General features: G+C 41.8%; 1 protein-coding gene across 1 annotated transcript; it reads right to left on the bottom strand.

The window, feature by feature from the left end:
• Window positions 1-17,144: 17,144 nt before the first annotated feature.
• Window positions 17,145-49,439, bottom strand: YWHAZ (tyrosine 3-monooxygenase/tryptophan 5-monooxygenase activation protein zeta). Its single transcript, XM_067537321.1, has 6 exons — window positions 49,306-49,439; window positions 46,315-46,618; window positions 24,841-24,964; window positions 22,548-22,711; window positions 22,343-22,438; window positions 17,145-18,192 (listed from the first exon to the last, which is right to left on the bottom strand). Exons 2-6 carry the CDS (start codon window positions 46,606-46,608, stop codon window positions 18,133-18,135), a joined length of 738 nt encoding a protein of 245 aa, XP_067393422.1. The 5' UTR covers window positions 46,609-46,618; window positions 49,306-49,439; the 3' UTR covers window positions 17,145-18,132.
• Window positions 49,440-72,089: the final 22,650 nt, after the last annotated feature.

The following is a 72,089-nucleotide window of genomic DNA, read 5'->3' on the forward strand; positions in this document are numbered from 1 at the left end:
TAGAATTTGTTTAAAATATTTAGATCATATATTTTTGCTGGGAGGAGAGATTTATGTCTTTGTTCCCTAAAGTGAATTAGTTTGATCAGTGTGTCAAAGGAGCTGACCTCAGACAAGGGAGTGCGGAGTTTATAGCATTGTTGCAGTAAACAACATGTAGATTGATCAAACAACATACTTACTCTGACAGAAAACTGAGACAGCTTGAAAATCAGGTACTGGACTTGAAAATCAGGTATGGGCCCAGCCACCTGGAAGCAGAGGGGTGGAGCCAGGGCCAGGGCAGGAAGTATAAAAGACAGGCCCAGCAGCTCATTTGGGGGTAAGCTGCTTCTGGAGGCAGATGTGTCTTCCTGGAGGCTGTGGCCTAGGCCTGACCCAGACCCTGCGGCTGTTTGACGTAGCCACCCCACCGACCGGAGCCTCCAAAACTTGCCTGACCTGCCAGGCCTGAGTGACCTGCCTGCCCCTGGTGACTGGAGAGGGCTGTCGGATCCTAGTGATTGGGTAGGGCTGCTAGACCCTAGTAGCTCGGAGAAAGTACCCAAGCCTGCTGGATGGGAGAAACCCCGAGGCTGGCCCTGACCTGAAGGAGCTGCCTGGTGTGGAGCACCCACCGGCATGGACTGACCCTGGTGGACCAGAGGAAGCCCTGGGTCCCTGTGACCTGGAGGAACTACTTTCCGCAGATGACCCTCAGGAGTTTCTGGACCTGCTGCTTGCCGGATGCCTGCTCACTACCTCCCCCAGTGACCAGGAGAGAGCTACGTGGCTGCAGGTACCTGGGGATTGGGTGGGAGGAAGTGGCCCAGGGACAGCCAACTAGCAGGTGGCTGAGTCAGGGGTGAAAACCCCATCAGCGTGTTGTGGCTGGAGCCCCGCTGACTCAGTGGCAAACGCCTTTGCCACTGGTAGCATCCTGGGCTGGGACGCAGTGGAGTCGGGTGGGCCTGCGTCCTCTCCCCCCTTCCCTAACCACCCCAGGAGTGCTTGCTGGCCTGAGGACCCCAAGGTCTGCCTGCCCCGCCCTGCCTGGGGGCCGGGGGCCATGGACTGCGTTGCCTGCCCCGCCCTGCCTGGGGGCCGGGGGCCATGGACTGCGTTGCCTGCCCCGCCCTGCCTGGGGGCCGGGGGCCATGGACTGCGTTGCCTGCCCCGCCCTGCCTGGGGGCCGGGGGCCATGGACTGCGTTGCCTGCCCCGCCCTGCCTGGGGGCCGGGGGCCATGGACTGCGTTGCCTGCCCCGCCCTGCCTGGGGGCCATGGACTGCGTTGCCTGCCCCGCCCTATCTGAGGGCCGGGGGCGATAGACTACTGGTCCACCCCACCTATTGGAAAGCCGGAGAGGCGCAGACCCCTTACCAGCCCTGCCCTACATGTGGGCCAGGGGGCTGTAGACTGCTGGGACTGCAGACTCATAACCAGGGAGGTTATTCCCCTCAACAGAGGTGCTGTGACCTTCCTCAGAGCCTGGGCCTGAGGAAGGGTTGTGTTGCCGCCAGCTGTACCGTGCCACCAGCCTACAGTACCATAAAAAAGATCTATATTATACATGGAAACCCACAATAAAAAGTTTCTATTTATGACCATAACATTTTTATAAGGACCTTTTCCTTGCATCACTTTTAATGAGCAAGACCTTCCTAACAATCTCACTCTTATTCCCCATGCTTTTAAATGAAGAGATTGAAGAGATGGGTGCTAGACTTTCCCCTGTTGTGTCAATTAATCTGGTACTAATGATATAGAGGGTCAAGTAACCTTCTGGACAAGTGAATCAGGTCCAGGTACCCCTGTTAGCTGGTCCAGGGTGGTGCTATTACATTTATCCTGGTGCTGGCTTGTTTTATTTTTTTATCACCCTCTGACTGAGGGGAAATGCACATGGGGTCTTGACTCCAGTTTATCAGAAACACCTCTGACATTGAGTCCCTGTCTTTGTCTGCCCTAGAGCAAAATCTCTGACTCCTCTTGTTGCTGTTGGATACAAAAAGATCAATTAACAGCTTCCCCCACCACCTGAAAAGGTGTTACCACTGTGTTTTTTAAAGACCATTCATGCATTAGAAAGTTGAACCTGCTCAGACAATCTGCAAGGATATTTTGTTCTCCTGATACATGAATCACTACTGGGTGAATGCCTTTTTCTATACACTAGTCTCAAAGATGCCTCGCCTCTTTGCACAATTATAGAGAATGAGCCCTGTCTGGTTTGTTTACATAATATTATGTTGTAATATCGGTTACCACCTGAACTACTCTGTCAACCCTGAGATAGAAGTGATTTGAGATCCAGTCTGATTGCTTTCAGTTCTAATACACTGATATGAAGTTTCTTTTCTCCTGGTGAACAGTGCCTCCTGACCACAAAAATGTTGTGCAAGTGGACTACCACCACCCCCATCCCAGCATGGATGCATCAGAGGTAAGTATTACTGACAGTATAAGGGAGATCGAATGATATACCCTCCATCACATTTAGACTGTGTTCATGGCTTCAGCATTGTTATCACCTGTTATTGTCATGTCTGGTTAGTAACTTCTCACTAACCAGTGCTACAGAACTCTCATCTGAAGATGAACATAGACTCATAGAATTGTAGGATTAGAAGGGGCCTCGAGAGGTGATCTTGTCCAGTCCCCTGCACTTATGGCAGGCTAAAGTATTATCTAGACCAGTGTTTCTCAATTTCTTTCCCCCCACGGAACCCTTGCGCGCCTGTGACATACCTCTGGAACCCTTGTGCCCCCTCCGCCGAAAAGTCAGGAAAATCTTCCACTGTTCGGCGGCGCGCCAGCAGCTGTTCGGCGGCGCGCCAGCAGCTGTTCGCTTCTTCGCGGAACCCTTCAACTCAGCCCGCGAGCAGCTGTTCGGCGGCGCGGTTCCACTTCTTCGCGGAACCCTTCAACTCGGCCCGCGGAACCCTAGGGTTCCGCGGAACACCATTTGAGAAACACTGATCTAGACCATCCCTGTCAAGTATGTCTAACTTGCTCTTAAATCTCCAATGATAGAGATTCCATAACCTCCCTAGGCAACTTATTCCAGTCCTTAACTACCCTGAGAGTTAGGAAGTATTTCGTAATGTCCAACCTAAACTGCCCTTGCTGCAATTTAAGCCCATTATTTCTTGTCCTATGATCCTCAGAGGTTAACGAGAACAAATTTTCTCCCTCCTCCTTGTAACAATCTTTTATGTACTTCAAAACTGTTATGTCCCCCTCAGTCTTCTCTTCTCTAGACTAAACAAACCCAGTTTTTTCAATCTTCCTTCAAAGGTCATATTTTCTAGACCTTTAATCATTTTTGTTGCTCTTCTCTGGACTTTCTCCAGTTTGTCCACATCTTTCCTGAAATGTGGCATCCAGAACTGGACACAATACTCTAGTTGAGGCCTAATCAGCACGGAGTAGCGTGGAAGAATTACTTATCCTGTTTTACTTACAACATTCCTGCTACTACATCCCAGAATGATTGTTTTTTTTACAACAGGGTTACACTATTGATTCATATTTCGCTTGTGTTCCACTATGACCCTCAGATCCCTTTCTGCAGTACTCCTTCCTAGGCAGTCATTTTCCATTTTGTATGTGTGCAACTGATTGTTCCTTTCTATGTGGAGTACTTTGTATTTGTCCTTACTGAGTTTCATCCTATTTATTTCAGACCATTTCTACAGTTTGTCCAGATCCTTTTGAATTTTAATCCTATCCTCCATAGCACTTGCAACCCCTTCCCAGCTTGGTATCATCCGCAAACTTCATAAGTGTACTCTCTATGCCATTATCTAAATCATTGAGGAAAATATGGAACACAACCGGACCCAAACTGATCCCTGCAGGACCCCACTCGCTATTCCCTTCCAGCTTGACTGTGAACCACTGATAACTACTCCCTGATAATGGTTTTCCAACCAGTTATACACCCATTTTATAGTAGCTCTGTCTAGGTTGTATTTCCCTAATATCACTAATCAGTCCAATATCGCTGATATGGAAGGGATCTTTTTAGGTGGATTTTGGAGTGATTTTTCACAATTTATGCATAATACTGGATTGACAAACTAAACATTTATTTTACATGTAACAGGATCTCTTTGACAACACTTTTATCAACCAGTCGTCTAGGGACGGTATAAATATGTCCCCACCCCCATTTTCTAAGATATACTGCTACAACAAAGATGCATTTTGTAAACACTCTCAGGGCTGTAGATAAACCAAAAAGGAGGACCTTGTACTGAAAATGATCTTCACCTACTATGAAACAGAGATTTCTGAAGACATGATTGTACTGAAATATGGAAATATGCATCTTTTAAATCCAGAACTGCAAACCAATCCTGAAGAGAAAGATGGGATAATACGAAGTTAGGGATAACATGCAGAAATTAAACCTTTTTTTTTTATAAAGGTGTTTCATTTCCTGAAATCCAAAATGGGGCAAATGCCCTCATCTTTTTTTGTAATTAGAAATTAATGTGGATAGAAACCTCTCCCTTGGCATTCATAAGTTATTTCCTCTACCCCCTTATTTTAACAGGGACTGAACTTCCTCTCTGAGCAAACCCAAATGAACCAGATCCTTGATTGATGATAGAATCAGGGGCAGGGAGTGGTTTGAACTGTATCAAACAACCATGTGCAATAATCTCTAAAATCCACCTGTCTGTTATTAATTCCCACTGATGGTAAAAACGGGACAGGTAGTCTCCAAACAAAACAGATAACAGAATCTAACAAGACTGGTTTGAAGCTCTGTGTCCTTATGTCAAATATGTGATCTTGGAGGAATAGCAGCAGAAGATGAAATTGAAGATTTTCTGTTTATTATTGTGAGGTTTAAATGATCTCTTCTTTTGCTGCTGCTGTTGAGAGGAATGATGTTGAGGCTGGTAATAATAATTCCTTCTCTGATACAAGTAAGGTACTGACAACAAAGAAGGTGGGTATTGTTTCGGGTATCGGAAAAATAGAACTGAAGATGTTATATTAAACACCCCTAAAGATCTAGCTATAGATTGACATTGTTCATTTTCTCTAGCACATCATCTGTCTGTGTACTAACCAAAACATCTCCCTCAAAGGGAAGATCCTCAATCTTTATCCTTATCTCTTGAGGAAGACCCACTGATTTCAGCCACGCATGTCTTCTTAATGCAATAGCTAAAGCTATTGCTTTAACTGATGCATCTGAAGACTCAAGTGCTGATCTCAACTGGTATTTAATGATATTTTCTCCTTCCACTAGAAGAGCATTTGCTAGCTAATCTTTTATGCTCCTCCGGTAACACATTCAGGAACGTTACAATTCCCCCCCCCAAATGATACTGATTTCTAGCCATGAAAGCTTTGTAATTTGCTATTCACATACCTAAAGAAAATATTTTCCTCCCAAACACATCAGCCTTCTTGTTTCAGAAGGAGTAGAGTGAACTTGTATACCCTTTAGCCTGTGTAGTGCAACCTCTACGACTAACAGATTGGACAAAGGATGAATATGGAACATAGCAAGACCTTCCTGAAGGAACTGATACAATTTGTTAGCCTTTTTGGATATAAGCTGAATGGATGAGGTGCATTCCAGATTGTTTTAGCTGGTTGAGACAATCTTTCCACTAAAGGGAGCCTGACCCTCTGTCTAGAAGCTCCCCAAAACTATCGAAAATGGGGTGAGAAGATTCTTCAATAGAAACTGAAGGAATGACCAATGTCTTTATTATGTGATCCATGAGCTCATAAAATAATACTGCATCCTCTGATGGCCACAAAGCTGATGTGATCCCCACATTCTCCTTCAGTGATTCCTCCAGAGTCTGGATCCCATTCTTGTATGTCTGCTAATTCTTTCTCTTCTGATAGTACATCTCTTACCAGAGGAGGAGATCTATCCTGACCTCAGGGCATTGTCAGATCTGTGTCTTTCAGATCAGGCACTTGAGTGTCCTCTTGGTACCACGTTGGAGAATCCCTATTCCCATACATAGGGACATCTCGATAAGGAGCTGGAGATGACCAAGGAGATCATTGTACCCAAGAAGGGACTTGTCATTAAGGCCAAGAGCCCATACTCTGGTGGGAAGTAGGCTCTGTAGCTGCATCTGCTCGGTCTCCTAGTAGCCTAACAAGCACAGCTGGGCCACATCAGCTACGTTGCCTGAGAGATCGCCCTGCCTGATTGACTGAGGAAGCTAGCAGATCTATTCTTAAACCCAGCTGCAGTAGTAGCTTGATGGCTGCTCAACGCACGCGCACACACACACACGGATTCTCTGTCTCCCTCTGTTTGTCCTGCTCCGGCCTAGACTCTTCCTGGCATCAGGCCTTGTCCAAGTCCTGTCCCAGCCTTGCTCCTGCCTTGAAACTTGCTCCTGCCTTGCTCCTCCCTTTTCTGACTCCAGGTAATCCAGTTCTGATCTTCGGCTTCTATTTCTGACTCTGCCTTGGCTCTGGCATTCAGACTCTGACTCTTGTTCTGACCTTTGCCCCCCAACCACTAGGCCAGACCACTCAGGAGCCAGTTTGCTGACAGCTGGAAATATCGTTGTCCATATGGATCCCAAGCAAATGCAAGAAATTGCTGTAATGGTCTTTTTTCCAGATCCGACCTCTAACGTTTCCATTCTGCCATCTGAGCCCATTCTTGATTTGAATGAAAATGGAGATATCAGTCTTCTAGGCTGAATAAAGGAGAATGGAGAAAAACTCTTTCTGGGAGTAAAAAAGAAATCCCAACATCCACAACTCTACTTGTTTTCCCTGGGGAAGCCTCAAGTTGAATTAGTGCTAAGAAAATATCTGGTTCCTGCTCAGTTGCAAGACATGGGTTAATCTCTGGAATCAGAGATTGATCTGATTTATATTCTGCATCATAACTGTATTTGTTGCTGTGCCATGTCAATGCTGGTTATCAGATCCTTATCTTTCCCTTGAACCATCAGTTCCTGAACTTTAATTTTTGGAACTGGCTCAGCAGGTTTCTACATGAATGGATTCAGAGAATCTGATGTCTCCTGGTTCTACCATGATAATCTGCATTCTCAGTAGATTCCTTTGAAGACCCTCTAGCTAGGTTCGCCATTCTCTCATGGATTGGCACTTCTGAGCGATTTAGTTATACTGACCTAAACCCCCATGTACACAGAGCTATGTCGATGGGAAAGCTTCTCCTGTCAACATAACTACTGCTTCTCAGGGGGATGGATTCACTATGCGGGTGGGAAGAGCTCTTCCATCAGTGTAGCAGCGTCTTCACTAAAGCCCTACAGCAGTGTCGCTGTAGCACTGTATGTGAAGACAAAGCCCTTACTAAAATTAAGTCCTTACTAAAATGTGCTTCCAAAGAGACAGAGTACACACACCAGCCTGTTAGGTTAGCGGAAGACCCACACTTCACTGCAATACAACAGCACTGAGATGGTTTTGTAATAACACAAGAATAAGTTTATTAACAAAGAAAATAGGATTAAGTGATTTCAAGTAAGAGATATGAAGGTTACAAACAAAACACACTTTCTAGTGACTAACACTTAACTTCAGCAAGTTACAATCTTTGTCTAAGCGGGTTTCTCACCTATGGTCAGTTCCCAGAGACTTCAACCCCCTTGGCTGAAGAACCATCTGTAAAGCTGCCTGCAGTGACTCAAGAGCCTGAGTACCAACCTTAGGGCAGATTGTTAAGAATCAGGGCACAAATACCAAACTGGAATTCTAAACTTAGATTTCACCAACCATCAAGTATAAACTCCTCAAGCACTATAACAGCCTCAACATGGACTCAAAGACAGTCCCTTGTGTACTCTGATCTATCTTGCCACCCAGTGGCCACACCTTTGTGATGATTGGTCTTTTATACCAAGAATCTCAGCAATATTCAGGTTACTCCCTGTCCCAAAAGACTAGTCACTTACCTCAGGTCCATTGCACTTCAGATCTTACACCAGGTCAATGCTTGTAGCTAAGCTCATAATAAACTATATAAAGATTTACTAAGTAGGAAATGAAACAAGACAATTATTTACATGGTTAAAGCAGGTAAATATATACACACAAATGAATTACAATTTTAAATTTCAGAAAGTAATAGAAGCTTCTAGAATAAGCTCTATATGTCTTTTAGGGCTAACCTAGGCTAAGCACTGGGGATATCTTGTTTATGCCTAGTAAACCTTGCCCTCCCAAAGTCCAAGCAGCACAGAAATCCAGTTCCTTCTTGTTAAGAGTTTTTAGTCTCCTCCTCCCTTGTGCAGCAAACTCAGCTGACAAGAGGAATCCACTTGCATGACTCATTCATATGGGGGAGGGCAGAACAGCAAAGTCTTTTGTCCCCTTTAATGTCCCACAATAATCTGTGTGGTGTCAATAGACCTTTTTTGTTGGGCAGGTCGTAACACCTTTTGTTGAAGATCAGCACTTCACATTAGTTAATGTCTTTCTCCTGTCCGGTGATTTACACAGTCACAGAGGCCCACAATACAACCATTCAAAAATGACTTTGCAGTATGGAATACAGAAGTTATAACTCAGATTAATGCATGCAACAACACACAAGCATTCAATAAAGTCTAAACACTAATCACAGTTGTATAATTCTAAAACCTGTTTTAACAACACTAACAGATAGGTGAGCCTGACTGTTTCCAGCTACGGATATATCAGTGCTCAGTTGAGTCATGGCATGTCTTTGGCATGTGCTGCCAGCATCACACCACCCTTTTCAGATTTCAAGAGCTCTGGCCTCTTGCACCCCTCATATGATAGATGCCAAAATGGTCTTCTGTTTCTGCATGTATTTCCCAAATTCCATTATCTCTATTTTAAGAGCCAGGAAGGCTTCCCATGGGTACATCCTTTGTCCCCTGTCATGATCACTAAGTGGTCATCTCCCCCACTTGCTAATTTGACGGCTTTGTTTACCTTCTATGTAAATGTATTTCAATTGTGTCTGGTCTTGCCTTGCTCAGCTTACATTGGAAACACAGTCATGCAGATGAAACAACATTCCTTTGTCTAGGACAGGCTGCGCTTATGCACTGCTTGCCAAACAATCAATCACACATCTCTAATTGTTTATACTCTGCCAGTACATGCATCACACAATAATATTAATGACCAGTGTGTTACCAGTTTGCATAGGATATCTTACAAGACACCTTTTAGATATAGATTCTGACAACAGTGAGTTTGAGCAATGAATGTGTCAGGCCTACTGTGGGTTATAGTAGGGCGTGCCCTCAGCCAAGTGGTAGTGAGCAGCTCCCTGCGGCACAGATTCAGGCTGCACTAGTTGGAACAACCCAAGAATGGGAATATGCAGAGGACATTCTACCAGGGCTTTGTTATGCTATTTTACATAGCACCATAAAAAAGGCCTAATAAGACTTTATTTTAAAAAATCAGACAGGCAACAAAAGAACAAAGTCTAATTAATTTCTCTCTGCAGGCTGTTAAAGATCCCATACCACTCTTGGCAGGTTTCCTGGTCAATTTCTGCTTTTTCATTACATTCTACCTGATTAAAATACCCATTAAGTTTCAAATAGATTTTTTTTTCCATTTCTTGCACCCATCATATAGTGTTGCTTTTGCACTTTTTAGTAGTTGCTATGTCCCAAAGGTAGATGCATTACAGGGGTGGTTTGTGTATAGTTATGATGTAGTTTGTGAAGTACTTTTGGACTCTCCAATACAAAAGGGGCTTGGATAATTATTACAGTTACCCTAGTTAAAATGCTTAGAATGATTGGCTTAGATGGAGGATGGTGTAATCTATTATGTGCTTTGAGGTTTCATGCTGGCTGCCTAACATCCCTATCATTCTTAGAATGTTTGCTCACTTCCTTCTTGTTATGTTCTTGGTTGTACCCCCTTTCCTTGCTCACCTCTTCAGCCATTTCACAGAGTATGTGTTTGTATATTTATCTCCAAAGAATGCATCTTCCAGCATGTCTAGTTCTACACTCTCATTCTCTAACCCTTAAAAAAAAAGCTTTGCTTCCACAGCCTACAAACTTAAATAATCACTTGACATACTGCTAAACCTGCCATTCTGTCTGGCTGGGATATATGTTGTAATACCAAGCCTGTCAAACTAGCTTAGTGAAAAATTGATCTTACACAAAATGCTTTACACAAATACATTTTCCTGGCTTCAAGTTCATTGGAGGCCATAGGTGCACCACAACCTTTCACCATTGGTAGATCAGGACTCAAGTGCCAGTGATGCTAGAATTCTAGATTTGCCACCAGGCAATTTGATTGTAGCTAAAATCACCCATTCCCAATATTAGCTGTTGTATGTAATATGCCCACCCTTTTGTTCTCCTATAATGAATCTGGGGACACTCAAGTGTGTGATCCTGTCACCCTCTAGTGGCTGTAACTTAGAGGACATATAGCCTTAATACTGTTTTCTGTAACTTCTTTAAAGTGCTAAGTTGTATCTCTCATAAATAAAGTCACATCTGTACATTTTTCTGAACAATTACGCTGTAGGCTCAAAGTATAACACGAGTAGAATTCTTAGTGCTCAAGTGTTCACTTTAGTACAAGAGCACTTTACATTATCTTTTAGTGCAGGTGAAATTTCACATCCAGACACCAAGGGGTTAATTTTCTTTTTGCTCAGAAACGAAGTAGGCCAACCACAGACTGCACAACTGAAGACAGTTCACACATTTTAACAATTACAGGAGCACTCTTGGTTCTGAAGTAGAGTTTAACTGGAAATAGTCTCATTTATGAAAAGGGTTGCTGGCACTTTACAGGCAACACTACCTATCTACTTAGACAAGATTCTCTGGGTCCTTTTTGCAGTGGGAGCTGGAATCAAACATGCTACTGCTCAATGTTTTAGCATTAGTAGCAAGACAGCTTAACGGCCTGTCCCAAAAGGTTAATGAGCCTCTTAAAAAATGGTGACAATTGAGTTTTGCTGTGAGGCTAGGCTGGAGGTAGTTCCTCCTTTTCTCTCAAGGGTCTCTTTGGGGTGTCTGCACTACAGCCAGTAGAAACCATGACTCCAGCTCAGAACAAGTTTAAATAATAAAACTGAGTTACAGTGGAATTTGACGTGAAACTATGAATAATATTACAATGCAATAACTATTTATATTTGCATAGTGCTTCCCGCCAGGGATCCCAAAGCACCTGACAAACCTGGGACCTGATTTTGCAAATTCTTGCATGCAAACAGCTGCAGCTGCACAGAAGTTACCAGGGCTTCATGTGTGCACACCAGTCCGCCTGCAAGCAAGATGTTGCAGAACTGGGGCCTGGTGTAGGAAGAGGTAGACTAACTGCTCCGAGGTTTGTTCCAATTTGGATTTCTGTGATTTTATGTAGCTGATGCCTTGATTCAGCTTACCTCTCAACATTTAAAGTAGCTAAAGGGGGATGGGTCCTGTCTCTGGGGGTGGGGAGGAAGTTGCAGAGCAAGCCTGCCAACACACTTCCCCTGCCGAGGAACCCCCCAGTGGCTCCTGTCTTTTGGGGCTAGCTGAACTTGGCTCCATGCTCCGGGTGTTGCAACCTGGCCCATGGGGTCACAGCGCTGCTCAGGATTGGCTGACCACCTCTGGCCAAAGTGGGAAGCTAAGTCCAGCCAGCCCTGTGTGACAGCGAGTTTTGTGGATCAAAACAGGACTGTTCTATGAAACCCAGGACTGTTGAGAGATCTACTATACTGGTCGATGCCTTATAAATGCTTTCATTATACAGAAATCACTCTGCCCACCACTGAAACATAGCCCCTTCTGGCTGAAAATGCTGCAACTTTTAGAGAGCCATGTAGGGTTACATGAACTGAAACAGATTAAAAAGGGGAAAGAATGGAGAAGGGAAACTATAGAAAAGGAAGAAAAGCAGGAAGAAAACAGAATGAGGCAGGAAGAAAGAAAGACCCTTCCACTAAAAACATCATTTCCTCTCAGACAGGAAGCATGGTGTAGAGTGTTAGGCTGTTTCAGGGGGACATGACTCCACTTCACTTGGGCAGGAAATACACAAAACGGAAAAGTTAACCATAGACCCAAAAGGGGCAGTAGAGGGAAAGAGGCCTTCCCTGGTATTAAAATGCTTCCAATGTGACTATTTTCAAGCATTTTAGGGAGGGCTATAAGAGACTCCTCCCCACACAGGGGATTCAGGATATAGCATATTCAGTTTTGCCCTTGGAATCTCTGTATCTCCCGCCCTTTCTTCTGTCACTATTTAACTGTGAATCTCATAAAGCAGTGAGTCTGTGCCGTACTACAGCTCTCCATCAGACTAACAGAGGACTTCACTATGGGGCCTCAGTGGCTTCCAGTTCCCTCTCCCCCCAGGAAGGCTACTTTCAGCCACTATGAGCCTGCAATAACTGTAGGCTCACCGGCCAAGTTTGGCCACCCTACTCCTAAGTACTTGCATAATGAGCAGAATTCCCAGTTACTGTAATTTGTTTTTTTTTTTAAATAACAGAACAGCTCTATTGAAAGCATCTATGAAAAGTTTTCATAAAATCAGATCCATTTGTTACACCAGTTCTAGGAAAGGGGTTTGTAAAACAATTTCCTGAAGGCTGACTCCAAAGGCAGCTGCCTGTGTGTGTTACATCTCAGCTAGAACCAACCTCAGCCTTCCTTTTCCAACCGATTATACTTTTGCTGCTTCTGTCTCGGGACCGTCGCCTTGTAAAGTTGCCAGTTTTCCTCTAGTTGAGTGAGTTACATTGGCACCCAATATAATTGACAAACATACTGTAAGTATCTCATCGTTGTCGGAAGGCCACTACATCATGCAGTTGTGACCATTCTGCTCATGCAGACCTCCATAGTCAACCACACTATTGTTACCTCCAGTCTGGACTACTATAGTGTTTTCTACTTTGGGCAAACTCTGAAGACCACCAGGCTTCAGCTGATGCAAAACAGTTACCTGTCCAATGAGTAGGGTAGCTTGCTATGTGCAGATAACAGTACGGGTGGGAGGGGAACAATTCAAAGTATTGATGACAAATGTAAAACGTTGGTGAGAGTCTTGCTTACCTGAAATGAGACCTCTCACTTTAGATCTCATTAGGGCACACCAGCTAGGAAGGATGCTTTTGTTTTCAGCTCTGAGGATTGACGTTTGCAGGACTGGAGACAGGGCTTCCAATGGATTCTTCTAACCTTTGGGACTCTACCCCTTTGACAGCCTCCTAGAAGCAGAATTTTGGGGTCCTCAAGTACAGTGCAAGGCATATTTGGTTTAGTTTAGCTTGCTGAATGATTTTGTTTTCCACTGATGCAGCAATATGTAATTTGTGCTCCTAAAATACTTAAATAGAATTTAGTTGCTATGGTGATTGGCACTCAGCCTATTCACTACATGGTTCATGACCTTGAGGGTGGAGCATCTCCTCAAGTTTCTCATCAAAACTAGCCGCTGCACCTGAGACTTCTTACTAGGTTCCATCTCAGCAGAGGGAAAAAGAGAAAGGGTAGAGCATATGGAAGGTATCTCCTCAATCTCACCTAGTAGAAGGCAAGTTTGAAGTTTTTGAGCATTCCCTCAAACACTACTGCTCTACATCATATTTCTACTGTTCAGAATATTTTATACTTCCAGCAACTTCAGTGCAAAATGCTTTGAAATTCTTGTAAAATTAATCTCACATTGAGTCTGGTAGGTGAAAATACCTTTTTAGAGAGAACAGATTAAATCAGATTTTTCAAAGGGGTTGGGCACACATCCAAAAAAAATCAGGCTAACTAAGAGCACACCCAATAAAAAAAATCTATAGGAGAGCTGGGAATAAAGCACAGATCTGCTGATTTCTAATCCTTTGCCATATCTAGAAGAACATCTTTCTACTCTTCAAAAGCTGGCCATGTTAACCTGAAGGAAATTTGTCATAAGGGACTAGAAATTACAGTATAACCTCAATTATGAACACCAGTTACAAACTGACCCGTCACTACGCAATCAGGGAGCAGCAGACAAAAACAAAAAAATACAGAACAGTACTGTGTTAAACAAACTACTAAAGAGGTAGTTTAAAAAAAGATTTGATAAGGTAGGGAAACTGTGCTTGTTTCGTTTAAATTAAGATGGTTAAAAGCAGTGTTTTTCTTCTGCATAGTATAGTTTCAAAGCTGTAGTAAGTTGATGTTCAGTTGTAAACTTTTCAAAGAACAATCATAACGTTTTGTTTAGAGTTATGAACATTCTCCATTTCCGAGGTGTTCGAAACCTGAGGTTCTACTGTACTACAACAGGGAGATGTACCCAACCAAGAAGTGCCAGGTCAGTTGCTCTGTCAGTAGCCACATCTTCACACCTGAAATCCGAGGCAAGAGGAGCTATGGGGAGATGCCACTGCTAGCTGAAAGAGGAGTTTCTGATAAGCAGGTAGTGGAAATCCATGAAGAAAGGCACTTAACCAGATTCTTTTCCTAGAAGGGAGATGCTTTAATGTGCCTATTGCCATTGTAGAAATCTCTCTCTAGCCCCCTTCACAGTCAGCCCAAACTGCTGCTTATGAATGGCCAGTCCAGCCTGTATTATCTTCAGTGCAATGATTCAACTTTAAGCACTTTGTTCCATGGTAACTTTATAATTAGTTTATTTAAATTGAGCTGTCTCATCTGTAATTTAAGCCAATTAGTTATACAGTCCTCACCATAACATGTAATTAACTCACCTCTCTTTGTAGACAATTCTCCCCTTTCACTGTCTTCTCCATGCCAAAACCCAGAGAATCTTCAGGGAGTCTCTTGACCCTGCCCTCTCTGCCTACACAACAGAACATTCAGCTGATGGGATTCTGGATTCCTGGATGCATAAATTCTGCAAGTTACTGTTTTAATTCAGCAATATGCAGTGCAAATAAAAATTAAATAGTCATATAACAAAAGAGCTTTAAATTGGTGTTAGAATTTACTTGCACTAAACAGGCAAGAGATATTCCACAGAGGCAATTAAATCTTTTTAATCTAGTGCTGTGGAGAACTCTAGCATCAAAAGAGGGGGTGGAGGGGGAAATCAAGACCCAAGGATGAGCTAATCTGTGCTAATGATATTTAGCAAACAGTTTCACTTCTTAAAAACATAGGATAAAATATCCTAAGAAATGGATGGCCTCTTTTATAAAGCTCTTTGAGAGCTATGGATGAAAAGCACTATATAAAACTAGGAATTATATCTATACTATACTCCAAGATGATAAAATGGAATCATTGCATGTTACTTGTAGCTAGATCATTAAACTAGTGTAATTCACGCAGTTTCTTGTTTAGTATCTTACTTACATTTAACTGGAAGCTGCAACTTTCCTTTGACAGTTTGATGCAGGGTTAGATAAAAAACACCTTGAATTGAAACCACTTCAAAGTCTACTCTAAATTAATCCCATTTGTAAATTGAAAAAAGTTACTATGCAATTTTGAGCTTCATCAAAAGTGAACTCCTGCTCAGAAACAGAACCACCACATACTGCAGATACCTGTCCTTGGTTCACTGTTAAGAGGTGGTTTTGGAAATTCCTCTGAACATATTAGCCACCTTTGCGAGACAGCTCAGTTTACACAAGGATCTCAGGATAGAATTGGGTCCTTTATTTAGTCACAGCAGGAAGCTTAACCAATTACTGTTTCTTCCTTTAGACCGATATTTGGTTTTTATAGTTAGTCATAATGCTAGAGAAAAGAATGGAACTAAGTTCCCTTAGCAATGATCTTGATTTGTCAACTTTTCCTTTTAATAAGGGAACTTTGTTCTCACTTACCATCCCCTGCAGTCTATTTGCTCTCATTTGCATTCCCACCTTTGAATTCATCCTAGTTTCCTATGATTTTGTTCTGAACCCTAATTAGAAAAAGTAGATTCTTAACCTGTGAGCCTAGATATAACATTTATAACTTTAAAATGGAGATTATCCTTCACATCCTCTTCCAGTCAGCTGTTACACTGTTGGGTTTGGGTTTCAACTGTTTCTAGAGATTTTTCAGGCCACTTTGAATTTAATATTCAGTGTTGACCAGGATGTAAAACAGTGGAGTAATTTGTAAGAGGAGGAAAAGAATTGTGCAGGGGAGGATACTTCTACATAGGCTACATCATTTGCTAAAATACAGCGTATTTAGAAAGAGCTGGGATGGAAAGTAGATGTCTCCTATAGCAACTCAGTTCATTTCATCCTTCAAGATGTCACTGTTCCCACTGCAATGATGTATTCATTATTTGGTGTGAAAAATGCTACAAAAAGTAGGTGTAAATAGCATGTTAAGCTGTGCTTGCAGATACAGTACTTTTGAGTTCTCAGTGTAATGCAGTTCTCATCCCCATTTGATTAATTTTTGCTATTTTGCCCAGCTTCATTCTAAAATACTTTTTTTTAATAATTCGACAATGTCAGAAATGAAATTGTTGTTTTCTGCCTTCAGTGGAGCAGAAAATGAGGATCAAAAGGTGCCCCTCTTGTCTCAATTATGTCAATTTCAGTCCAACATCCCTGTAGTGACTGGGTGAAAGGTATTTGCTAGAGGTATGCTGTCAATGCAGCTCTTGCAGGGGCCTATGCTAGGGGAAGGAAGAGAAAGGGAATTAGACTCCAGATCCTTTTCCAGAATCAAATTGTAAAGTGCTCAGAGGGTTCAGAATACTTGTCAAGTCTCTCCAAGGCTCCATTTAAGAGAAATAACACAAAAGCAAATGAAGGGATTCAGTGTGGTTGTCAGATACTGGATCTGCTTCAAGGATCGGTTCTGGTCATACCCTGGTGCACATGGAATTCCTGGGTCTTCAAGTCAATGTCTCCACACCTCCAAATCTTTTCTGTACTGGTCACACTTTTGGAATATTCTATATGGTTTTGCAAGAGCCTTTATCTGAACTTTCACAAGCCTCCTACAACACTATCCCCTTCCCAGTATGTTTTAGCAGAATAATTCAGTTTCATTCTAAGGCAAGCTCTTAATCTTGCTACTTCATCTCCTGTGAAAAGTAAACCAAAATTTGAATGTAGAATCATTTAATCAAGGGAAAACTGATATTTGAATAGTCAAGATATTTCACAGTGCCTCTTGTTTCAGTGAAGTTTCTCTATAATCCCTATTGATACTCTAAAAATTCAGAGTAGGAAGACAGATTTACATGGAAGCTACAGGGAAGGTAGTTGAAAAGTCCATTCATAAAACTTTTATTCCACTTACATCAACTTAATACACATGTTCTTAACAGTTATGCTTGGATTGTTCATGAAAATTTCATAAGACATTAAACAAAGCTAGCCATCATCTCAAGTTATTTCCCTGTTAACTATTTTTACAGCACATGCATGTTAGGCAAGTATCAAAAAAATCACAAAAGCAAAAAACCTAAAAAAGTTAAATACATGGGTTTTTGTTTTACTGCTGTGCTCAATATACAGTGTAGTTATGGATATCAAGCATTTCATTTTTACTGCATCTTTACTTGTACATTTGTTCTTAGGTTGCCTAAACCATTTAAATACAAATAAAATGTGTAGCAAAAATAATGAAAGCAACAGCAGGTAATTTTACAAATAATGGAATGTGAACCGTTTCTGCCCTTCTCTAGAGAAAGTTGACTGGGTGATCAAAACTGTCTTAAGGAACACTTTTCAGCTGCAATCAAAGATGTACACTTAATTGTATATTCCACAGATTTCACATGCTTGACATGCAATATCCATGGGACATCTGTTCCCCCACAGCCATGGTATGCTTCAGCTTTGAAGTACTCACACTAACTACACCTGTGGCTGCAACTGATTATCCCTTTTTTCCACCGTGACAGACCAATATGCAAGCAGTTTTCTTTGCTCAACATAGGAAGCTGTTTAACCCTGGCCACCTTGTGGGAAGCCACAATGTACCAAAAGTACTATGCCAAACATGTAAAACTTGTATAAAAATTTCACAACCCTATATTGGCCACCTCAGATGAAAACAGATAAATTCCCCAAATGTTAACTGGCTCTATTCCCCTAATATTAAACATAAAACCACATGGGAAATATAGAAATCCAAATAGAAGTAACATAAACCTGTCATAAATCGTAAACAAAAACTATTTGTGGGACAGCATGAGTGACAAATGGTCTACTGTGTAAATTTTAGAATGAGGCAGATGAAAGTTGGAAGGCTGGTTAATTCTCCCCTCCTTCTCCTGCTTCAGCTTCATCTCCTTGGGTATCCGATGTCCACAACTGTGAGAGAAAATGAAATAAAGCGTTTTCATATGCAAGAATGCTGAAAACCATTATAGTTTCTTGCTAAATACTGTAAGTAGAAGAGGATATCAGTAATATTTCTACTTTTCTTCAAGTGGGAAGCTCTTTCTATGTTGAAAGGTGTTATCTCTTAAAGGCTTTCTCACTGGGAGAAGCTCCCTGAGGAGCAGCAATCAGCTAGGCAGCAATCCACTCAGAAACATTAGAATTAAGCCTATAACATCCACTCAAATTCAGTCCAGGCAGAACAATAGCTTATCCCTCCCTCTTAAGACTTTTAATTTGAAGTCAGCAACCTTTCCTACCAACTGAAGACCAAAAGGAAAATTAGACCTAAGTTATCACCTGCCACACATTCAAGACTACGTGTGGATGTGCTTCCTTGTGGGATTCAGAGTCACACACCTAAACATCCTCTCAAATTGTCCTTTTTAAGGGAGAAACTGCTCTGAAAGGAAGTGCCAGGTACATAATGCTCTCCTAGTTACAGGATAAGGAGTAAGTGTCACAAATCCATAGAAAAAGGTCACACAGAGTCCAGATTTCAATTCCCTTGTGGCCTAGTGAGGGGTCATGTGACTACAACAGCAGCTACATACTAGAGCTTTCGAACACAGAACTAGAACGGAGATCACCAATATATTTTGGGTCACAAAGTAGTTTAAATGTGTATTTTCCTCTGGGGATAAGAGATTTTACCTCACCCAGGGTCTCTCTCGTTTCCTTTACAGGCTGTCTTTCAAAATCACTACTAGCTTAATATGATTTGGAGTATCCCTCTACTTCAAAAAGGTGGAACTCCAACTAGATCCCTTATCTGCCAAGGCCCTCACAAGTGCTGCAGTAAATTAGAGTAATGTACTTTCAAGGCCTCCACTGAAGTTTAGAACAACTGATCTGAACTAATTCTAACCATTTGCTAAATTGACCTCAGAAAAGAAAAAGAACGAGAATTAGTGTTTTGTGACCCTAAGTGCTAGTAGGAACAGGAGCACAGAGAGGCTTGAATCTCAGAACAACTTTGAGAATGTTTCTAACCAAGGAGCATGTGCACGCACCAACACCTTGAAAAAAAGTTTGGGTTACAGACAGGTTTGTTTACTGGCAAGGCGTATAATTCACATATAGCAAGGATCTGAAGAGGCAGTTTCATAAAGGAAAACTCTCCCCATGAAGAATCTGTTGGAAATGACAAGGGAGTTCTTGCAACTCCAGCTTAACAGGCTTACAGCCTGCCTTATGAGGCCACGTGCTGTGGGTCTATGTCTTGGCCTTCCATCCTCTGCTGATTTAAATGCTTGACTGGGTGTAAGACAAGACTCCTCTCTGTTCTGGACCCAGTGGGATGAAGCACTGAGGGCTCTACCACTCCACATAAGCAATTAGTGCCTCAGATAAGCCATGTTAAAGCAGATATATGAAGGTAAGAGATTGACAGGACTTCAGACTCAGTCAAAACAAGGTTCAAGTAGATAATTTGGTTTCTACCTGAATTAGCAGAGTACTGAGCAGAAGTTAGAAACCTGATGTTGGAAGCTAATATCAGCTTGATGCAGTGATAGCTACTCTCTTTACAAGTTGTACCATATGACACCAATTTAGTATCACATATTTCCTGTTCTTTATTGATTTGTCCAACACTGACTAGTCATTTTTAAAATTTTGGGTCAGGCTGCATAAGATCCTTTTTACATTAAGGCTTTTACTGTTATGTCTGTCTGTCAGTAACATACAGCAGTTACCTTATAGATGAAGTTTATGGAGAGCTGTGGTGTCAGTTTAAGAGATGAACAAGACTTGTACAGTAGATACAACTAAGCATTATTCAGGCAATAGGTACCTACTTGCAGTTTTACATGAGCTGTTTGTTTTTTGGTCATGCAGTTTTAAGAACATGGAATCTTGCAATACTTTAGCCATATTTTTTTTCTAACCATGGTGTTTAATTGGTATGACTGCACATAGAGGGAAAAAAATAACTGATCAACCATCTTAAATATGCATAGAAGATGTGTCATGGAGAGCTGCTTGCCTCGGAGTAGATCACTGTTTAGTGCCATTTGCCTCAAATGGCATGGAAGATATGTTTTTTCTGATGATTGTAACCTACTTCATATTATTTCTACTGCAATAAAGCATTTTCACCAAGCCATACAAAAGGTTACATTTTAAACTTGACACTTAACTGGTTTTGAAGACATCCATTTCCTTTGATGGTTTTGGGCTTATCAATGACAATCAGTGTCTAGAGGTAGCAACCCAGGAGTTTGTGAGGGTATCTGAATAACACAGGGATTGAGTTTTGGCTAGTCATTTGCTGTGACAATCCTCAGGGTAGCGAAGTAAGAATGCCTTTCAAAAACGTGGAGAGAAGGAGCTAAACCGATTTAAGTTATTTTGTCAACAAGCCATACCTCAGCCCAGAAGACCAAAAAAAAAAAAAAAAATCCAGTGGGTGGCATGTACCTACCCACTGATAAAGCTTAACAGCTAATCAATCAGCTGTCAGTTTATAGCAGAGTAGGAAAATCTTCTCCCCCATCACTTTACAGAAGAGGAGAATCAGAGCTATCACAAGTACTACCTTTGGCTAGAAGTAATTTCTCCAATAGTAATGCATAGCTCCTGGAGTCTGCTCCAAGAATGACAAAGGAAAAATGTGTTGGAAAAGAAAGCAGAAGAGAAAACAGGAAATACAGTGTTTCAATAATGGCAATGTGTCATAATTAAGTGTACTTTCAGTGGTCTCAGATTCTCCAAAAACAAGAGACTTGAGTGGTCCTATCCATTTTAGAATAAGGGTCTATTTTCCAGCAACTTTGTTAAAATGAGTTTATTTTGTCAGTTGTCTTTGACCTCAGGTTCATAGAACATGGTGATACTGTTTCAGATACCAGTTTATCAGATTTGATATTTCCTCATTTTGAGTTGTTGATTACTGCTGTTTCATCCCCCTACTCTGTACAGAGCATGATAAATGAATTAAGCCTTTAAATACGAGTGGTCAATTTGCGTATATTTACTACTTCATTCTCTTTAGGTACTTAGCTTTTTTTGATAGTGATTGAAAAATCTTGCCCAAAAGTCTTCAAAATACGAAAAAGTTAGTTTTATCACTTATATGGAAAAATTTATGTCCTTGAAATTTGTGGATTTTTTAAAAAAAAATCTATGAGAAAATAACAGAAGTGCTGAGCCATGATATCTATCAGGAAACAATTTTAGAAAACATGCAGGCTAATCTAGATTCATGCTGCGGAAAGCAGTCAGTTTGAGTAACAATGCATTGGAAGTAGCTGTTGTGTGACTGTCCCGCAAATCTTCTGGATAGCATTGATTCAAATAAAAACACCAACATGACCAAAAAAGGAAACAAGCTTGTTTATACTGGTCTTAGTACAAAGTACTAGTATATCCACCTCACAAAATATTTGTTTGCATAAATATCAAGTGAGCCTTAAGGGGGAAAAAAAAACCCAAAACCAACCCCCCTGGAACATGAGCAGGAAATAATTATTTGGTGGATGGGGGGAAAAAAAAAAAAAGTCATCTTACTGCTGAGGCAACTGACACCTCAGGAGATAATATTTAGCCAGTTAGAACACTACTACTGGCCATTCCCTTTTTGCTGCTTCCATGCCTTATGCATATGATCAAACTGAACCCATTGCACAAAGGTGAAGAGCAGCTCTTAAAATTTTTTTTCCAAAAGCATGTAAAGATTGTACTGTTCGTCAAAGCGGTCAATACAATTTTAGGAGTTATAACAGCTTAGTTAGCGAAAGTTAACCTACACTGCAGCTTGTTTTTAAAAATGTTAGCTTTCTTACATAACCCAGAAAATGTAGTTATTCAATGATGTAGTGGATTTGGCAATTGTAGGATCATAGAAAACTGAAAGTTGTGTCAACTGACCTTGGGAGGCAAAAGTGTGAACAAAATTTCAGTTCAGAAATATAAACTTGCTGCTAACAAACATGATTCACCTACGTTAGGCATAAAATAGAAGCCACTAGATAACTGCTCATGTGCTCTATTTAAAGTCAAGCAATGAACAAAATGCTCTCTTCATGGTGACATGTAATAAAATTCCTTGCTTAACAAGCAAGTTTTTAATGGTACTTACTGTCAAGTTGTCTCTCAGTAATTGCATTATTAGCGTACTGTCTTTGTATGACTCTTCACTTAACGTATCAAGTTCAGCGATGGCTTCATCAAAAGCCTAGAGGTTTTGTTTTAAAAAAAGTGTTATTGCCCATATAATATGTTACATAAAACATTTAAGCTTTTTATTTTATTTTATTTTAATTTTATTTTTAAAAACAACTTACAGTCTTTGCAAGGGAACAGGCTTTCTCCGGGGAATTCAGAATCTCATAGTAAAACACAGAGAAGTTCAGAGCCAGACCTAATCTGATAGGATGTGTTGGTTGCATCTCCTTTTTACTGATTTCAAAAGCTTCTTGATATGCCTGTTGTGACTGCTCCACTATCCCTTTAAGAAAAATAACATGTAAATAATTTAGATGTACTTACAGAGTTATGTTCAAGAAGTATGTTTTTATCATGTAACAAGGTACTATATTAGGGTTTACTTTCCTCGTTAATAAGGAGATCTTAGCTTTACAAGTACAGCACAGTACTGTTTTTAAGAACACTTTTGCTGAATTAGCCCGTTTTCACACTGTTAAAAGCAATATGGCCAGCTAGCTTTGGCCCATAATAAGCATTAAAGATTTGGAGCTAGTTTTAAATATTGACCAGCTATTTAAAACTATTTGTTGCAATGTTTGGGTGGCATTTTTATAGTAAAGAAAGAGGAGGCAAGGTACAAAAAGTTTAGCATAATAAGTTTCAGAATTCTAGTATGTAACTTTATATGTATAAAATACTACAATTTCATCTGCAGTATCCCTTTAATGCTGGGAAATATTCCAAATCTACCTTTTATTATAGGCAGAGCTGGTAGCATTGTGGATTAATGTTGCCCCAACATTTAACATTATAAAATCCTGTATTCAGTTGCTTTTAACTTCATGAAACTGTTTCTCCTACACAAATAACTGTCAGGTACTAATATGTAACTTGGGAATGTCTTCGCCTTGTTTAGGGACGATACGGCTAGTTTCTGGGCACAGTTTTGGTGCCTTTGCACTGACTCTGTACACTATTCAGTTAAAGTTCAATGCAAAGTTAGTTCTGAACAGTTTGCAAAGCAGAAGGGACTTACTATGAACTGTTAGGAGACTAGTTTAGTAGAAAAACAACTAATTTCTCCAGAGTCTATGCTATAGGGGTTCTGCTTACCCTTACTAATCTGTCTTCTAGGTTGTTACAAGTTTGTATCTATGTAGATACAGTAGACAGGTAAAATTAGTTTTTGAAGCAATAAGCAATCCAATGTATAGGACTGAAATACAATTCCTATATCTGGACACTTCACACTGGTGCTGGTACTTGCTTCCTAGTGGTTGAAAGAATTCTTTAGAATTCTGAGACTAACAGTGTTTGATAGCAATTGATCACGATCATTAAGTTCCCCAAACTTAGTTCTCACAAATCAACATAATATATGGAGAGCCTGTGACAGATCAAACACTATTATATCCAGGCTGTAAATCTAATTCACAGACGCAAAATTGTCAAACAGTTTTAACACTGAAGATAAAGCTTTTAGGTTTGTGAACTGAAGGATGCAGAGAGGAGAAGAACCTGAACGTTTTGTACAATGACAGGTAGAAATGGCCAACTATATGTACAATTGTACAACCTCTAAAGATGGGACAATCTGATCTGAGTACCCCATCCAAGAAGTCTCTACTGGAATAATCAAAGCAACTCAGGTCCTGTTCTGTCAAATTTTTAGACCTTTTAGGCAATAGCTCTTGTATCATTCACAGGTACTTAGTTAATACATTCCAGTGTTTTTACTGAAGTTCAAGTGAAGAAACTAACTTCCTACAGTTTGAGGGGACAAACCAGTTTCATCTGAAGACTCAAGGCAGCTTAAACATTAAAGATGGCCAGATAAATTGGAGGTTAGGTCTGCCTTAGCTCAAAGTGAAAATTCTCATTGCAGTAAGTCCTGAGTGCGGGTCCATTAGCCTGTTCCCTTCTGAGATGGGTTCAGCCTCCTTGAGGATTCACAGCTAGTTTGTCAGCTAACTATTAAAAATACTGTAGAAGTGTAGTAAGTCTAGCAAAAAACTAAGCTTAACATAAAGCCTGTTGGAGAAAGGGTAGGGTTCTTACCCCCATCAGAAAGCAGAAATATGAATAGAGATGACTGGGGTAAAGGGAGCTCATATCTCAGTTGTGAAACTAAGGGTACATGCATACACAAGCACAATGATTGACTGCTTCAGGAGTTCTCCATAACCGAGCATGTTTGCTACAGTGGGGATCTGCAGAAGCACAGTTATAAGGGAGAATCCCTGGTGACTCTTGAGAACCATTGACCACATTTAGGGAGTAAATCAGGAATTTTTATAACCAAAAAGAGCTAAACCACCTTTTACTTTTAATTAGTATTTATCTTCTCCTAGAATCAGAAAGAGCACCTTCCCATTCAAAGCAAACCCACTGCAAGTTTGACCAATTTAACAAGAAGCTGACATACTGTACCTTTCTTGTCATCCCCAGCAGCAACCTCAGCCAAGTAACGGTAGTAGTCTCCTTTCATTTTCAAATAGAAAACTTTACTTTCTGCTTGAGAAGCGTTAGGAATCAAGAACTTTTCCAACAGAGACTAAAATTAAAACAAAGAGTACTCTGTTTTACACAACCATAGCTTTCAATAGTATTGTAGACCCATCAAATTATACTGCAGGCTATTTCAAAATGTCAAAAAAAACACTTTGTTCTGATAAGTTTTAGGCAGCCTAGCTTTCATCCATTTCTTTGCTAAATATGCCACGTTGTGATCTACAGAAGGAATTGCTTTAGGTACAGAATGTTCAGCAGTACAAAACATCTAGATACCCTACATTTCAGCTAACTGCCTATGAAACTCCACTCCATGAAAGAATAAGTATTACAAACTGGGAGATTTTTTTCCTTCCCTACGATAATATCTGTATTGGTGCTTACATAGCAACAATGTGGAGTCTGCATCTCCCAGGCTACAAAGCAATTTTACCTTTGTTTGAAGTCACTTATTACAGAGTACCTAAAACCGTAACATGTCACAAGTGATTCCTGACTGTTGCTCTAGCCAATTTAGCATATTCTTCCTTAACCCTTTGATTTAAAAAGAGTTATATGGAGGACAAATGAGTAACAGTATCTTGAAGAAAAGGATTTATACTTCTTATAAGTGATTGCAAAAAATTCTAAGTAATGCTTGGTTTTATAACATATCTACCTCAATCTGAGATTAATTCCATTTAGCCAGTTACAAGTTATTCTAATAATGTAGTCTTAAACCGAGGACAGTATGCATGCACACACTGCCTAAAATTTTAACAGAAAGATTGAAACAATGTTACAAACATTGGTTCTCAAATATTGTTCCAATCATCACTACTTAAAAACCGCAAGTTCAGAGTAAGTTAGATTCTGATCAGAAATAGTGGAAGAAGCACTATTTATAAAACACTACAGTACTGCTCACTGCAACTGTTTGCCTTAACACTTCTGCACCCAGTAGTATTAATTGTGTATTACATAGGGACATTATTATCCTGTCAATGTTCTATATCTTATATAATTTAATGGTGCATGTTTATTATTACACTAATAAAAGATTGTCGCATAAGTTTTGCACTTCAGCACATGCCATTTAGCCACAGTTTTATTAGGGTGGAAAACAATGACAAATTAGTCATCTCTAGTACTTCTTTTTTGACTTTTCAGTACAATTCATATTTAGCATGCTAGTCAAGTCCCTCTCTCCCTCCAGCTTGGGTGCTTAAAGATATGCACCTAAATAAGTGGCTCATTTTTCTTCCAAGAGTGGAGGCCACTTATTTAGATGTCTAACATGCAAGTTTAAAATGCTGGTCATAGCATGCTTCTGAAGTTGAGTGAGATTTTAAAGGCAGTTACAAGTAGTTTAACTTAAGGATATCTGGGGTACATGATGTTTCATACACAAAATTTTCACAAGAGACCATTTGTTAAGGATAACTTTTCTGCTACCTAATTCTACATAAAACTGATGTTTCAGCATTCTCTCACACTATTCTTAAATTATCCTTTTAAATGCTTGATAGAATTGGAGGGTGGCAAAATAAATGCTATGGACTATTTTGCACCGCTTACTACTGTAAGACTGACCTAGGAGATTAGTTGGAGCAGAAACAACATGCATGTTTCCTTCCTGGGAGGGGCATTATCCCCATATTCAGAATGCACTCATACTGAATTCTTATACTGACTCCTATGGTACAAGATTTGGCAAACAGCATGTGAAGTAAAAAGAAAAACCACGATTGTCATTGAGTAAGGTGATATGAGGGGAGTGAACCAATTAAAGGATGTAGCAATAATCTTAAAAAGTGCTGCTGTTAATTTTCACGAGTTGTGAAATTCAGTATGACTTGAGACCAACTCCACCCAAGTTCAAGATGAAAAACTGCTTTAAGTCAAATGTCTCTCCCTCTCCCAGCAGATAGGGGCAGTCAGGATGTTGGGCAGGTGGAAGCACGACTTGGACCAGAAGGAACGGTTATTGTCTATTGCTCTAACATGGTCAGAGAAAGCCCATTAGTGCAGTTTTAGTACCACATTATTTCTAGCATCTTCATAAGATCAGTGGTTCTCACAGCATTTTCGCATCACCTTTAAAGTATCAACTCCATTTTACAGATGCATAACAAGACATCAAATAAGTGCCTGGTGGGTTCTTCCTTCTGGCATGAATGGTAGCAACAGGGCCAATCCCTGGACAGAGATCTGACCCAAAAACAAGTTAGTGGCACAGCTAGGGAGAACACCCTGATCTTTGTTCTAACCAGACAACCTTCAAAATTTTAGTTTTATGACCTGCTTTTCATAAGTGCCAAGAATTTGCAGCTTTCATTAAATTCAGTGATAATTCCAGGTATTTAAAGAACTAAGTAAAAGAGCCAGTCCATGCATTCTTAATTATAGCCCTGGAAAGAATGCCTACCAGATTAGTTAGTATGTACCTAACTCATTGGTATGAGGAGTCTCCTCTCCCCCACCCTCAGACAAGTCATATCTACATATTCTCCATTACAAGTGTCAAAAAAATAGGAATTACCCCCAGAGGAAGTTTTCTGCAATATGGTTCCAGCTATGCAGAAGAATAATTAGTTTCTCTATATGAAGTCTGGCAGGTGGCAACCAATAGCATTAATGTCCCTTTATCATTAACTCCCCACTGCCATAGTGCCAGATGAAATTCTAAATCTATAAAAATACCCATTGCTTTCAACAGTGGTACCCAAACTTTTTTGCTCTGCAGTTGGCTGGGTGCCCTGGAGCTGGGGGCCAAGCAGGGCTGGGTGGTGCTCCCTCCCTGCCTCACATGGGGGCTGGCCTGGGCCCTGCTGTGCCCCTCTGCATGTTCTTCCTCTCCCTCCCAGGGAGGCACCTCACCACAGTTTGGAGACCACTGGCTTAATAGTTTTGTTTGCTGACAAGCAATTGAAGGGAAGTATTTGCACTGATCGTAGAAAGGATTACTAATTAAGAAAGCCTCTTATACAGCCCAGATGTTAGCAGTGCAGCCAGCTGCTTGGAAAATAATCCTATATCATGAAAAAATAACCCAAGTAAGGGAGGATATTGTTCAAACTATCTTTTAAAAAGAATATTGTCCTAATGGGAAAAGTTGTTCAAGCTACCAGAGGTCTGGAACAGCATAAGGCTAAAAAGTCTGTCTCTGATGGTGAGGTTGAGTGCTTTTCAACCAGGACCAACAAAGTGCTGCCAAGTATATACTTCTAGGAAGGCTTTGTTCATGCCAAGTACATTAAAGGCCACAAACATTTTTTTAAAATGATCAGTTAGTTACTAGTAACATTTAAGGTTAGAAAAAAAAATCTATTCTCCATTATAGTAATCTTTCAATATTATACGCCTAGAAAGCATCACTATTTAGTATGTATAGTAAGTGCATCCTGTTTCTGGGGGTCTTTCACAGCAACGAAGGGAAGAATAAAGAAGTTAGCAAAAGGACTCAGGATAGATGTGATAACCAAAGATTTTTTTAAACCTGATTAAGCTGTGAGTTTTTTGACAGTCGATCTGTGTCACCATTTAGGACCACAAATTAGACCTTGTCCAATCTACTAATGAGGCTTTGATAATTGACAGGCCTGGAGAAACTCATCCAGGACTATCAGAAAATCCAATGAGGAAATTCAAGAATTTTATAAAAGAGGCAACTCACTGACAACACACACAACCATCTGCTCATTGAAAGAGAGGCTGTTATAGCAGTTTCACAGATATTCAAGTCACAAAACCAATGTCTTTTGCCTATGTTTTTCTTTGTCTGTTTATTGCCTTAATGTTAATAGCTCAACATTGTGAACTGTTGTCCCTTCAGAATCCCATCCTGTGGCCACAAAATACTCCTGTAATTAAAAGTGCTATTCTTAGGACACAGCAGAGTTTGTCTAGCAGACAAGAGTTTTAGGAAAGGCAGGCAGAGAATAGCAGACACTGCATCATTCTTTAGGTTAGCAGTGAAAATCTAATCATGAACGTTTACTATCCCGGACTCCACATCTACTTGTACACTCCTATCATGATGCAAAATATTGCTTGTCCATGTTGAATATCTTTAGATATGTAAAACTCCTTTTACAAGGCTGAGCTAGGTAGAAGTACAGATTACACCTCATGAGCCCACTGAACACTCTTTATCTAAAAGGGATACAGATACTCTGGCATGGAAATTCTTAAAGTTCTGGTTCAGGACAGTGGTCATTATAAGATGCCTTTGAAGGAGTAGTAACTCCCTCTACACACCATGAACTTGGGAGTTATACATTGCTCCCTACCACCTAGTAGTTAATGGGGGAGCATGTACTGAAGCAAGGTGGTTCATATCCCTTATAAGTTATCCTATTTAAATAATGTAACCACAGAGGTTATCCTGGGTAAGCATCTAATCCTTTGAATCCTAACAATCTCTTGCTGGCCTCTGTCTTGGAGCAATGAGTTCCACATTTAAGCACAGATAGTACTTCCTTGCACCTGTTTTACAGGAGTTGCATTTCAATTTCATTGATGTCCCCTTGTTCTTTCATTATGAGGGGGAAAAAAAAAAGTCAGGTGCTCACTGCTGTTCATTCGTAGACCTCTAATATGGGTCATGGCTGTGGTCACTGTCGAAAGACAGGATACGGACTGGGCTAGATGGACCATTAATCTGACCCAATATGGCCATTCTTATGTCCTTATCAGTCTCCTTTCTTAAGGAAACAATCTAGTCTTTCCAATTTCTCATATGACTGGGCTTTCTTTCTGCTACATCTTTGAGACAATATGATCATAATTGAAAGCAAGGACTATTTTGATAAGTATTTCTTAAAATACTGACTACCCAATTCTCTACATATCCCACTGTTTGCAGCTTTTTGGGACCTCTGCCATGCATTAAGCTGTCCGTAATTTTAGCTGGGCCTTTCTGGAATAGTTTGTTTACACACAACCCAAACTTAATTCCAGTTATTCCTTTCACCATGCATTAACCTGAATGTCTGTTAGTGTGCCCAGCACTGCACAATACACAAGACAGTCGATGCATCAAACTTTAGTTTTGTCTACCACTGTGCTTGCTGTGCAGTCACTAGTTTTGTAAACTGCTCGACTTAATCCAGCTACAATCTGACTAGAGAAGACAATATCTATTTTGCTACATACCGTAGCAAAGTACAAGTACAAACAAGTTCAAGAAATGGAGATTACTTACTGTAACTGGAAGTTTCGAGATGTGCGGTCCCTATGTGTATTCCACATGTATATGCATGTGCAACATATGCCAGAGTACGTAGATTTTTAGCAAGCAGTGTCTATTGGCTCACACATGTGCCACAGATCTCCTCATACTCCTGAGAGAGGGTATAAGAGGCAGTGCAAGCCGATAGCCCCTCAGCAGGAGAAGGGGATGAGACATATCTGACACTGCTTTTCACAATAGCAAGAGAGTGTCAGAGTTGGGGCTTATGGCTCCTCTGGAACAACAAAGGCATCGTTTGGATGTGAAGGGAGTGAATGAGTGGGAGGAAGGCCTTGCATGCAAGACGGACTGCCCACAGCTCCAGAATGTTGATATGTAGTCTGGACTCCCACAGGGTCCATGTGCCCTGTGCAGTGACACTGTTCAAGTGGGCACCCCACCCCAGAAGAGGCACATCTCTTAAAATGATAGCACTGGGAGTGGAGATGGGAACTCCCACTCGTATCTTGTCTTGGTTTGACCACCAAGCAAAGGAGGCATGATCCCAGTGGGAACAGTCACCTTGGAGTTGATATGTTTGCTGGGTGAGTAGACTGAATTGAGCCAGGCCTGCAGGCAATGCAGATGGAGCCTGGAGAAGTTTGTCACTGCCATATGACCTAGCAGTGATAAGCATATTCACACTGTAGTCCCTGGTCTGCAGGAAATCAAATAAATTAGGTTGCACATCATTTGAAACCTTTCTATGGGGAGGATGGCTCCTGCAGAAACAGAGTCTAAATATTGTCTCTAATGTTTTTTTGTCCTTGTGAGGGATAAAATGGACTTCTCTGTTCACACAAACCTCTAGGGCCGCAAGACTTTGAATGAGGAACTGAAGAGTCGACCTGACTGTCAAGAGTGACCTACCTATCAGGAGCCACTTGTTGAGATATGGAAAGACTGTGTGACCCTGAAGTCTGATTTGGGCCGCCACCATGGAGAATGCTCTGTGTGTTGTTGCTAGGCTGAAGGGAAGGACTCAGAATTGGAAATGTTCCAGCCCACCATAAACTGGGGGGGGAAGGGAGGGGAGGGGGGGAGAGGAGATATGAAAATGAGTGTCATCTCGAGAGCCACAAATCACATCCCTTCTTGAAAGGAAGAGATTATTTATTCCAGTGTAACTCCAAATGAATATGTTGAGGTGTCAGAGATCCAGAATAAGTATCCATCCACCATCTTTTTTGAGGACTCAGAAATACAGAGACTAGAACCATCTTCCTTGATACTGAAGGGACATGCTCTATTGCCCATCAGTGCAATAGGGATTCTGCTTCCTGGTGTAGAATCATCTTGGTAGAGTGGTCCCCAAAGGGAGACTGGGAAGGGGTTTGTGAGGAGGGAGGGAGGAACTCTGCCTGTTAGGGATACTTTTTAATCTCTAAGACCAAACAGTCTGTTGTGATCACCCCAATGGGGAGCTAAACAGGGTCAGACAGCCTTCAAAAGTGACAGAAGGGGCAGGAAGCATCAGAGATGGCAAGCAGGTCTTGACAAATGTCAGAAGTGATTCCTACAAGTGGGCTGGGAATGGGTTGTGATGGTGGTAGAGGGGGCCGAAAAAGTGAGGCTTTTGTGTCTTCTCATTTGTGGGAAGGCTCGGCAGGACACCCCATGGAATGGGAAACCACTGGTCCCTAGGGTGGTGTGTACATAAGGGTATTGACGGTCAGTCCTGGATTGCCTGTCTGGGTTTGGTTTTCTTTGTGAGGATGAAGACGGGACCAGCTATTCAAAATTTGTGTGAATCTGAAAATTGCTCCTGTTGGAATGGTGGAACTGTTGATACCAGGGCAACCCTGCCTTACTGTTGTGAGACAGTTCTTGATACCAAAGTAGTATCTTCTGGTATAGTAATGTCTTTCTGGAGGGCTGGGCCAGAGAAGAGGGGAGACTGCAGGTAGGGGAGTAAGATATCCTCCAGAGTCACATAGGTCTCTGTGCACCCCCATGTGCGGGGGGGAGAAAGGAGAGGAGAAGAGAAGTGTCTCGGTCAGCACAGACAATATTGGAGCATCTTTAGTCATGGTGCGTTCCCTGCAGATTCTAGAGTTACACTCATGGACAGCACCAGCAGATGATGGTAATGTTGAATCACTGATGGAACCAAAGGATCCTTCTTCCTGCATGCTTCACCCTCCAGTCTGCATTTTTTTTTTTTGCAGACTAGTTCCTTAGGGTCAGCAAGTAAGGGGTCATTCAACCCTGGTGGGCTTGGGGAAGGAGCACATTTCTTATGGATGGTCTTCAATGGGGATCTGTCCTTGCACCCATGAGAGTGTCCCTTGCTCTAATGGGAAACTCTGGAAGAGTCTTTAAGCTTAGAACTGAGGGCTCTGCTCTTAAGCATGTGCACAGAGGGATGCTGCTTGTTTGGTGAGGTCAATGTACGCAGGTCTCCCTTGTCCATTTCAGAGAAATAATGGCAAAGGCCATGGGGTAAGTTCTCAGTGGAAACAAGCAACAAATGCTGCACTTTGTCAAAATATCAACCTTATCCAGATAGTAGAGGCAGTATTGGTGTTCATCACTGACTGAGAAGGATATAGGGCAGGAGATGCAGTTTTTGAAGCCCAGAACTCAAGACAGTCCCCCGACCATGGGGAGGCAATCCCTGGTCTGGGGAAACAAACTACACAAACTATACTAAAGCCTAACTGTACTAGGCTAAAAACAGCTATTTACAATCTTATTTACAGGCTTTTCTGAAAGTCTGGAGCAGGAGAAGACAGTGAATTCCCAGTCAGGCCACGTGGCAGTAAAAAGGAACTTGGCGAGCATTGACCCGCACTGCCTTTTATATCCTTGCTCGGGAGCAGAAGGAAATCTACTGTGCGGGCCAACAGACACTGCTTGCTAAAATCTTTGGACTAAGGTGCATGGGGGTACCTCACATGTGAAACACACATAGGGACCAGAACTTAAAGAAACTTGGTACATTTCTACCCAAACCCCAGGGAGTTTCAGTACTACCAAGAAAAGAAGAAAAAAGTGAAGTCTATCTTAATAAGATACAATATAGACAGCATCAGCACAAGTTTCACTATTTTGCCAGTGAATCTTCTATGATGAACAGCAAAGGATACTTGTTATGGTTAAGAGTAATGTCCATAATCTGCAGTGGCACGCTGCCACTGCATCATTTAACATTGTCCTGACAGCTTTTTTGCCTCTTAGCTTAGGCTAGATTGGAACTAGTGATCTTAGCTAACAATGATATTGACTGTTCTACTCTGAGAAGTGACCAAAGCAAGAGATCTATTCTTCCACTGTTCCATCAACTGAGAAACCACCAACTAGTTAGTAGAGCAAGGCAAATATACACACCCAGTTTGCACCAATAAAGCCTATATACCACTCAAGATAATTAAGTCCAAAGCAGATTGTGAAGCGTTACAAAGGGATCTCACAAACTAGGTGACTGGGCAACAAAATGGAAGATGAAATTCAATGCTGATAAATGCAAAGTAATGCATATGGGAAAACAATCCCAACTACACATATAAAATGATGGCGTCTAAATTAGCTGTTACCACTTAAGAAAGATCTTGGAGTCATTGTGGATAGTTCTCTGAAAACATCCACTCAATATGCAGCAGCAGTCAAAAAAGCTAACAATGTTGGGAATCATTAGGAAAGGGATAGATAAGAAGACAGAAAATATATTGCCTCTGTATAAATCCATGGTATGTCCACCTCTTGAATACTGCATGCAGATCTGGTTGTCCCCTCTCAAAAAAGATATTGGAATTGGAAAAGGTACAGAAAAAGGCAACCAGAATTATTAGGAATATGGAACAGTTTCCATATGAGAGTTAGATAAGACTGGATCTTTTCAGCTTGGAAGAGAGACAACTAAGGGGGAGATATGATAGAGGTCTATAAAATCATGACTGGTGTGGAGAAATTAATAAGGAAATGTTATTTATTCCTTCTCATAACACAAGAAGGAAATTAAATTAATAGGCAGCAGGTTTAAAACAAACAAAAGGAAGTATTTCTTCACATAACGCACAGTCAACCTGTGGAACTCTTTGCCAGAGGATGTTATGAAGGCCAAGACTATAACAGGGTTCAAAAAGGAACTAGGTAAGTTCATGGAGAATAGGTTCATCAATGGCTCTGAGCCAGGATGGGCAGGGATGCAAAACCATGCTCTGAAGTGTCCCTAGCCTCTGGTTTGCCAGAAGCTGGGAATAGGCGACAGGCTGGATCACTTGATGATTACCTGTTCTGTTCATTCCCTCTGAAGCACCTGGCATTCGCTACTGTTGGAAGACAGGATTACTGGACTAGATGGACCATTGGTCTGACCCAGTATGGCCGTTCTTACACATTGTAAATTTACATGGTGCTTTACAAATGTAGCAGATATGTTTTTCCCCTCCATGAGGGATCACAGTCATCTAATGCAGTTGTTCCTGTTGTCCAGCAAAATAAAGTTAATCTCAGAGAGTTTTATTTATTTTTATTTTAAAAAGTACATTTTGCAATGTAAGTGCTTTTCCTTCATGTAAGCAGTGTACTTACTGGAGTTGTGAAGCTGCGGTCTGGACTGCAGTTGAAGACTGGAAGATAGCAAAGCACTATTTTAAAACTCCATGGGCTGGCGCCTGGGGCCTGAACTACTTCTCTAGAAAGTTGTGTTCATTCACATTTTTTGATGAAACTAACCTGGTAGAACAGGTTCCTTAATTCATCAGAAGATGTTAAGCCAATGCCCTATTTTGGCCAGCTGCTTCTAGTTCTGAGTGTGTACACTGATGAAATTGTTGATGAAGCTTTCAGTAAAGGTGAATATTGCCGCCTGGGGATTCTGGATAATTAATATTGTACCTGAGGAAGGTTTCTGCAGTAGTGTTCTATTTAAAGTATTTCCCTTCTGACAAACAAGGACAAGTCACAAGAAGCGTGCTCACTTGTCCTAAAGATATCAGCTACTCATTAACACCAATATATCTAATTTAAGAGAAAAGTTCTTATGTATTCTATCGTTACTTTATCAAAGGTTTCCTTCCTAGAACACCAAAACCATTGATTACTGCTAAGGTATCCAATGAGTGGAAATCCTAGAAAGTGCTAACATAAAACAGACTTCAAGTTTGAAAGATGTCAAACTTTAGAAGTATCAAAAATTTGAAGTCCTGCATTTGTAAATCTCTCGGACTGATAAAATAAGCTAGTTTAAGAATTCAAATCAGTGTCATTCTAGTTTATAGCAAAACCGATGCCTTTTATTTAACGTTAATATCAAACTTATACTCAAAATTAATTTTACTAGAGAATGAAAGGGATAAAAAGTATTGGAGGAGAATGTATTGCATTTTACTGATAAGTCTTATCACACTTGTCTCTCTCAGTCTGTGCCTTCTTTTACGCCGCCTATTTTTGAAAAAGACCTTCCTATCTCAGTACACTGGGGTATCATCTTCAATTAAATCCCTCCTGAATACCCATTTCTGTGATGCCTACAGACATTGCTGAAAATTTCCTTTATAAACAAGTGCTCTATTACCACCTTCTCAGTCTCATTTGATCCTATATTATAAACCCCTTCAGGTAGGCAATTAGATCTATGTCTTGTACAGCACCAAACACTGGAAACTTAAGTCTGGCTATACGGTGGAGAAATTGACAAGATTTCTTCAGTATTATCAAAGCTGCAGCAGCACTTAAGTTCCAGTCAGGATCAGTGCCCCTGTTGTGTTAGGTACTGTAACATGAAGAGTGTCTGCCCAAAAATGCTTTTAGTCTAAAAAGGCATACAAGTAAAACTATCACAGTTGATGGTAGACCCTTGTCATCATATTAATTCCATCTGCAAAATATCATCCATTACAAAGAAGTTTCCTGCTTCTTTAAGAAGGAATAGTAGGGACTGGAGTAAGAAAGGATCAGATAAAGAGACCAAAAAAAGACAGGAAAGAGCAAGAAACAACAGAAAAAATAAAGGTGGCCAGCTGATGGGTGATTAGTGCTTCTCCATTTGCCCTTCTATGATGCAATCAGTGATAATCAAATACTTTTGAATATTTAGCACATTTTGGTCTCATTTAGAGCTGTAAGACACTTCCCTAATTTCCAGTGTTATTTAACCAAGAACTGGCCACGCATAAGATGAAGTGCAGCATTATCCAAACCACTTGACATCTGGACTCCTCTGAAAGCAATAGCAACTAGGCATTCTACAATATGTGCCACTAGCTGCTTTGCAGCTTAGTGCAAGTATATTTTCCAGCATTATGGATGTGATGTTTCAAATGCACTGCTTAATATCTTTTTCCTCCCTACCAATGAAATAGGAAAGGAACATGTGTTAGACCATCTAAATTGAGTTATTTTTCAGTGCACACACAAAGAGAGTGAGTTCCAAATGGAATTTTATATCAAAGCTTAACTTATGAGCAAGCCAACAGTGCAGGACCATAGCTGTCCCAGTGATATTCCATTTTAGGACTGTACATCTACTTTTATGATAAACGTAGATATTTTCTTCTGCAAGATATACTGTTAAATATACTGAATTTGTAGTTATGACTCTTTCCATCCAGCAATTATTAAAGATCAGTTGTGTCTATGGAGTACGAAATCCATCACTTACAAAATACAAGTTTTCTGGATTCTTTCCATGTATTTGTCTTTCTCCTTCTGCAGCAGAAGAGGTAGAAAACAATTCACACTTGATATAACTTGATAAATGCCAATGGCAGCATTAAAATATTTTATTAATCAAGCTCTCAAAAGCTGAAGCTAGTGCCAATAAAAAGGAATCTTTAAGATGTCAGTTTGAAGATCACATGGATACTATGTACTGTGCATTTCCTCCTCCCTACAGCCAACTTCTAGGGAAAAGCCTCTTCAGATGCTCTTGATTACAAGAATTCTGTCAAGAGATTTAGGCTACCAGATTACTGGTAGAATTAAAACACTTCTACTTTTTTCAGACTAGTAATTATAGCAAGTGTTTTATCAAAGCACCTGTTTTATCAAAACTTACTCATGAGGTGAATTTCACCAACTGTTAAAATCATGAATTCATATGTTTGGGTCCAGAGTAAGCCAGATGTATAAACATATGTGGCAAGTAAAGGGATCTAGTTCTGAAGCACACCTAAGATATGCTGTTCAAATAGAAAATTTATCTGAGCTTCATTAAAACTGGCTACTAGAGGCAGTGTGGCCTGGAGGAATGAATAAAGAATTGTTAGTGAGGCAATCCTAAATTGTAATCCTAGTTGTCACTTGTCTCATTTACCCACTCTGTAAAGTGGAGATATTATATCATGGAGGATTAGCTAGTGTCCCTTCAGTGCTCTCAAAATATGCAATGCTATAAAAATGTCTCGGTATTAAAAGTCTGCATCTCACTGTGCCTTTTTGTCCCTTCAGTAAACACAAGACATCTTCTAAGTTAAGCTCATGGCAAGATAGGGTGTTTCCAATTGCCTTCAACACATTGCTTCTCCAGAACAGAGTTCCTTATACAAGAAACTTCTGATAGTTGAAACAATGTATTAACCTATTTTGATGAGGCATCCTTACAAATGCAGGGCCAAATGCATGTCAAGGGACTGTAAGTCTACCAAGGCTGCCTTCCAAACCAAGAGACATGATCTAGTTATGGGGAGAATCTACAGCCTTCAAATCCATAGCATGGAAAAAGGACCCTTTGGCTTTGGAAAAGCAATACAGCAAGCTCCTCAAGTACCTACTCACACCAGCAAGCAGCAAAAGCACTGATCCAATGCTTAATAAGCAGGGATTTAAAGTTTACCAGGTTTGGTGCTTTACAATCCAAGCATTTGGTTCCCTCTCCCGGTGCAGTACAGAGGTTATCCAATCCTATGCTGCTATCGACATAAGCAGTTCCTGTTCTCCACATTCAAAAGAGCACTTTTTAGAGTCCAATGAAAAATGTCATTTATCCTTCAGTGACTACACTAGACTCTTGGGGTATGTCTAAATGCAATAAAACGCCCACAGTTGGCCTGTGTCAGCTGAATTGGGTTGTGGGGCTATAAAATTGCAGTGTAGTCTGGGCTTCAGCCCAGCCCAGTCCAGTCTCTGGGACCCTGTGAGGGATGGCGGTCCCACAGTCTGGGCTCCAGCTTGAGTCCAGATGGCTACACTCCAATTTTATAGCCCTATAGTCTGAGCCCCATAAGTCTGAGTCAACTGAAATGGGCCAACCGCTGGCATTTTATTTCAGTGTGGAGGTACGCTTGTAGCATTTGAAGGAGGAAATAAGAACAGTTGGTATCTTTATCAGCAGTAGTATAGACTCCTGAGGAGTGCCGCAGTGGAGGTTCCATTAAAAACAGCCTATATTCTAAACTGCACTGCATTTAGGTTTTAAGGATTTTCCATACCTACTCTTTAGAAGATGGGAGCTTCCAGTGAGAAGTGATGCAACTCTGAGTAGCTTAGTGACCCCTCCTCCCCAAGTTGTTGGGAAGGAGAGGCACATGAGGTGCACAAGTACCTCTCTTCTCCCATCTTTCAAGTTAGCTACTGTTGTTGTAAATTGATCTGATGCATCCTATGTAACTTCTGAGAAGGAAAGGAAACTTCCTGTCCTCTTCCCTGTTCTTGGATGAGAGTTCCCCATTCTTCTTTCTGACCACCCCAAGTCACCTTCAGACCTTTGCTGCTCACAGCTTTCACCAGCATGGCAAAAGTGCACTTATCTTGCCAATTTCAGCCATAGACCACTACAAGCAAAAGCAAGCCTCCTATCCTCTACAAGCAGGGGGTCAGAGGGAAAAAACAGTCACAGTATTAGGCAACTGACCAAATATTTGTTATTTTATTTTGCTGTTGTCAGCACTCAGTCACTGGCAAGTTCATTTTTAAGTTCTTGCAAAAGTTATTCTTTGTTTGGAAGCACACACTCAGATGCCTTCATATGTTACCAAGCACTTTGTGTAGTTCTTGTCATTCAAGCTAGACATTAGAGTAAGGCTAGAATTAAAGAGGGAAAAACAAATGCTTATCAGAAAAATGCGTTTTCACTTCCAAATGCTGACTATTCCATTAAACTTGTACTAGCTTTTTTAATGTTCCTGCTTGCACTTACCAAGGGGATCTCTCACACCCAGCCCCTATGGTGATTGATGCAACAAATATATCAAGCTAGATCATGGACAGAACACTTGTTAATATTAACAGTATAGCTGTCCTTTCCTTTGTCCATACAGCTTGATTGTTAAGAATAAGCCACATATCTTGACTGTGCTGGAATCCAGATCCTTTGCTACTGTGTTAGTAAGCCAAAGTTCCATACATTAGCAGAAGAATTAATAGACAGAATCCAATGTAGTCATTCTGAATTATATTACACCAAACGGATATGGGTATTTAGAAATCTATCTCAAACTCAAAAGTTACCTGTGAGTGACATGGAGTTCTGGTTCTACTCTATGATATTGTAGCTGTTAGCAGCATATTAACAGTTTGACCAGGAACCATTTGTTACAGAACTAAAGGAAAACTACTTTGTTATTTTAGCAAGTTCGTACACCTTTGTGATAGGGGAAAAAAAGTTCAGCTACAAACAAGAAGTAATTCTCACAAATTAACTGAGTGAAGTCAGATGGCTCAATGAGTTAGCACCTGCCTCCTACTCAATACTTTAGCAACTATATGGTGCTGAAGCCTAATGGAAATACTGGTTTTTAGACAGGAGGAGACCTCATTTAGAGCCTTAACAGAAAACTAAAAATTTAACAACTATAGCTAGTAATCTCTGTGGAACATACCAGTTACCTCCAATCCATCACTTGTAAACCCAAAAGACTAAATTCAATTCATGAAGTTAGAATTGTTACCATTCTTCAGCATATAATGGTCTAAACTAATTGTTCTAAAACAGGAAAAGGAGATAGTCAAAAACTGTTGTAAGATTTTCAAGAGAACCTAATTAGTTAGGCATCCCAATTATTAGAATTCAGTGGGAGTTGAATGCCTAACTCTCTTTAGAGGTCTTTGAAAATTCAAGTCAAGTTCTAGACTTGAAAACTAGATGGCTAAACTTTGGCTGTGTACTCCAAAAAGCTTTGAGAACACAGGACAAAAAATCTAAACTTACATGGAGACTAAATTTCGAATGTAATTTTTGATAAGATACTAAATGGCCATAATATTACATGCAGTGTACTTCTTTGGAAGTACTGCATATCTTTTCCACCAATAGTTTGTTAAAATCTTTCAAGATGCCACTGTTAAAGTGAAAATATAGTCATGTATGTCCATCTGCAAAAGCACTGAATGGCAACTCACTCCCTAGAAAAGCCGAGTAGTGAAAAGTAATTTTGCTAATGCTAGCCATTAACAGCTGATGCAGAAATATGATTAAGTACAGATGGAATGTGGTAAATTTGAATATAACTAGGTGATGGCATATTAACTACTTACATCTATGCATCTATCAGTGGAATATGAAATTGTCTCAGAATGGCCAATCTCCACAGCTAAGGCTATAGACATTTCTGCTGCACCATATTTTTTGAAAACAAGCATTCACTTGGGTCTTTTCTGAAGCTAGTTATGCTCCTTCATGAACACACACACACACACACACACACACACACTTCAGAGAATTGTATGCCAAAAAAATCCAGGTGGATGATTGAATGCTGCCCTCTTCTTTCAGTTCTGCTAGTACTTGACTTCATTTTACAGTGAGTACTTATAGCAAGTGTAAACAGATACATTTACATGGAGAAGTGCCATTGTAAACCTTTAACCCTGAAATTAGTGAGAAATAGTTGTTGTACAGACACAGTTGAGGAAGAAGGCAGATCATTACCTCATTCAACTAGTCCCTGCATGGACCACTTGTCCCTGGATTTTTTAGTTGAGCAAAACAAGGCCCTAAACTCAACTGCATTTTTCGGTCCAAATTTCAGGGAGTTTTCTAGGTATTAGCAGACACAACTATTGATTTTTATGCAAATTGGGCCACCATAGAAGCCTGATTCAGATAATAATCAGATACCACAGACTTCCTGGTACTACCTACACATATCAGTGGCAGCAGTTCAACTTGCTGTGGGGAGGAGATATTTCTGTCAGAAGCCAGACAACGTGAACCTTACAGGGAGGGTTTGTGGGAAAAGCAAGGGCACAAGTGAATGGACAAAAAGAAGGATGCACAAGGGAATGCAGGTGGGGAGTGGTGATGAGAGAAATAAGGGACCCAGAGGGCAAACAGGTAGGGAGCATGGAAGCAGGGACCTGCAGTCAGGGGAAGGATGGGGAAAGGAAAAACAGAGCCTGGGGAGGGAAGTGAGGGGTAGCAGGGGACACAGATCTAAGCATGGAAGAGTTGCAGGGACTGCCTGAAATAGAAAGGCATGGGAAGATGGCACATAAGGAGCTTAAGAGGGGAATGAAAGAATGCAAGGAGCCCCAAATGTGTGCAATGCACTAGGCTGATAGAATCTATAAAGTATGCAATCCCCAGTACTACTTTCCATTGTAAATTGTCAACTATTGCTCATGTTTTAAGTAACCAATTAGCAATTGGCATAGGCCAATGCTTGTCTGAAGCACCTTACAGCTGTTAAGTGTTTTGAAAATGCTTATACCTGTATACTACTCTGAAGTGCCAAATCCTTTAGAAAGGAATCCTCAACCAACTGTCTGCACAATGTAATGTTGAATACTTAAAAGAATTTCCTACACTTCCTCTTCTGCATTTCAGAATAATTCCAGTTTAAATGGAATTCCAGTTTAAATAGAATACCAGGATAGATAAAAATTGGTTTTTTAATTAATTAAAATTAAATGTGTGTTTATTTTTTCCAAAATAAACCTACCGTATTTAAAATTAAGTTTGAAATTGACAACCTGTGTTGAGGCCTAAATTAAAATAAATTTAAATTAAATACAAAGGTATTTAACACAATGTATGTTTGCTGCCAATTTTTAAAGAAAGTCAAACCTTTGAACCGGTGGAAGTCACTGGCTAAGCAGTTGGAACTTGGGAGTTTGATGATGTGCCAAACCAGCTTTTGACAGCAGTAGCCTCTTCTACAGGTGAAGAGAGAATATTTTCTTCATTGCAGTTTATTCAACTAGTTCAGTTCAATGACTAGTTCATTCAAAGTTAAGAAACCAACTGAGAGTTAAAGGGAAAACAAGCTTTCCTGCTTTTTCATCAATCTCTGAATAAAAATTAGGTGTGAGATGAGATATACTAGTTCTAAAATCTTGAAGGAAGGTGATCAGACAATCAGTTCAACTCACTTACTACAGATAATACTTGTTTTGCTTTTAAAACTGCTTGACACTAATTGCTAGCAAAAATTAATCTAGAAAAAAGTTAAGCTATATAATTCCCTAAATAAATGTAAAGTGGATCCACCTTGTCAGCAAAAACAAACACTAGTTCAGCTACAAATCAACAGGTTTTAATGATGACCAATCAGACAATCTTTCTGTAGGAAAATAACACAATTTAAATCAATTATTTAACTTGCTTTGATTTAAATCAATCCACTCTGGGTATTATCAAGAAACTAAAGACAGGCTATAGTGACCATAATTCTTAAATTAATCTTTATCAAGTTTAAAATTGTAAAACATTCTAAAAAGAATCTGATTGTTGTTAAAATTTTCATAACCAAGAGGAAGAGATCATTACGATGATACCTGAAGAACTTGAAACAGGAAGTGAAGCTTACTGTTGACTAGCCTGGGAAAAACACTTAAGTGAGCTTCCATTTCCTGTGAAAGTTTAAACTCCTGTCAGGTTGGAAGCTTTCTAGATAGTATTTAGAGTATACTAAAGCAAGTTAAAAGTTTGGCAATTCATTGTTCTGTGCTTGGATTTAGTGGTTAGAATATGTATTGTTACACTGCAATTTCCTATCACAAGTAGATAGCACACAAAATACATTGCTACTTGTATAGCAGCAGCACCTTGAGACCAGGACCCCATTGTGCTAGGCACTGTACAAACAGTTTAGAATCCTCTCTATGTAGAGCTTACAACCCAAACAGACATGGAGCAGAAGGGGAAGAAACAGAGAAAGTGAGGTGGCCAGGGCCACAGACGGCAAGCAGCAGAGCTGGGAACCTAGCCAAATCCCAATCCAGTGCCTTAACAACTGGATGTGTTCATGCTATTTATTTCCATCTACTACTTTTATCAACTCCTAGTAAAACTACAAATGTAGTAGCATAAAGCTACAGCAGAACCAACCACTGCCACATTTTGGTACTGTCACAAATACACTAGACTACAGGGCTTCCTCCCCCCCATGATTTCCTATTCTATCAATTTAGTTATTAGGATATCAATTACTTCTGAATTGTGTTGCAATATTTCATACCTTGCAGTGTTGTCTGAATGACCCTGCAAGTACAGAGGGAGATCAGCAGCTTAAAATATCATTTATTTAGTGATCAAGTAGAGTGGAAAAGAAAAGTGAATACATTCATTTAAATGGAGCTTGTTAGGGAAGCACAGGGAGCCTGAGTAGCTTTTGCATCGGCCATGAACTATGTAGAACTGGAACTTCGTTACCTACACTTAAGATCCAATTGTCTATATAAACAGAGTCAGTAACTATATTCTCTGGTCAGCCTCATTGCCCTCTGAAATTAGTTAGTTAGTTATGTGGAAAGTTGTAGGCTATTCTATAGAGTCCAACAACAAAAACTTGTAATTAAAGTAAATCAGGTTTCATTTTCACTCAGATAGTAACATCATGCAGATCCCTATGTAGAAGATGCAGCTAAAAGATGCTGTTGTAGTTGATTCTCTCATCTAGTAACGTGGAGCAAAATGAATGGACTAAATTTTAGTCTTTTTGCCCATCTCAAGTCATGCAGTGTGGTTACAGAAACTTCTTGGTACATACTAGTTAATTAATGAGTCTAAATGGGACATCTTATCAGTCAAGAAACAAGAATACGCTTTTAGCTATAGATGTTAATTCTTTACCTAAAATGTTAACCTTGATAATTAGGTTGCACCTTTGAAAACATTTTTAAAACCCGTCGCATGGATACATGAAAAATAATAGAACTTTTTTTTTTTTTAAACCTAGCTTTTAGAAAAGCAGTTTGTTTTTTTTAAGAAAAGGTCACTACCTAGGCATTGTTTCATCTGGATGGAAGTTCAGTCCAAACATGTTTAGCTTTGATTAAAAATAACTGGACTGGCCACACCCAGATGAGTAAGATTTTAGCTGTCTGAAGTTAGTTAAATGTGCTAAGCAGTAATGATCTAAACATATTTCTGATCACCAAGTACAGCAAATCACAATTTAAAGTCCCTTCTGAAAACTGAAGGATACTGATTGGTGGTTGTTTATTTCCCTTGTTTGTTTTTCCACACACAGATATCTTAGATTAAAACATCCTGAAACAGTTTAAAATTTTAATTTCCCATTTTATTTTTTAGATTGAACAATGAAAACCTTGCTTCAACAGTTTGCTTTTCATGCTTGAGAAAAATACTACAGTGTTTGATTGCAAATACTGTTGTATTTTTCTCAAGCATGAAAACCAAACCGTGAAGCAAGGCTTTCACTGATCAACCTAAAAAAATAAAATGGGAAACTAAAATTGACTGAAAACTGTTGTCTGTAATAAACCTTTTAGCAGAATTTAAGAAATATTTTATTAAATTGTTGGCCTTAAAACTTTATGAACCTAATTTACAAGGCTGAGTTTTGTGTTGGACACTGCTTGGGCATACTTTTAAAAAAATGCTGTTCTCTCCCAACAACACGAGACCTACTGCAATAAAATTGAAACTAGCAGCTTTGGGTATTAGTCCTTAGTTTCCATTGCTTAATCAGATTGAAGCACACCACTCACATTGAGAAAGTTATTTTAACAGTGTCACATCTGTTTAAGTTAGGCAGTACCAGTCCCATAGGCTCTTTAAAGTTATCCTTAAGTTAATGTTAACACACATGAAGCTGTTTGCATGAGTGCTTTTAGTGTGCCAATCACCAAGGAAGCTAGACCCTAAATACAAGTAGACATTCAGAATGATGCTGAAAATGCCATGTTCTCTTTTACACCTTTGGAGAAGTTTTATTCCATTCATTTCAGTTTCTTCTAAGGGATAGTAACCTCCCTATTCATGCAGTTACTATGTACCAGACAAGGCGAAGGTGAGTCAATGACCTTAACAGAAGTTTAAAATAAGGGTTCAGCTAAAGTGTGCACACCATTTTAATCAACACCTGAATGTATCCAAGCTGATTTTACAACATACACTTGTAACTTGAACCCTTATGTCACATAATTTCAGAGAAGTCCTTGGTTTAGTAGCTGTTATTGCCAGCAAAGGATTTCTATCTTGCCACAGATAATGAAGGAAGACATTCACTACCAGTGAGTTCATAGTATACTAGTATTTATGTATTGTAAAGTTTGAAAAATTTAGGTTAGATATTTTGAAAAAAGTTTTTTGGCAACTGAATTATCATATTTAGAAACCTACACATTCAGCCCTCATGTTCTCAAATCCTATTCTATACTGCAAGCCACAAAAGGAGCCGAACTCCAGAGACCACCGTCTTTGTTATAGCTTTTTACCACTAAAAGCTGTAACTTGAAGAGGGCATCAGCAGCTTTGCTACTGCCTCCTCCTCCAGACAGTTTTCTGCATGGCTGAGTCATAACTAACATTACATCATCTCACCCAGGGAGGGGCACAATTTCCATAGTGAGAATTACAACCTCATACAAGCAACACAGTATATTGAAGATTCCAGATACAAAGGCCATCTAGGTTATGCAAAGAACACCTCTTCGAAAGAAACCAGGTTCAAAGCCTCTTAATTAGTTCATTCACAGATAAATATTGTGTTGATATTTTTGCTTATACACAAATACCTGTGTAATAAAAAGATCAATGAAATATAAAGTCTACATACAATAAAGCGTTTCAACAAGTTTGCAAATATGTTAGAGGTGATACCCTTGAGAACTTTAATACAGGTTTTGGAATTATGATTTTAAGGAAGAGAAGTCACGCAGTTATCGCATTTTGTTTTTCGGAAATGGTGGTGTGGGGGAGATTTGGATGCTTTATATAGAATGCCTCAGTTTTTAAGCAAGGGACTGAAAAACAGTAATTTAAGAAGGTCCATATCTATTTACCCTGCAATATTAAGCAAACACGGATTAAATACAGTTTTATCATCTCTCACCAGCACATCATTGCAGATGTCTCTTAGCTCTGTCTCAATTTTCTCTCTGTATTCTCGGGCCATCTGCTGTTTTTTCTCAGCACCTTCCGTCTTTTGTTCAATACTTGAGACGACTCTCCAAGATGACCTACGGGCTCCTACGACATTTTTGTAAGCAACAGAGAGAAGATTCCTCTCCTCATTGGACAACTCAGCTCCTTGCTCAGTCACAGACTTCATGCAGCCTGCCATGTCATCATATCTCTCAGCCTGCTCAGCCAGTTTGGCCTTTTGCACCAGCTCATTTTTATCCATGCTGATTTTTCTGAAGAGGGAAAATAGGAAGGCATTATTCAAACAATATTTATCAAGGGCAAATTAGCCTCATATGTAGAATGTGAGTCTTTTTTAAAATCTGCAATATTCTAGTTTGTCAGCTATGCAACTAAGGCAGAGTAGCTCTCAATACTTGGTCATTTATAAAACCAATGACTTAGGAAGTGTTCAAGCCATGACGTTTCTACAAATTCAAACCTTTTTTTAAATTAACACTTCTACTCTTTCTGGTTTCAAAGATAACCTTCCAAATGGGAAGTGAAGGTGCACCATTTCTGTGCTGTCCCCCAAGTATGTAGACAATTCAAGTGCTTCTTGCCAATACTCAGTGTTCTCTTCTGACTACTTCCAACCATTCAGCAGCATCAAGTTTACCAGTTTCATTATTCTGTTGATTAGAGGACAAACTGGAAGCAGAATCAGTGGCTATTCCAAGGAAGACCCAAACAACCCCAGTCTGGATAGTAGCACAGACCTCCCAACTTCCACAAGAAGTTGAGGCTCTAGAATGAAGAAAAACAACACAGCAGCCACCAAAAGGAATTTTACTTTCAGATACTTACTACCCAGAGGTTGATATCAAAACGTGGGCTCCAATCATACAGACACAGGCAGCTGTGCTAGAAGGGGAGGGGCTGAGCATCTGACCTGGGCATTGCTCTTCAATCTCAGTGGTTAAGTCTAGATGGGCAAATTGCTCAATTTGAGTGAAAACTCCCATTGAGATGCAAGTGTTAGCTGGACATGATTTAGTCCCTTAGCCTTTTTGCATGCCAGGATGGTCAGAATCCACCACCCCCACACTCATTTCATGAGTCTCTGGTTTGTATTATCTGGTAATTATTTCAAGCCCTGAAATATGCACTAGCTAGTAGATTCCTTCATATCTTAACTGATAAGGCTAAAAACTGAAAACTCAATTTAGCCAAGTGTGTTGAGTTTTTATGTTACTTATGCCAATTGCCATCCCACTGATCCCAACAAATTTTGGTTTGGCTTATGCAAGTGTAATATTCCACATAAGACTACTGGGAATTTAATCTGTTGTATTTAAACTCAATGAAAGAAATTTAGACATTTTTCAGAGATCAGGTCACCTCAAGGGTGAGAGACATTTCAGTAGCTGTTTCAACCAACATTGGTGGAGAACAACAGTCACTCTATAATATTTGCTATTGTGGATTAAGGCCTTGATCACACTGCAAACACTGTTAAGAAGCCATTTTACAGAATGGTTTCAGCTGCAGCAATGTTACTACCCAGTATACATGAGACAAGGCAGAGATGGTTAAAACAGTATCTGAAAGCCAGCTTATCAAACTGGGCTAGCCAACTCCAGCGGACTGGCATGGCAGGATCCTCGGCAATACTGCTGCACTTTGACAGAGAAGAAGCTACTTTCATGAAGCACAGCGATGGTGGGAAGATGCCAGTCGATTCCTCTGTACACCAGATCGTATCTCGACAGCATAAAATGGTGCTGCTGGAGCTCACCGCAGCGCAGGGCCGCGTTGGGCGCTTGCAGCCGGCACGGATACACCGAGCGCAGGGTGGTGGGGAACTAGGCGGCTACAACATGAAATCGACACGGCGCGGCGTGGGCGAGGAGGGACAACCGGGCCAGACTCCGCCCGCCGCCCCTCCCGCGCTGCGGCCGCCGCCGCATCCGCCCGGCTCCGAGAGAGGCAGCGCCTCCGCTAGGCTCTTTGTCATGGCGGATTCGTACCAGAGCCCAGCCCACTGCGCGCGTTAACCCCGCTCACCTCCACCCAGCGCCGGGCGGGGCGGGAGGGAAGGAGGGAGAAGGAGGCCGCACCCTCCGCCTCCCGACAGAGAGAGACTGAGGGTGGGGAAAGCCGCAGCCCGGCGCCGCCGCCACCACACGGGCGAGGGCGAAGACCCCCGCCCCGCGGCGCCAGCGCAGTCACCGCCCAAGTGGAGCTGCCGCGGCCGCTCGGGAGCCCGGGCCCAGCGCCCATTACACGCCCCACGGCCGGGGTCCCCACTCCCCAGCAATACCCCAGCTCCGCGCCGGGATCCGGGGCGGGGCCGCCACAGCAAGGCGCTCCAGGAACCCCGCTCTGCCAGGCGGAGGCAGCGCTGCCGGCGGGAGACCACACCCAGCCAGCGAGCCGCCTGCGCCCCCGCCCCGCTCCGGCGGCACCCCCTGCCGGCAGGGCCCCGCCAGCCCAGGTGGGGGAAGGTCGCACCGGCCCCGGAGGGGCTGCGCCCCCCCTGCCCCTCCCATGTTCCCGCAGCCGCCACGGCGGGGAACGAGCCTCAGCCCAGCAGCCGCACCTGCCGGAGCCCGGCCAGAGCAGCGGCCCCCGGCGCCCGCCCGGTGACCCCCTGCCCCGGGTCACACGCTGCTACCCCCTCCTCCCCCAACGGCTCCGGGGCAGCAGCCTGGCAGCGGGAACAGGGAGGGGTTGAGCCGGCCTCACCTGTGCAGTGGAGGCCACGTCCGCAGCGGCGGAATGGTTACCTGGGGGCCAGCTGCCCCGCGCCCTGCCCGCGGAGCTCGGCGCGGCGCAGGGAGCCGCCCTGCTGCCTGCGGAAGGGCCGGGGGAGGGGGCGCTGCTGCCGCCTCGCCAGCTCCTTCCCCCTCCCGGGCGCCCCGGGGAGCGGCGAGGCGCGGGCGCCCCGCAGGGCTGGCGGTACCGTGGGCCCAGTTACCTGTGTAAGGAGCAAGCGGCGGCACGAGTGTCTCTGGGCGGGTAGCCGGCGCGGACTGTGCTGAGCCTCTAGCCCTGCTCGCTCCGCTGCAGCCTCTCTCCCAGCGCCGCACACGGGGTCTCCGCCAATCACTGCGCCGCAACGCACGGGCACCACACTGCCGGTGACGTCAAACGGGGCCATGGCAACCGCGAGGGAGCGAGCGCCTGAGCCCGCGCCTTCCCCTCCGCCCCACAGGGCGGGGGCCGCACCAACCGCCGCTGGCCTCGGCGCGCGAACCCCCGCGGGGGACACGCCTCGCCTCGCCTCGGCCCCTGCCACGGGGGCGCGCCTCTGCTTCGCCTGCCTCCGCCAAGTGCAGTCCGGGAGCAGTGGGCGCTGCCTGGGGGTGTCTGCTCCCAGTCCCGCTCTGGTTCCCTCCCTGTGACCGCCCCCCCCCACGCCCGCTCCTTTTTTCATTCTTTGTCCCACGAAATCGGTTGTGTCCTGGGTCCAGTGACTTCTCCCCCTCCACCCCCCACGGGGAGGGGCCTTTAGCAGTGGGCGGTCTCGTCCGCCCACCTCCCAGCTTACAAATAGTCCTACAACTGCAGCGTGGGTGTGGGAGTGAGCGAGCGAGCGCCTGAGGGGCCCAGTCCGCTCCCCTCCCCTCTCCTGGCGGCAGGGCTGGTGGAGGCCGCGCACCGACTCTCCCTCCTCCCACACAGACCTGCTACAATGCTGCCTGGCTCGGTGGGGAGGGGCTCGGGCTCCCTGGTGCAGACCTGTTCGAACAAGTGCTCTCACTAGCCGGGGAGACTGCCCCAATCCCCTACCCTGGCTAGCTATGCGGGGGGAGGGGGAGTCTCAGATCAGACAGCCCGGTCGGGGGCTGGCTGAAGCTGGGCTCCCATGTGGCACACCACCGTTCAAGGCAGTCTGAGTAACCCTGCAGCTCTTAGAGCACTTAGGAGAGTTGGGCTTGAAGCAGAAAGCTGGTTTGAGCTGTAGCCAAGCTGGGGCTGTGCTATCATCCATCGATCTGAGGTTTATGCTGTGTGTCGACCATCACGCAGAGAAAATCAATAGCAATAGCAGAGTCCTTGGTGGCTTTCCAGGAGTCTCTTTGGCACGTCTCCCTTTATGGGGTCAGATCTCCGCTGCAGTTAGGGTTGAGGGTTTCAGGAGAGCAGGGAAGGAGTGTTGAGAAAGGTTTGAGAATAAAAGGGTATGTTTGAATTGTGAGCGTTATTTGTGATGGAGAGGCTTCCTCAAAAAAAAAAAAAAAAAAAAAAAAAAGGCAACATTATCTAAAAATGGTCAGATTGGATTCAACCGATCAATTGGTCTACAGTCAGATCACCTTGACAGAGAATGCTTTGTCCCCACTTCTCACATTTGTCATTCTGGGCTTTGTGACCTATGATATCTGAGAGAAGTGTAGCTGATGCGATGGTTCATAGATCAAAATTTGATCTTTGGTGTAACTGGGGCTTGGTCCATTAATTGTTTTGAAAATTAGGACCAAGGCCTTTAACTGGCATTGGAAGCCAGTGGCTGGACTTCAATGCAGGCATGATGTGCACACAGTGGACTGAAATATAGGAGAGGTGTTCATCTGCATGCCTGTGTATCTTCTTCCTATTGAGCTTTGGATACAAAGAGTTACAGTAATCTATCGTGGAGTTGCAAATGTGGCCAGGTCCTCATCCAGGAGGAACAGATGAAGTTTCTTAGCAAGCAAGCTAGAAATGAAAGAAGGCATTTTTGGAAACTGATGTTATCTGGTCAGCCAAGCTTCCTGAAGAGTTAAACAGGATCCTGAGGCTTCTCACAAGTTTGACAAGTGGGGGGCTGTATGCCTTCAATGGAAGTTGGAGAGGGCACCTCGGCCAGCTGTTTTTGATCAACTAATGGGGGGAAAGTGGAAACTCCCTTTTACAAATCTGTACTGAGGCGAGGAGAGACTCCCCCTTATGGACCTATTCCATGTCCCCTCATTCACAGGGTAGAAATGGTGAGGTTTCTCATGCAGAACTGCTCCAACTCTCCTCAATCATGGGTAGAAACAGGAGACTGTTTGCGCAGACCTGCCGCAAGTCCTCTGGGAAGGAGGGAGGGACTCCTTTGTGTGATTCAATTCAGTGAGATTTTTTTTAGTCTGACAAGCTATACAAATATTGCCAAAGTGAAAAAGAGACAGACCCTCAAGTTTCCATCAGAGACAGGTACAAGGTATTTCAGAGGTTCTCAACCTATTTACCATTGTGGGTCACGTAAGCAGCTCTCTAGGTGTTACATGGGCCACATCCACACAATACATATATTACCTGTATGGCCCTGAGGATGTCACATGGGCTGCAACTGTGTGCTGATTGGGTTCACAGGCCATGGGTTGAAGAACCACTGATCTATTCAGAATAGGGTTATACCCTGTGTTCAAGATTTGATGCATACTTGTCCCAAGTCACCTCTTTCAGAGTCAAAGGGAAGGCTTCCTAAGGAAGACCAGCTCTACGGCCCAGATTCTCAAAAATATTTACACACCTATCTCTCACTGATTTTAATGGGAATTAAGCACCTAAGTCTCGTCACTGGAAGAGGAGATTCCCCATATAGATCTGCTCCAAGTCCTCTCATTCTTTGAGTCATCAACTCTCCTATGTGGACCCACCTAAGTCTCTTCTCTTATTGTAGAGAAGGAAGACTCTCCCATATTGACTTTCCTCAAGTTCCTTCATTTGAGGACCAGGGGAAAGAAGTCCTCCCTCATGCAGATCTGCCCCAAGTTTCCTCTTTCATTGAGAAAGTGAAACCTCCCCAAGTAGATCTGCCCTGGACTTGCTTATTCATTGGGATATGGTGTGGAGTTGTCACAGTTGGACCTGCCCTCTTCATTGATTAGAGGTGGGGAGAAGACTCATCCCTCATGCAGCCCTGCTGCAAGCTCCTCATTTGTTGGGAAGGAGTAACTCCACTGTGGAAACTTGCCTCTAATAAAATAATAATAAAGACATATCTTAATGTTGTCACTCGTTACATTAACAAAGGATATCATATAGACTTGCTCCATGTTTCCTCACTCATTGAGCAGAGGAAAACTATTTCTCCATGCAGACCTGGAAATGTAAATGTATTAAGGACACTGCAGTCACAATATATTAGTGATTGAAACTTTTGTTCTGGTAGTAATAGACTTGGATACAAAGTCCTTTGATTCTAACAAAATAGAATTCTGCCAATGCAGTTAGGAAGCAAAACCCTGAAATATGAAATTCAAAGAATGGATTGGGACATGTATCCAGTAGTTTTACCACCACAAAATTCAGTCTTTGTTTTTGCACGAGGGCTAGATTTTTGGGGCATCGGTGATATGTATAGTATAGTCCTATGACAATAGTATGGGTTTGTAATTGGAGAAAAATGTCACATGACCCTGGGGAAGAGTCACAGAAAAAGTCTTTATTCTAATACTGAACAAGGAACTTTATCAGAATAACAAAAACACTCATGCCTAAAACTAGGGACTGAAACCAAAAACATCACAGTGTTAATTCACATCTAAAGTTATTTCAGTGCAAGTCTCTACAGTGTGGACTCTTATTTTTGGATTAGGAGTGTTCTATTTTAATTTAATTTAAGTCAATATTTTTACTGATTTAAACTGAATTGAAGTAGGACTCTCCTACTCCAAAATAGAGAATCCACTGACAAATTTTTATTAGAATAATTGCAGGTGTGAATTAAAATGGATTTAGTTCTTTCAATTCCAGGTTGTGTGTAGACAAGCACCTCCTACAGTCACAATTGAGGCCTGAGCAGTCAGAGATGGACTCAAGCCAAGGATACAGAGCCAGAGTCAGGAGTCAAGCCAAAGTCAAAATCAGATACCAAGAGCAGAGACAAGAGAAGGAAGGCAAGAACCAGGCGCAGGCAAGGAAAGCAGAAACCAGGAAGAAAACAGGGTCATATGTAGCAGCTATCCAGGAAATCACCCTGTTGCATGGAGAACTTCCTGTGTCTCTTTCTGGTTTAAATAGTGTACCTGGCCCGGTTGGGGAATCTGAAGTTCCTCTAATCAGGTTCCTGTGGGTGTAAAGACTTAGGCGTCCCAGTTCTTCAATCACTAGTAAAGCTATTGGATAGTGTTGTGGACATGATAGCAGCCCATGAACTTGGATTCAGGATGTGTGGATCCTCATACTTACTCTTTTCAGTCTTGTCTATATTCAGAGTTGCACTGGTTTAACGGTGCAATTAAATAGATTTTGTTTAGTGAATGAACAAAATAATGTATATGTAAATGTAATAGCAATTTGATTATCTGATAAATTGGAGAATTGGTCTGAAATCAATCAGATGAAATTCAATAAAGACAAGTGCAAAGTATTACATTTGGGAAGGAAGCATCAAATGGACAAATACAAAATGGGGAGTAATTGGCTAGGTAGTACTGTTGCAGAAAAGGATCTGGGGTATAGTGAATCACAAATGTGAATCAAGAGTGTGATGCTGTTGCAAAAAAGGCAAATGTCATTCTGGGATATATTAAAAGGACTGTCATATGTAAGGCACGGAAGGTAATTTTTCCACTCTGCTTGACACTGGTGGGGCCTTTTAAACTGTCCAGCTTGGGACACTACATTTTAAGAAAGATGTGAAACAATTGGAGAGAGTCCAGAGGAAAGCAAGAAAAATAAAAAGAAGATTTGAAAATATGACCAATGAGGAAAAGTTGAAGGAATTGGGCATGTTTAATATAGAGAAAAGAAGATTGAGGGGGAACATGGTAACAGTCTTCAAACATGTAAAAGGTTATAAAGAGGAAGACATGGATTTTGGACTTCCATTTCCTCCAGGTCTTCCACTTCCTCCAGGATTGTTCTCCATCTCTACAAAGGGTAGGACAAGAAGTAACTGGCTTAGTTTTCAGCAATCAAGTTTTTGGTTAGATATTAAGAAAAATTTTCTAACTATAAGGATAGTTAAGCATTGGAATAGACTTCCAAAGGGGGTTGTGAATTTGCATCAATGGAGGTTTTTAAGAACAGGTTAGATAAACACCAGTCAGGGATGATCTAGCTGTGCTCAATCCTGCTTCAGTGTGGGAGGATGGACTAGAGTGTTTCTCAACAACCGGTCGGTGGACCAGCAGCGTTCCCTGAGATCCCCCTGACCCAATTTAGGAAGACAGCAGAAGAGAGCAAGACAGTCCCTGGTATCAAGAAGGTTGAGAAACACTGTAGATGACCTTTTGAGGGCCCTTTCAGCATTGCATTTCTGTATTTCTTTGTGATTTGTTAATTGATTTTTATTAAGAATGGATATTATATGGGAGACCTGAACCTTAATAACATTTTTCAACCAAATGCAATTGTAAATAATAAAAACCTTTATTGATTTGATACATATCAAGATATTGCAAACCTTAAAAACTAAAATGGTGCAGAAATAGCCAACGCGCAGAGTGGATACTTTTATGGAGATGGGGTCATGAAAAATGTGTAGGGGTGATTGTAGCTGTTCTTTTTGTCTTGGGAAGTGGACTGGCATGGGAACTGGGCAGTCCTTTGCAATTGCGGGAATGAAAGGAGAGTCCCAATATTTGTGTTCTCAACAGGCTGTAAGACAAGGTTAGGCTGTGGTGTTATATGTGAGCACAGTGCAGCAGTGTTCTCCAGCAAACTGGTATGCTTCTGCATAAGGTTCAACATCCTTTTCTGTGTGTCCCTTTCTCTGTCCAACTGATCCAGGCACTCCCTAGACAACTTCTAGGAATGTCCTCTATCTTTCTCTTTCTAGTTCTTTTCTAGACTGCTGAAATGGCTGTAGACTTGTAAATATCATAAAATGACAGAAGTGGGGATGTTGTCTCTAGATTCTTTCTCTCTTCAAAAGTGTACTTTTGCTCTAGATTCTTTATCTCTTCAAAAGTGTACTTTTTGCTTTGACCCACAATCTATTTTTAGCTTTGTGATGAACTTGGCCTTTTGAGAACAGGAATTAATTTTCTACAAAATGGTATCATACCAAGGAACATCATTTGTACATTTTTAGGTGATGACATTTTTACAGGAATTTTGACTTTTTCTGATCTGCCACCACTGTTTCTTTATCACATGCTCTAAGAACTGTAGTCAGAGCATACATTTTTCTCTATTTAAATATAGTCTGGCAAACTCAACTGTTTTCAGGCCTTGTTTTAACTTTACATGATATTCTTGCTCTGATTTCCCACAAATTAAAATATCCATTTAAACTTCCACTTTCTTCAGGCCTTCCAGAACTTCATTCTTTTTTCCTTTGGAAGATTTCTAGAGTGCTTGTGAGACCAAATGGGAGGTAACAAAAGTAAGCTGTTCAGAATGGTGGAGACTATCAGATGGGGTAGAATTCACCAGTTACATCTGGTGAGGAAATAGTTATTGCTCAAGTTAAATTTGAAGACTATACCTTTTCCTCTTTACTGCTTAATTGAACCCCATAGGACTGTGCAGATACAAAGGTCTCATTTTTTTGTGTAACATGCATCAAAAGTGCACATCACTTTGTTGGTTCAGTAATGTATTCCATTACACCATTCTTCTCCATCAGTTCTTGTTTCAATTTTGGAAGCAATGGGATTAGTACCCTTAGAGCTGTGGTGATCCAAGAAAATATACATTATTCACCTTTGTTTGTGCTGCCTCCCTGACTCATTTGCTTCAATAAAATATTCTCCCACAGTCCTTTATTATTTCTGCACACTTCCACTGGCTGGGCAGATCGAATCTATCTGGTGTTCTACTTTATCATGCCTGCTACATTTCAGTCCTGGGAATTTAGTATTCTTAAAAGATGTATTTTATGGCCCCTTGTTGAATGCCCCACAGTCCTACTACACCCTACATGGGAAAAGGAGCAGTGAAGGTGGGTCCTCCAGGCCCATCTAGAGAGGCAGCGTGGAGCGGCCAATCAAAGCCCAGTGTGCTCAGATAAAAGAAGCCGCAGGACCTTAGCAGCTCAGTTGTTGGCTAGGATTGGAGGAATGAGGCCCTTCTCTGGTCAAAGGAGCCTGAGGGGTGGCTAGAGTCTGCTTCTGGCTGTATTTTGTTTAGCTGAGTTTGCAGGGAGAGAGAGGTCCTAAGGCTCATAACCCAGAGGTAAAGGTGGAGCAGAAAGGGGCAGGTGGGAAGAGGCCCAGGGAAGAAGCAGAAATGAATTGAAGTGAGTGGTATATGGCTGCTGCTGATAGGGTCCCTAGCTTGGAACCCAGAGTAGTGGGGGGGGGGGGGGCTGGGTTCCCCTGCACTCCACAGAAGTGGTGCTAATCCCATGAAGGGGGCAAGACTGAGCTGGGAGCCCAAACAAAGGGCTGCATTTAAAGGGGCTCAGAGCCAGGACTGAAGAACCTATTAAGGGTGAATATATTAATTTGTGATTCTGGCTGGAGGGCTGAGCCAGTGAAGAGCTGCTAAGTGAGTTTCACAACCTAGAAGGGGTGCTAGGAACAGGCCTGCAGTACTGCATGCAGCAGCAGGGGGGGCTCAAGAAGTGAGTGGCTCCTATTACAGGGGGCTTCCTTTTTCCTCAAGTTAATTTTTTCTTTGCTGCTTTTTTCCACCATGCTTCTACAATTTTCTTGCTGGATGACTTGTATTTTCACTATCTCGGACTGTCAGGTTTCCCATACTTTTCAATGTCCAGGAAGCAAAAACCAGTAGATCATGAATTTGTAAAATTATAGAAATTTGCATACGTTATTAGATTTGCATAAAAACAGCAAGTGGGAGGGAGAGAAGGCAGACAGAACATGACCCCCAAATAGTCTTCTCTTTCCCTCCATTCACCTGTAATTATTTCTCCCCTAACATAATTATTACCCCTCCCTTCAACTGTAACCTTTTAGAATGTGGATAGGGGAAGCAGGACAGGGCTATCTACCCCCACCAGGCATGCAGAGATGGCAGCAGGGCAGAGGTTTTTTTCAACCCCTCTTCTTCCTGGGGAAGAGGCCTTGGCAGCACAAGAAGCCAATGGGAGCAGCTGCTTCCCAGCTGGCTCTTTGACAGTGTTCCTACCATATCAACTGGGAGGCAGGAGGATTGCTTGCTCCCTGTGCTAAGGGAACAAGCAATCCAGTCGTTTTGATTGACTGCCTTTTTCTAGGTGGCAGGAATATGAGGAATAGCAGCCAATGGGAGAGAATTTCCCCAGAGGCTAGGGGTTTTCCCAGCAGACCTCCAGACTGGTCTGCAAATCTATAGTCTATGGGGAAAACTTGTAGTGTCATCAGGTCTGTCATGCTTAAGGCACTACCTATTGTAGAGTTAAGTCAGACATCAACTCTAATTTTCTAAAAGTTCCTTGCTTAAAATCCTAATTACTAGATGGTTTTTTATATGTTCTTTATTGAAACCAAAGCCACAAAGCTGTATTTGTACATTATAGTACCTATAAAAGGCTTCCATGCATCCTTCTGTAACAGCATGCCTCTTTGTGTATTACATTCCTTTTTGGAATGAAACATTCATACTTTTTAAGAAGGTGTCACAGTTATTCCAATCTCCTTCATCAGTAAACACTAATGATTTTATAAATATTTTCAGCTTCATTCGTTATGGTGTAAATTAATGGGCAGGCCTATATTTAATCACTCTTAGTGGCTGTGTTTTGGAATCTACTGATGTGTCCTTTCCTCTCAGGACATTTGGTCAGCAGATCAAACTAAAAGACTTCTGGGAGATTTAATTTTTTCTTCCTCCTGTTCGTAATAGTCCAAAACAAACCAATTGCAGACACCATGTCAATAGTAAAAAAAAAAAAAAAAAATCAATCACAGAGCTCCATTTTTGTTCAATGCTGGATTAGGATAAGGTGCAGAGTGTTGCACCTAAAGCTGTAAACATTCTGATCTCTCTGCTTCACTGAAAAGCTTCTGCCTAGAACAGTGGTTTTCAGTCTGTGGTCCGTGGACCCCTGAGGGGCCTAATATTTCCAAAGGGGTTTGCATCTCCATCTGAAACTTTTTAGGGGTCTGCAAATGAAAAAAGGTTGAAAAACACTGGCCTAGAACCTTCTCCAAACCCTTTCTCCTGCATGACTGCCTCCTGAAGTCTTAAAGAACCAGTACATATCCTCCTAGGAAGACACACAGTACCAGTACAACCTGAAGTCCTGTTTAGATAGTCCTTGTAATCATGTCTTTAGATGATTTTGGATCTAGGTGATATATTTATTCAGATCTTGGTTGCTGATGTCCACATTAAGGATACTTCAGACATTATCTGATAGAGGAGTCAATTTATTTGAAATATCTTACAAATACTTGTTTGCAATGGTCGAAAGCGATAAAGAAACAAACGATAGAATTTCAGCATACCATTTGCAAACAAATATTATAGAACCCATAAATTGTAACCTTAACATGCAGTTCTTTTTCTAAAAAGAAATTATGTAAAACAACAACGTCTTACTCAGCTGATTTAGTTGCCTGAGTGACAAAAGTAGGTTTATACTGTTTTTTTATTCCTGTTAGAATTATAGGGCCAACATAGCTGAGAGAGCAAGTTGAATTCTGTTATTTCTTGTATATGAAAAGTTTCAATCAGTTAAACCTTTGCAAACCCATTGCCTTCAGCGAGTAAACTGTGAGATGAATAGAACCTAGCTTGAATCTGAGTCCAAGCTGAATCTGAAAGGCTGCAGGCAAATTTGCAGAATCTGACGAGTAGGAAGAGGAGTTTATAGGTCTCTAATGGGTGTCATATATACAGTATGTAGGTTCATGGATGGCTCTATTATGGCCTCCATTAGTGTAGTGCCTGAGCACCTGCTATATTAAGTGGGGAGATATGCACACTGGTGGGTTCTTGGACTCAGAGGAGCTTGGCTTGAAAACAGGCAGCTTGACATTATTTTGGGGTTGTTTACATTCTTGGGGGAGAATCAGTTTATTCCTGTGCTTGGACTTGTTGTGACAACATTAGCGGCCAGCTAAAAAGCAAAATGGAAGTTTTCTCCTCTGGAGCTAGATTGACTAAACTAATCAAGCCATTTTGGGGTGTAAATGAAGAATTGGATGGGGGGTACTGTTACCATGGGAACCATCAAGAAGTCATACAATAGACCTGCCAGTCATAGAACAGGCTGCTGGAATCTGACTGGAGATCTAAGCTGTAATGTTTGAAAACATTGGTCTATCTCATATTCCTTGGTGGAAGCCAGCATGTGGCCTATGTACCACTTAAATCACCCTATTTTATTCTTCTTCTAGTCCTTACACCATGCCTATCACTGTGGTATCTCTATACCTTCCAAAGATACATGATAGTATCTTTGTTTAATGTATCACATGAGGTTCCTTTCTCCATTTCTCTCCACAGGGGAAACGTGTGGTTTTCTCACAAGGTTAAAGCAGGTAAATATATACACACAAATGAGTTACAATCTTAAGTTTCAAAAGATAATAGAAGTTTCTATACTAAGCAAGTTGTATATGTCCATTAGGGCTAACCCAAGCTAGGCAGCTGGGCATCTCTTGCTAACTCCTAGGAAACCTTGCCACCTCCCCTCTCCCCTGAGTCAAAGTACAACAGAGATCCAGTTCCTTCTTGTTAAGGGTTTCCATCCTCTGTTGTGCTCTGAGCTGAAAACTCAGCTGATAGGAGGAATCCACTTCCATGACTCATCTTCACATGGAGATGGGCAGAACAATTGACATCTTATATCCTCTTCAATGTCCCACCACAGTCCGTCTGGTGTCGATGGATCTTTCCTGTTGGGCATGACAAAATATCTTCTGTTGGAGATCTGCATTTCAGTCTAGTTTACATCTTTGTCCTGTCTGGTGACTTACACAGTCACAGATGCTTACAATACAACCACTTAAATATTACCATACAGTAAGTGAGATTAATACACGCAGCAACTCACAAGCATCAGTAAAGTCTAAACACATTTGTATAACTCTAATCTCTATTTTAACAATACTAACACACAGGTGAGCCAGACTGCTTCCAGCTATGTTTGTCAGTCAGTGTTCATTAGAGACCTGGGGACTTTGACAAGAGTTGGCACGTGGTCTGCTAGCATCATAGAGGTTCAGAGCAGGGTGATGAGAATGATTAGGGGCCTGGAAATTTCTTATAGGAAGAGAAATGGAAAAGATTGGAATTGTTTTTCCCAGGAAGGAAATGAATAAGAGGGAATATAATAAAAGTATATAAAATAATGAGTGGTATAGAGAAGGTGTTTTGGGCTCTCCTGTCTCATAACAGAAAAGCATAATTTCAATTAAATTAAAAGTTAGCAATTTCAAAACCAAAACACTTTTTTCTGCAACACCTAATTAAATGGTGAAATTCATTGCCACAGAAAGATTGTGAGGCCTAGGGTTTAATAAGATTAAAATAGGAATCAGACATTTACATGGATAACAAGACTATCCAGAATTAAAATGGCTAATGCTAAAATACATTTGGAAGGACAATTAAACCTCATGCTTAGGGTTTAAGCCAATCTCTGGCTATTAGAGAATAGGATGAAACCTAAAGAGGGGGTAGATTAGCCACCCGTTGCCTAATACAGGGCTCTTACATCTTTCTCTGAAGCATCTGCTCCAGGACACTGGCAAAGAGAAGATTCTGGATTAGATGGACCTCAGCAGTTCGTATGTACTGACATAACATCAGAAGAACTCCTCATTCTTTCCTCTCACCCCAAACAACCTGTCTTCACTCCCTCTTCCCCATAGAGCATCTTTTCCTTTGTTTTTCCCCTGCCAACATCTTCCAGCCCCATATCCATCCATTGAACATAATGGGAGTGAGGATTTTGTTTGTGAGATTTAGTAATGAAGTCCCAACTGTGCACTGTTCGGAGCCAGTGATATAGCTATCATAAAGGTTCAACTAACCAATTAGAATGTGGCTTTGGATGATCTATGTCCATAGCCATAACTCATTTCTAGTTATTATAGTCCTTTGTCCCACCCTAAATCTCCTTTGGTATTTACACTCATCAAATATTTGTGGACTCTTAACATGTCCCCTTTAGTCCTCTGGTATTTTAGTGATCTGGTTGTGTGTATTGGTGGCTCTAATTTGGGGGATTGTAGGTATCAGTGAGAACAATGGATTTGTTAATCTATGTACAAATTTTAAAACGGCTAGTTCAAAACCAAGATATGGAAATCTTACATGGAGTGGAGATTTAGGACTTTCTGGAAGTGTCCTCTTTATTGCTCTTTAATAATATCTGAGGTGGTTGTTTTTTTGGAAATGTGTTTACTAGTGGAAGAAATAAGAAGGAATTACTTCACTCCTTTTTGTCTTTTGGCTATGGGATCCTCGATGAGGTTGAACAGCTTATCCAACAGTGGTAGTTCTTGAGAGTGCTGTGTCCAGGTTGTGAATTCAATAGTAGGTCATCTGGGAAGGGGTGAAGTCAAAATAAGGAATACATGCCTACTATCATGCCAACAAAGCCAAAATCTGATCTCCCACACCTCTTCCCAGCCAGCTGAACATGTCTCTGTATGATAAAGCCCCAGGAAGTATGAAATTAGTGGGCACGTGTTCAGTGTCACCATGTTGCAATTTTACAGTTGTTTAGAATTTAAAGTTCAGCAGCAGACTGACAGCTACAGCCAATCTCCAGCTCTAGGTCTGTGAGGGACAGAGAGGAGAATCGAGCCCCATAGTAAACAAGGTCCAAGTGACTTGCCCATGTCACACACAAAGTCTGTGGCAGAGCCAGGAATTGCCCCCTGGTTCTGTAAGTTCCAGTCCAGTGCCTTAATCGCAAAAGCATCTTTACCCTACAAACCCCTAGATAATTCTTCTGGGACAGACTTTCAAGGCTCAGAGCTTAGTGGTAGATTTTTGGAGTAAGAACCCTAGGCTGCAACTCACTCAGCTAGCATACTTTCTTTTTTCACTTCTGGTTTCTACTGGCAGTTCTTCATGGTTCAACCTGAAACAATTTTAAAGGGGAAGATTATGCTATCCGAGGAGACTAACTTGCTTATGGACATTATTACCTCTCAAACAGCTGTCACATTTCTCAGTAAAACACTTCTTTTCAAATAAGTTAAAGTTGTCAGGCTTCTGGCTAGGCTAATTAGAGCACAAATAGGCAGTAACCATAGGATCTCTGCAACTAATAAGCAGTGTGCAAGAGACAATAAGAGCAGTAAATTATTTTCTGTATTATATGTGTCTCTGTGCTTCACAAATAGATTTGTCAATCTGTTGATCCAGAGTTTTTATACATCACTATGACTTTGGTGTATCTCTTTCACACAAAAGGATCACAAGATGATACATTGCCAATTACAGTCCATATATGCCAGGGGTGGCCAAATTTACTGATTTCCAGAGACCCCTGCCCCTGCTGGGCAGAATCCTCTAACCCCTCCATCCTACCACAGTGCAGAAGCTCCGAGCGCCCCACTTCAGTCTTGTAGGCGGAGAATGGCGGGGACATCGGGGGTTTCACAAGCCACACTTTAACTGTTTGGCCACCCCGACATATGCAAATACAAACAATGTGTGCAGGTAACAATATAACATACAGAAAGACATGATGGGGGTATGATTTTAAAAAGAACACAAAGGCCATGGTTCAGGGATGATGGGGTGAGCCCAGGAAAACTGGGAGCTCAAAGAGCAGAGATTGGTTATTTTACTAGAGATGGTTTGGAGCTATAGGCCAAAGAGAAGAGAAAAGTGTTGGGACAGCATCTGAAGAGAAAAGTCATAGGAGTGGAGAACGTTCTACCATTCGCAGGAAGAGACAGGAAAAGGCCAAAAAGAAGTCTGGTGTTTGAGCAGCTGGGAATTGGGCTAGAGAAAAGGAAGCATTTGGCTGGTGTGTTGCAAATCAGTGGAGGTCTTGAAGAAAAAGGAAGATTTTTGTACTAGATTCTGAACTAATTAGAAAGCCAAAGGAGATTTCTGATGAGGGGTTAATATTCTTATATACACGTCAGTCGACAAGGTGGAGATTTTTCAAATCTTCAACTAAAGCTATGGTTGATACTCAAGCAAAGAGTGCTTTTTAGAATGCACTGAACTCCATGGATAATATGTGCTAGAACTGAATGGTAATGCAGGGGCAAGCTCTCTTCTCAGTGCTATCCAGAATCATTGTTTTCTCATCCCCTCCATCCAGGCAGCAGTTATGAAAAGGCCTGGCTAATTATTAGCTTCTTGTGATGGGGTGTCCACCCTACACAAGGCCTGAAGGGGTAAATTAGGCCAAGTAACCTTAGGCTGCACCTGGAGGAAACCTAGGGCATGCTGGTGCCTAATTACAGATGAAGCCCAGCTGGGGGGAGGAGCTGGGGAGGATCTATAAAGAGAGGAATTTGGCAGGCTTGGGAAAGAGACCTGCAGTTGTACTCCCTAATACAAGGGGGATGAGCAGGAAGCAGTCCAGGAAAGGAACAGTAAGGGCTGGGAGAGTAAAAGCCCAAAGCTGCTGGATTGAGGGTCCCTGGACTGGAACCAGGTGTAGAGGACAGACCTGGGTTCCCCTACTACCCAGTAGGGGAGTGGTACAGACCAGATAGTAGGGAGCAGACTGCTTGGTTCAGTTTGCCTCAAAGGACTTGTGATATCATAGAAGGGGGGAGAATTTTAATGTGAGTTGGTCAGAGGACTAAGCTTTGAAGAGGACAGTGTTGCTGCTAAGAGTGTATGAGAGGTTGCTGAGTGAGTGGAATGATGGATAAGTAACTGCAGAAAGAGTGTTTGACCAGGTGGCAGAGCTAATTTCCCAGATGAACCACCAAGAAGCACTGCTGAACAGTGAGTGGATCACCCTGTCACTAGGGTGGCCAGATGTCCTGATTATATAGGGACAGTCCTGATATTTGGGGATTTTTCTTATATAGGCGCCTATTACCCCCACCACTATCCTGATTTTTCACACTTGCTATCTGGACACGCTACCCATCACACTTCTCTACTGAAGTCTCTTAGTATTCAGATTTAAGTGCACCCATACTTGTTTCAGAACATACAAGCTACTCCTTACAACAGCTAGGAACAAAACAAAACTAAAATTAGTTTGTCCCTCCTTTCAGATTCCCCAGAAACAAACTACTTTTTAAAACTATCAGACACAGAGGCTCAGATGTAACAAGGAAAAGCCTTTGCTGACACTAGTACAATGTGCAGCTCCCTGGACAAGCTGGGTGGTAGCCGGACACACCCTAACTTCTTGCTCATACATGACCTCTTTCCCAGCTCCCACAGAACCTTTCTCTTGCTCGGGCTTTTGCTCCTGTTTCAGGAAATGGGAAGAGCTTCCACAGAAAATCCCAACTCTCTAAGGCTTGTCTACAGAGTGAGTTAGTGCACAGCAAGGTGTAAATCTGCAGTGTACCAACTTGTTGTGCTATCTTACCATGTAGACAATGCTAAAGCACAGTTTGCTAAGCCACACTTTGGCACTTTCATTGTGCTGTAAGCTGGTGTGCTGTAGGTTCACACCTTGGCTTGCTGCGCACTAATTCGTCATGTAGACAAGCTCTAAGTAAGTGAGACAAAATAGCTCCAGGGATATAGCAATATTCAGAAAACTTCCAAACACAAAGTGGGTACATGCACAGCACTGAAGTGCACCATTCCCATGCCCTGCTTATTTTGCCAGCCAACCAAACTATGCAGGAGTGCTGGAATAATTTGTATACAGGGGGTGCTAAAAGCTGCTGAACCAACTGTAAATTCTGTATATAATGGAAACCACTTCAAGCCAGGGGGGTAGCAGCACCCCCTAGTTCCAGTACCTATGAAATTATGCACGCCACACTCCTCTGACTATCCTCCTCCCCACATATTCCAGTTGCTGTAGCTTGGTTCCATTCCTCCCTGGCCCCACTTCCCACCTCGTAGTTCTGCACTTTTCACTTTGAAACCTGATTATACCTCCTGTAGCAGCCGTAGCCCAGGCAGGGTCCCCATGGATTTGTGGGCCCACCAAACATGAATCCTGGCACTGTGGCTACTGGAGTATGATTTTATATCCACAAATACATGTCCTTGTGAACTCTGATATGCTCTGCAGCTTTATTGACAATGTAACAAACAAGGTATCTGAACCTATCTTGAATTATGCAAGGTGATCAAAAATATTGCAACGTGAATATTGGTATTAGAGATGGATGAATTTTATACATTTGGGAAATTGTAAACTTCTCAAACCACTTTTTAGGTTCTCTGGGCTTGCAAAACTAATTCAAGTTCATGGACCCTTACCCCTCCTGTAACTTAAAAATATATTGTCTTTGGAGGAAAATTCAATTTTAACAAAAGATTTTTCTACCTAAAGGGGAGCCTGTCTTATATGCTGGGGATGACCTAATTTGGGGAAATTCTTCTATCATGTATACAGTATGTAATTTTAATTACATATTTTATAGCTCTGTACATTTTTTTCACAGCGTTTAAAAACAGATCTTACAGTCTAAATACTGTATTAATTAATTAGAATTTTCTCTTCCCCTCTCTATTTCTCTTTCAGCTGTTTTTCCTAAGTATGGAAACAATCACGTACGTTTTTTTGTTTCAAGTTTCTTTGAGTTAGAAGCACATTTTCAGGGGTGGTTGGACTCTGAGTTCATGAAAATGGTCACTCCTTGCACGTGTAAAAACTAGCATTTGTAAGTAATGCACCATTCATTGTGGAAATTATCCATTTGCATGTGCGTATGTGAGGTTTTGCTGGAACAAGTGCACGTGCTCTTTTGTGGGCACACCTGTTTGAACACTTGGCCATTAATGTCAACTAAGCAGCATGCCTCACACATTTAGCTGACTGCTTGAAATTCCGAGGGGAACAGATTAGAGGGGGCAAGGGGGCAGAAGAAGAGAGGGGAAATAATAAGAACATTTTTTCTCACTAAGATGAAAGTGTCAGGTTTGTGGTGAAATGTAGACCTTTTCATGTAAGGTCATTCTTTTTTTGTTTTGTGATGAAGTCAAGAAGTGTTTTGCTATTTATATGATGTGCCAGGGCTCTTACCACTGTCTTGCTGCTATGAGATAGATACAACAGAATCTTGATCATTTGCACATTGCTCATTTGCACACAAAAGTAGTGCTGTAGTGAAGTCTTGTTTTTTTTACAAAGTACACCAGAAAGCATTTACTAGTATGTTAGGAAAGGCTATCATAAATAATTAACCCTCAACTACAATTGTCAAAATAAAACACACAGTTTGTTCTGTGAGGCATTCGCCTCCCTATTTTATTGTTTTGGTTTATTTACCCACTAATTTGACAAATTTAGACACTAGCAGTAGGTCTCCCAGTTACTGGTGTGAATTAAAAGGATTTTTCTGTTAGTTTTAAATATTTCTGGCTGGTATAACTTGGGAAGCAGCCACTCATTTGGGAGCAGGAGAAGGAGGAATTTTTTCGCCTTTTTTGTTTTTTTAGAAAGAAGACGGCAGCTCTCTGAAGCTGGTTCGGGGCTGGAATGTTAGACTCCATTCTAGGGAGATGGGCTAGTGCTAGGCAATATAAACATATTTATGGGATAAACTGCACAGGCATGAAACAGACTGGATAGGTATGTGATAAATAAATTGAAGATGCATATGATATATGCATCAGATAAATATCACCTCCAGATGTATTGTATGTGGTAGTATACACTCCCTATGGAACAGATGTTGGGATAGGAATCCTAATCCATTGAAGACTATCTATAATTGGAAAATCAGTCTCAGGGGAAAATAATCAGTCAACATTAGAAACTGTGATAAACGGTTCCAAACTCATTTCTACACTATATTTTTAATACATTTTTTAAAAAACAGTTCTGTGAAGCGGCAATTTTTGCTTTGTGCAACTTGCTCTAATGCCAGCTAGCCTCCTAATATGTGTCTATTAACTTAGTATCTGGGTCCAAATTATATAATTTCAGATTACATCAATTCCACCTGAGCAAAGACCAAACTCTTCTTCCACCTCACTCAGTTTAGAGCCATTTTCTAAAAAGAAACCAAAGGGAAAACTCTGGTCTTATTGAAATCATTGGCAAAGCTCCTATTGACTTCACTGGAGCTAGGATTTCACCCCAACTCCAGATGGCTGTCTTAAGGTTTGTCTATATTGCAATGTAAGACCAGGGTCTGCAGACCCTGGGTATGAAAGCCCAGAGCTTGTGTCCACACTTATTGATGGCCTTAGGTTAAGAACTTTTGAGCCTGGGCCGCACGTCAGGACTCCTGGATCCAGACTGCAGTATGCAGACCTGAGTCCAACCAACCATAGCACAGACTATATTGTGCCCTCCTGAAATGTGGCCGCTCTAGCCCTTTGTGCATGGTGAAGTGTGGGAAAACTTGACTTTCCATCCTGCCTCACACAGGAAGTTGTCGCAGCTGCCAACACATCCTGCTGAGCCATCAATTTGGTCTGCATACTCTGCAACCAGAGCCAGCAACATGGAGTAGTCACCATTTGAAGAACTTCTTGCTTGGGCTTTTGCGCCTGTTTCAGGAAACGGGCAGAGCTTCCATGAGATTCCATTTCAGCGGCATTTTCTGACCCACCAAAGAGACCCGATGGAGCAGGAGGGGGAGAATGCAGACATGGAAGACTCAAACTGGCTGCTTCTGCTCATGATTCTTGCTTTAGCCGCTGATGCTTCCTATGTAGACTGGTGCTTGTGGAGCAGAGCCATAACTGCAGACTGGTATGGACACATCCTCATGCAGACCTGAGATGACCAGCAGTGGCTTTTGCATGAAGAAAGCTAGAATTTTTTTTTTAGGTGGGGGCAGTTTTGTGAGCAGCATGGCTAACCCTCTGGTGTCACAACACATGTACTAGGGCAGCTATATTAGTCCAGAAGCAGGTTGTCATAATAGTCTGGAAGCTGGCTACCCAGACTGCTACAGGGCTGTTGCTAACCAGTTTAGTGTTGGAAAGTCAACTGTGGGTAAAGTGGTGGTGGAGGTTTCTGAGACAATCAGATGTGTGATTTACCCAGTTGTGGTGGGTGTAAACAATATTCCTGAAGTAATTGCTGGTTTTGACAGAATGAGCTTTCCAAACTGCACTGGGACCATTGATGGGACTTATGCCCATAATTTGCCTTCATCAAGGAGCAAATGAGTACATAAACCACAAAGGGCACTACACCATTGTTATGCAGGCCCTTGTGGACCACAGAGGCCAATTTATGGACAACAAAAGGGGTGCATTGGAAAAGTTCATGATGCAAGGGTTTTCCATCAGTCAGGAGCCTAACTTTGTGGATAGGCTGGGACACTATTCCCACCAAATGACATTGTCATAAATGGAGTAACTGTCCCCACTGTTGTTCTGCGGGACCCTATACACTCCTTTTTTGCCTTGGCTTATGAAACCATATCCTGCTTTCAGAGGACCTGGCAAATGGTGTAATTACAGTCTCAGCAGGTGTAGAATGGTGGCTGAATGTGCATTTGGCAGACTGAAATCCCACTGGCACCATCTACAGACCCGTTTAGATTTCAGTGTCATCAATGCTATCTGCATTATTGTGGCTTGCTGCGTTCTTCATAATCTTAATGAAGCCAAAGAAGAGCCATTTGCCCTTGAATGGACTTATGACAGTAATGGATTGCTGAACCAATACACTCAACCAGAAGGTGCACCAATCAGAGCTGGGACAGGATGTTCCTCAGCAACAGAAATTGGGGCTGTTCTGTGCTCCCACCTTATGAACTCACATTGGCCTATGGAAGAATGAGAATAATACATTTTGGAATGTTTTTGTACAGCATTGTATACAGTGAATGACGTAATATTGCATCACGCAAAGAAATGGGAGTGGGTACTGCCATTTTACACAATGAGCGGGAGGAGGTATTGATTGTCATAAATTTTTATTTTGGATGCCAATTGTTAATGTAATGGAGGGATTATGCATTCTGCAGAAGAGAAGAGTGAGGGAGAATTTGATAGCGGCTTTCAACTACCTGAAGTGGTGTTCTAGGGAAGATGGAACTAGGCCGTTCTCAGTGGTGGCAGATGACAGAACAAGGAGCAATGGTCTCAAGTTGTGGTGGGGGAGGTCTAGGTTGCATATTAGGAAAACGTTTTTCACTAGGAGGGTGGTGAAGCACTGGAATGGGTTACCTAGGGAGGTGGTGGAAATCTCCATCCTTTGAGGTTTTTAAGACCTGCCTTGACAGAGCTGGGATGAGTTAATTGGGGCTGGTCCTGCTTTGAGCAGGAGGTTGGGCTAGATGACCTGCTGAGGTCCCTTCCAACTCTAATATTCTATGATTCTTGACTGATGTACATAGATATACTGAGAAATTGTTTGTATACAACTTGTCCATTGTACCTTACCCTGTGTTTATTTTTACTATTCAAAATATACATTATAAGATGTGATGGCAATAAAGTTTCTTGATAAAATAAAAGCCTTTTTTTGTATTACAAAAATAACCATATTAAAGTAATGCCAGGCAGGCCAGCTGCCATTAGAACAATGAAACAATAATAAAACCAACACCACAACCACTAATAAAACAAAGTATATAAGCCAAACATGGAACAAGGCAAACAGTGCCATCAAAAAAAAAATCCCCAATTTTGCGTGTCCTCCTTTCCATTTATTGTGTGTTTAGCATACGCTTTCCACTGCTGCGCAGGGGTGAGGGCCTAGGGGGGAATAGCAGACTGCAAGGGAGAGGAACAGTGCTTAATTTGTGCCAGAGCTGAGCTTCTAGGCTTGGCAGTTCATAGCCCCAGCACCTCTGGGCTTGCCACGTCAGTTATGAAAGTAAAAAAAATTGCTAGAGACCCGGCACCTTTTCATTACAAATTAAGCACTGGGAAGAAGATCAATGCATGTGTGTGTGTGTGGGGGGGGGTAATCCTGGAGGTGGAAGTGTGCTGTTAGGAGTAAATTTGCCCTGCCCAGCTGTAAAGTCACAGTTGCATGCGCCACTCAACCATGGAATTGTCCAGAGTGTTCCTGGTATGCAGCGCATGGTATCATGAAGGAGACTCGTCCCCTGGTGTCGGCGCAGCACGAGTCTACACTCATGTGGCCATTAGCGAAAGCAGCTGCTCAAACAGGTCTTTTCTGTCGTGCTCTCAAACGTCCCTGAACTAACGTTCCTGTTCTGGGAACTGTGATGCAAATGTCTGCTCCTGCCCTGCAGTTAGTTTATCCTCAGGGTCTGTAGCCTGCCTGTGCCTTACGGCTTGCCTCTCCACTTGCTGTGAATCCTTCTCTCTTTGGCATTGCACCTGCACGTTGGCCCTGGCCAGAATGTCACCATACCTTCATCACTGAAATGCTTCCTCTTGGATCGGTCCATGGGGGTATGGAGACTCAGGCTTTTGCTGGAGTGTGCGTAACTGCCAACGTACAGCAGCCATTAGAGATGCCTGCAAGCAGACATAAAACTCAACATTATTTTCTCAATGATTCACACAGGGGTTCAGTGCATGGGGCACAGAACAAATCCCTGTGCAATCTCAAGGGCAAAATAAGATACACTGTAAAACTGAACTTCAATGAGCATGCAAGGAATGCTTCAAATCCTAGAAGCTCCGTGGACACAACCAGGTTAATTGCGGTGAAAAGAGTACACAGAGAATGATAAGTTAAAATCATAATTTTTTAAAAATGCTGACCATTGTGGGCTTTGGGGGAATGGAGGCGGCTGTGGCACTCCATATTCTGGAGGACACAACAATTTTTGTGGTTCCTGAATGGCAAAGAGATTTTATTCCATGCTTCCCGTGGCAAGCCAGATGTGTATGTCACCGAAGTAGTCAAACTTATGGTGACTGAACAGCGCATCTCCGAGTGGAGTGGGCTGATAAGCTACTGAAGTGGCCCTGGAGAAAGCATCCTCACCCCAACTGTGACTATCTATCTGAAATTCCTGCTGTGGGAAAAGTTTGCAGCACTCAGTATTCAGTCAAAATTCATGGGGGGAATCAACAGGACGTTGTTAGCATCCACATGGATTATTGCCTCCCCAGGACTTCCACTACTGCCTTTTATGACTGCAAACACACGCTAATACCACAGCCATACCCATGCCCCCCAGCACATTTGTGGACTGCATACAACCCCCTCCCGCCCACCCAGCTGTGTTTTGGACAAATGATTTTGTAACCCAAGGAGTCCATTTAGCTTAAATGAATTACTTTTAATCGAGCCGCCACTTTATATGTTAAATGAATTAGATATTTTAGTTAGGAACACTCTTAAAAAGATTTTACATCTCCCCCAGTGTACAACTGACGGGCTATTCTATGCTAGAACTAGAGATGGGGGTCTAGCAGTTACAAAATTCAGTACCCAAATTCCAAACATGTTAATTCGTAAATGGACTGCATCTGAACCTGTAAATGGACTACATTTCAACCTCTTCCCCTCCCCCACAACAGTTCACTGTTTACAGGTGCCTCAGTACAATGTTGTATTAGTACGGAGTGGTGTAATATAAGGTTAATTTCTAAAACACCTACACATCTTTGCAAGAATGCACAAGTTTCTAGTAAAGCATTTTAAAATGCTTGTTTTGCTATTTGCACTTCCTGGTCTCCATTGTGAGTTCCATGTGGTGGTGGGACAGCAGGGAGGATACCAAGGTGCTGGCATGCAGCCTGCCATTAGTATATACCCACAGCTGCCCATGGCTTCTAATAACTCATGCCCTGGTTCATAACCAAGAAATCCCTCCCATTCCTATATTAATAATCACAGACATTCAGCCAGCAACTTACCAGGATCCAGCGCGAGCTGTGTCTCTTCTGTTTCTGCTGCTTTTTCTTTAGCAAGCCCTCCTTGGG

Source organism: Emydura macquarii, unplaced genomic scaffold, assembly GCF_026122565.2.
Source record: "Emydura macquarii macquarii isolate MOO-44397 ecotype Brisbane River unplaced genomic scaffold, CSIRO-AGI_Emac_v2 contig_383, whole genome shotgun sequence".
NCBI lineage: Eukaryota > Metazoa > Chordata > Testudines > Chelidae > Emydura > Emydura macquarii.

Bases quoted from the DNA above. Each gene is read 5' to 3' on its own strand.
- YWHAZ (XM_067537321.1), bottom strand. From the start codon at position 46,608: ATGGATAAAAATGAGCTGGTGCAAAAGGCCAAACTGGCTGAGCAGGCT. The intron at 24,965-46,314 runs GTGAGAGATGAT...TTTTAATTTTAG, and splicing joins ACATCTGCAATGATGTGCTG to TCTCTGTTGGAAAAGTTCTT. The intron at 22,439-22,547 runs GTAAGTTGTTTT...CAAAACCTCTAG, and splicing joins CCTGTTCCCTTGCAAAGACT to GCTTTTGATGAAGCCATCGC.